This window comes from Salvelinus namaycush, chromosome 31 (genome assembly GCF_016432855.1).
Source record: "Salvelinus namaycush isolate Seneca chromosome 31, SaNama_1.0, whole genome shotgun sequence".
NCBI lineage: Eukaryota > Metazoa > Chordata > Actinopteri > Salmoniformes > Salmonidae > Salvelinus > Salvelinus namaycush.
Genome location: NC_052337.1, coordinates 24,231,588 through 24,303,676, shown reverse-complemented (window position 1 = coordinate 24,303,676; position 72,089 = coordinate 24,231,588). Strand labels below are relative to the sequence as shown.

Here is a 72,089-nt window from a genome sequence, read left to right as displayed (position 1 = left end):
ATATGACATCACATTAAAGAGCTAAGAATGATGGCTGGGGAGGGCTGGGGTTGTTAAATCCATAGGTGAAGGAGGGGATTAGTGAGAGAGCAAGTGGTTAGATCAGTTAGCGAATGTTCAGATGAGTGAGTGAGTTTGTGAGTTGTTAGTCTTTAGATAAGTAATTGTGAGTTACTGAACGAGGGTATAGGCAAGTGACTAACAAAGGTTTTGAATAACCCAAAATCTGCAAGGTAGACTTACTCTGTGTATTTTTTTGTATAACTTAAGTGCACTGCAGCATTGAGCCACTGAAGGACACAGTGAAACTCTTGTCTCCTCTCTTCCATCCTCCCCATCATTGCAGACAGACAGAGGGGAAAGGAGGGGTGTTAGAGAGTTTGGGAAAGGGAGGGGTGCAGAGAGTTTTTGGAAGGAGAGAGATTGCGCAGCACTGCAGAAACTGGGCGTTGGCTGCACATTAGGAGCGATGAAAAATAGAAACGAGGTAGAGCGAAAGAAAGAAACAAGCGAGAGGTGCAGGAACATAATATACTGTATGTTATTTTGAGAAGGCTTAGAGGACGGGCAGAAGAGAGGGAGTGTCTGTCTGTCTGGTTGAAATTGAAATAATGGATAAAGGGAAAGTGAAACTAAATAGGAGAGGATAGGGAGGTTTTACCAACAGGTTATTGCACGAATGTTGATTAAAAGTTAAAAACATTGCTAACCAGGAAAGAAAATCAAATGGTGCAAATGTGTCAACATTTGTATGAATGAGTATTACGTTATTCCGTGTTGACTTTTTTGTTAGCAAAATATATTGCTGCTTTTCAGCTCAAAGTAAATAATGACCATTTCATGAGTTGCGTTAAGAAAATTAAAGTGCTTGTGAGTGTCAGGTTTGTGTGTGTGTGTGTGTCTCTGTGTTTGTGTCTGTCTGTGTGTGTGTCTGTCTGTGTGTGTGTCTCTGTGCTTGTGTCTGTCTGTGTGTGTGTGTGTGTGTGTGTGTGTGTGTGTGTGTGTGTGTGTGTGTGTGTGTGTGTGTGTGTGTGTGTGTGTGTGTGCCACTGAGTGAGTTTGAGTTTTGCTCTTAGCCCAGCACAGGGAAACAGCTGCTTCATTCTCTATCAAGGCCAAGGAAGAAGGCTAGAGCACCAGCTCTCCCCTCTCATTTCATATGAATCAAATAAAATAACATTTTATTAGCCACATGCGTGGAATACAACAGGTGTAGACCTTACAGTGAAATGCTTACTTACGAGCCCCTAACCAACAATGCAGGGTGGGTGAGGCAATGCAAATAGTCTGGGTAGCCATTTGATTAGATGTTCAGGAGTCTCATGGCTTGGGGGTAGAAGCTGTTTAGAAGTCTCTTGGACCTAGACTTGGCGCTCCGGTACCACTTGCCGTGCAGAGATGCATTGGCTGTTCAGTTGTGGAGGAGGAGACTCAGCCTTGGAGAAAGGGTTAAATATCAGTACTTGTGTGAAATGTTTTTTGTCTGAATTACAGCTGTATCGACCCTTTGAGAATAATTTAACTTGGTTAAGCTTCTCTAGTGTCCATGAGTTATTTACTCAAAATTAGAACCTTACAGTCCTTAGCTTATTGATGAGCTATGAGGGCACTATGGTGTTGAACACTGAGCTGTAGTCAATGAATAGCATTCTCACATAGGTGTTCCTTTCGTCCAGGTGGGAAAGGGCAGTGTTGAGTGCAATAGAGATTGCATCATCAGTGGATCTGTTGGGGCGGTATGCAAATTGGAGTAGGTCTTGGGTTTCTGGGATAATGGTGTTGATGTGAGCCATGACCAGCCTTTCAAAGCACTTCATGGCTACAGACGTGAGTACTACGGGTCAGTAGTCATTTAGGCTGGTTACCTTAGTGTTCTTGGGAACAGGCACTATTGTGGTCTGCTTAAAAATTGTTGTTATTAGAGACTCGGACAAGGAGAGGTTGAAAATGTCAGTGAAGACACTTGCCAGTTGGTCAGCGCATGCTCGCAGTACATGTCCTGGTAATCCATCTGGCCCTGCGGCCTTGTGAATGTTGACCTGTTTAAAGGTCTTACTCACATCGGCTGTCTTCCGGAACAGCTGGTGCGCTTATGCATGTTTCAGTGTTATTTGTCTCGAAGCGAGCATTGATGTAGTTTAGCTCATCTGGTAGGCATGTGTCACTGGGCAGCTCTCGGCTGTGCTTTGCTTTGTAGTCTGTAATGATTTGCCAGCCCTGCCACATCCGACGAGCGTCAGAGCCGGTGTAGTACGATTCGATCTTAGTCCTGTATTGGCGCTTTGCCTGTTTGATGATTCGTCGGAGGGCATAGTGGGATTTCTTATAAGCTTCTAGGTTAGAGTCACGCTCCTTGAAAGCACCAGGTCTAGCCTTTAGCTCAGTGCGGAGGTTGCCTGTAATCCATGGCTTCTGGTTGGGGTATGTACGTACAGTCACTGTGGGGACGACGTCATCGATGCACTTATTGATGAAGCCAATGACTGATGTGGTGTACTCCTCAATGCCATCAGAGGAATCCCGTAACATATTCCAGTCTGTGCTGGCAAAACAGTCCTGTAGCGTAGCATCTGCTTCATCTGACCACTTTTTTATTGATCGAGTCACTGGTGCTTCCTGCTTTAATTTTAGTTTGTAAGCAGGAATCAGGATAGAATTATGGTCAGATTTGCCAAATGGAGGGCGAGGGAGAGCTTTGTATGCATCTCTGTGTGTGGAGTAAAGGTGGTCCAGAGTTTTTTTCCCTCTGGTTGCACATTTAACATGCTGGTAGAAATTTGGTAAGACGGATTCAAGTTTCCCTGCATTAAAGTCCCCGGCTACTAGGAGCGCCGCCTCTGGGTGAGCGTTTGCTTATGACGGAATACAGCTCATTTAGTGCGGCCTTAGTGCCAGCATCAGTCTGTGGTGGTATGTAGACAGCTACGAAAAATACAGATGAAAACTCTCTAGGTAGATAGTGTACCCTACAGCTTATCATGAGATAAGCCTCGAGACATCCTTAGGTATTGTGCACCAGCTGTTATTTACAAAAATACATAGTCTGCTGCCTCTTGTCTTACCAGACGCCGCTGTTCTATCCTGCCGATACAGCGTATAACCAGCCAGCTGTATGTTGATAATGTCGTCGTTCTGCCAAGACTCTGTGATGCATGAGATATTACAGTTTTGAATGTCCCATTGGTAGTTTAATCTTTTGCGTAGGTCATCGAATTTTTTTCCAAAGATTGCACGTTTGCTAGCAGAGTGGAAGGAAGTGGGGGTTTATTCGATCGCCTACGAATTCTCAGATGGCAGCCCGCCCTCTGGTCCCCTTTTCTCCGCCTTCTCTTCACGCAAATGACGGGGATCTGGGCCTGTTCCCGGGGAAGCAGTATGTTGTTAGCGTCGGGCTCGTCAGACTCGTTAAAGGAAAAAAAGGATTCTGCCAGTCCGTGGTGAGTAATCGCAGTTCTGATGCCCAGAAGTTATTTTCGGTCATAAGAGACTGTAGCAGCAACATGTACGAAATACGTTAAAAAATAAGTTACAAACAACACAAAGAAACAAACCAAAAACACATTTGGTTAGGAATACGTAAAACGTCAGCATGTGCTCCGGCGCCATCTCCAGCTTCCTTATGCAGCTGTAGCAGGATTGTGTCTGGGTACCACAGCACATTTTAAACCAGGGGTTATTAACTGAGTTATAGATCATGTTCACATCATACATTAAAAATGCATGTTTTACTTGGTTTGCTTGTTACTCACATGGATATGTATAGGAAATGCACTTGTTGGGCTTTCAGGAAAACCCTGAATTACCTACAGTGCAATAGGAAAGTGTTCAGACCCCTTGACTTTTTCCACATTTTGTTACATTACATCCTTTTTATCAAATGGATTAAATTAATGTTTTTCCTCATCAATCTACACACAATACCTCATAATGACAAAGTGAAAACAGGCTTTTAGAATGTTTCCATAACTATTAACCTTTGCTATGAGACTTGAAATTGAGCTCAGGTGCATCCTGTTTCCATTGATCATCTTTGAGATGTTTCTACAACTTGATTGGAGTCCACCTGTGGTAAATTCCATTGATTGTACATGATTTGGCAAGGCATATATGAGGTCCCACAGTTGACAGTGCATGTCAGGGCAAAAACCAAGCCATGAGGTCGAAGGAATTGTCCGTAGAGCTCTGAGACAGGATTCTGTCAAGGCACAGATATGGGGAAGGGTACCAAAAACATTCTGCATAATCGAAGGTCCCCAAGAACACAGTGGTCTCCATCATTCTTAAATAGAAGAAGTTTGAAACCACCAAGACTCTTCCTAGAGCTGGCCGCTTGGCCAAACTGAGCAATCGGGGGAGAAGGGCCTTGGTCAGGGAGGTGACCAAGAACCCGATGGTCACTCTGACAGAGTTCCTCTGTGGAGATGGGAGAACCTTCCAGAAGGAGAACCATCTCTGCAGCACTCCAACAATCAGGCCTTTATGGTAGAGTGGCCAGACGGAAGCCACTCCTCAGTAAAAGGCACATGACAGCCCTCTTGGAGTTTGCCAAAAGGCACCTAAAGGACTCTCAGACCATGAGAAACAAGATTTTCTGGTCTGATGAAACCAAGATTGAACTCTTTGCCCTGAATGCCAAGAGTCACGTCTGGAGGAAACCTGGCACCATCCCTACGGTGAAGCATGGTTGTGGCAGCATCATGCTGTGGGTATGTTTTTAGCGGCAGGGACTGGGAGACTAGTCAGGATCGAGGCAAAGATAAACAGAGCAAAGTACAGAGAGATCCTTGCTGAAAACCTGCTCCAGAGCGCTCATGACCTCAGACTGGGGTGAAGGTTCACCTTCTAACAGGACAACAACCCTAAGCACACAGCCAGGACAACGCAGGAGTGGCTTCGGGACTAGTCTCTGAATGTCCTTGAGTGGCCCAGCCAGAGCCCGGACTTGAACCCGATCGAACATCTCTGGAGAGACCTAAAATTAGCTGTGCAGCAACGATCCCCATCCAACCTGACAGAGCTTGAGAGGATCTGCAGAGAAGAATGGGAGAAACTCCCCAAGTCCAGGTGTGTCAAACTTGTAGCGTCATAACCAAGATGACTCGAGGCTGTAATCGCGGCCTAAGGTGCTTCAACAAAGTACTGAGTAAAGGGTCTTAATACGTTTTATTTTTTAAATGTAACCTTCATTTAAGTAGGCAAGTCAGTTAAGAACAAATTCTTATTTACAATGATGGCCAAAACCGGGCGACGCTGGGCCAATTGTGCGCCGCCCTATGAGACTCCCAATCACAACCGGTTGTGATACAGCCTGGATTCGAACCAGGGTGTCTCTAGCACTGAGATGCAGTCCCTTAGACCGCTGCGCCACTCGCCACTACTTACAGTACCAGTCAAAAGTTTGGACACACCTACTCATTCATGGGTTTTTCTTTATGTTTTATATTTTCTACTTTGTAGAATAATAGTGAAGACATCAAAACTATGAAATAACACACATAGAGTCATGTAGTAACCAAAAAGGTGACAAACAAATCAAAATATATTTTATATTTGAGATTCTTCAAAGTAGCCACCCTTTGCCTGGATGACAGCTTTGCACACTCTTGGAATTCTCTCAACCAGCTTCATGAGGTAGTCACCTGGAATGCATCTCATTTAACACGTGTGCCTTGTTAAAAGTTAATTTCTGGAATTTTTTTCCTTCTTAATGTGTTTGAGCCAATCAGTTGTGTTGTGACAAGGTAGGGGTGGTATACAGAAGATAGCCCTATTTGGTAAAATATGTGTTATTTCATAGTTTTGATGTCTTCACTATAATTCTACAATGTAGAAAATAGTAAAAATAAAGAAAAACCCTTGATTGAGTAGGTGTGTCCAAACCTTTGACTGGTACTGTATGTAAATGTATATATTTTTGGGGGGCCCAAATATCTAAAAACCTGTTTTTGCTTTGTCACTATGGGCTATTGTGTATAAATTGATGAGGGGGAAAAAAACATTTTAATCAATTTTAGAATAATGCTGTAACATAACAAAATGTGGAAAAAGTCAAGGGGTCTGAATACTTTCCCGAATGCATTGTAGACAGAATGGGCATAGGAGCAGAGGGAGGGAAGGAGGGAGGGAGGCATTGTGCCCAGATAGAGATGACTCACCACATTTGGAGAGGTTCAGAAGCAGCGCCCTGGCACCAGAGTCATACCTCCCACCGACACTCTAACCTGGTCTCCGCCCAATCTTTATCCCCACTGTCGTCCCCACCCCCAGGTGAAAACATCTGATTTATTCATCCTGTAAAACCCATATGATGAAATAAGGACAAACTCATTACTTACGGATTCACATTTATTCAGATACACCATATACAGTAACATCAGCAGAATCTCATCAAACTTTTACATTGCCCCACTCTGGGAGAATGTCATACAATTTATAACAGGTGGGGGGACATTTATTAGTTCAGAAATACCATACAGTAAACCAACCATACTGTAGCTCTTGTAACATTCGTAACAGGACAGAAGGGTCTTTCAAATTAGTTTACTGGCATGTCAGTAGAAAGGAACTCTACTATAGCTCAGTCAGTCAGTGGCCCGAATATCAGAGCGGCATCAGTGTTAGGGACAGGAAATCATGCAGATGTAAGTGACTGGTGACTTATCGTCATACATATTTGATGAAATGAGACAGAAACTGCAGTTACTGGCTAAATGGCTGCTAGCAGTGTGTGTGAGGTCTTCAAATCTAAAGGAGAGCCCGGCTCATCAAAGCCAACTGGACCAGATACATAATCTTTACTATTACCTTTGTGAAATTACTTGGAGATAGAGACACACAAACAGATTCTAGTAACCATTGCCCATTGTTTCTGGTAGTCTGTGAATTAAAGCATAAAGCTGTTTGGTAGCTACACCCCCACGGTTGCCACATTTACTTTGATGCCCAAAACAGAACCGTGTTGTAATGCTCCGTCTCTGGATACCAGGGAATAGTCTAGGCCTTTTCAACCTATCTTAGTCCCTTTGTCAGAAGGGAGAGGGTGTGAATGTGCCAAACCTTCCGCTGAGAATAGAATGGAAAACTAGCCTTTTCTCCAAAGGATATGAAGGTAGAAATACCCAAATTGATGTTTTCTTGTTACTCGAGGTTGTGCTTACGTTTGTTTTTGTCCCACCCACACAACCATATAATCAACATTTTTTACTCTTTATTATTTATTCCACTTTCATTTCATCATCACACATACAAGGCCAGAATGTTGCTATGATGCCCCTGCTTCAAATAACATTAAACATGCAAACAGAAAATGCGCACACAAACACACTACCGTGATGGTTGACTCTTTCCTTACCCTGTGACTTCTTAGCTTGTAAATGTGCTTGTGTGCCTTATGAGTTTGCATTTCATATGACATCATTTAAATAAGGGGCCACAGAAAGATATCATCAATATTTCCTTCACATAGTCAGTGGTGAATCAGTGTTGTTGCAGTCTGTCAGTGATGCTTCCCTTACAGGGAGGAAACAGCAGTATGCTGTCCACTGAGAGACAGTGTAGTACCCAGTTACATTCATTTTTAGCTTTGTCACAAAGGATCCAACAGACAAGCAGATTTCAAACTGATTTTGCAATGCTGTGATAGCAATACGCAGGAAACGGACATCAACATTTTAAAACAATAACACTGTATACAGATATGCGTTAAGAGTAATGCACAGGATTCAACCTTCAGAAGTCTTTAAGAAATAATCTACCCATTGAGTTATACATTCAGCTAGATTTAACTCTGCATTTTCAGAAGTACTTTCTCTACTGCTGTGTATTATATACTGGAGTAGAGAAACCTGCACTGTGTGCGACCAATCCAGCAGCAGAGGGCAGTGTGGAAACACACACGCACCTTCTTAAAGCAAAGATAGCTCTCCAGTGTAGCAAAAGAAGCTGCACCATAATCAATTACTCCCCGACTCCTGCACCAAACATCAGGCAACCTCCCTGCATACACAGCACATTTCTCTGGAAGAGAGGGAGTAGCCAACACCAGAGTGCTTACAGTATTAAACAGCTTGTTTAATGTATCCACTGAGTCACAGGTGATACAGGTACACATTACACCAAATCCTTCGAAACAATGCTTTATTGTCTCGTTTACACAGAGGCAGGTTAATTCAAATCCTCTCCCCACAAGTGTCATGTGGGATGAGGGATTGTTTTCTTTGTCTGGGACATTGCTACAGTAGGCGTGTCCCTGCTGAAAAAAAAACAGCTTAGACCAGCATAGGCTGGTGACCAGCATTCATTGTATTTTCACTGATAACCAGCCTTCGTTGTGTTTTCACTAGTGACCAACCTTCATTGTGCTTTCGCTGGTGACCAGCTTTCACTGTGTTTTTGCTGGTGACCAGCTTTCATTGTGTTTTCTCTGGTGACCAGCCTTCGATGTATTTTTGCTGGTGGCCAGCCTTCACTGTCTTTTGGACACACCTGCGTACCAGCATATGCTGGTCACCCACAAAACCAGCATCAAGTCACATTATGCTGGCTTGCAAAGTGATGTCTAATTCCTATAAGTGATGTTACGTTTGATACCAGAGCTCTGGAGAATGTGTGGAAATCGCAAATCGGTTTACTTAAAAGCAGTGGGTCGATGCCTGTATCACTTTATCAGATGCACGTCATTAAAGACGTCTGAAGCTTCGTTTGATCATGTGCTTTTTCTAACCGTGTGTTGCAAAATGCAAAATGCAATATCCCACTGCATTAGCGTAGCCTCTTCTGTAGCCTGTCAACTATGTGTCTGTCTATCCCTGTTCTCTCCTCTCTGCACAGACCATACAAACACTTCACACCGCGTGGCCGCTGCCACTCTAACCTGGTGGTCCCAGCGCGCACGACCCACGTGGAGTTCCAGGTCTCCGGCAGCCTCTGGAACTGCCGATCTGCGGCCAACAAGGCAGAGTTCATCTCAGCCTATGCTTCCCTCCAGTCCCTCGACTTCTTGGCACTGACGGAAACATGGATTACCACAGATAACACTGCTACTCCTACTGCTCTTTCCTCGTCTGCCCACGTGTTCTCGCACACCCCGAGAGCTTCTGGTCAGCGGGGTGGTGGCACTGGGATCCTCATCTCTCCCAAGTGGACATTCTCTCTTTCTCCCCTGACCCATCTGTCTATCGCCTCCTTTGAATTCCATGCTGTCACAGTTACCAGCCCTTTCAAGCTTAACATCCTTATCATTTATCGCCCTCCAGGTTCCCTTGGAGAGTTCATCAATGAGCTTGACGCCTTGATAAGTTCCTTTCCTGAGGATGGCTCACCTCTCGCAGTTCTGGGTGACTTTAACCTCCCCACGTCTACCTTTGACTCATTCCTCTCTGCCTCCTTCTTTCCACTCCTCTCCTCTTTTGACCTCACCCTCTCACCTTCCCCCCCCTACTCACAAGGCAGGCAATACGCTTGACCTCATCTTTACTAGATGCTGTTCTTCCACTAATCTCATTGCAACTCCCCTCCAAGTCTCCGACCACTACCTTGTATCCTTTTCCCTCTCGCTCTCATCCAACACTTCCCACACTGCCCCTACTCGGATGGTATCGCGCCGTCCCAACCTTCGCTCTCTCTCCCCCGCTACTCTCTCCTCTTCCATCCTATCATCTCTTCCCTCTGCTCAAACCTTCTCCAACCTATCTCCTGATTCTGCCTCCTCAACCCTCCTCTCCTCCCTTTCTGCATCCTTTGACTCTCTATGTCCCCTATCCTCCAGGCCGGCTCGGTCCTCCCCTCCTGCTCCGTGGCTCGACGACTCATTGCGAGCTCACAGAACAGGTTTCCGGGCAGGAAATGGAGAACTTGCCTCCCTGCGGACCTGGCATCCTTTCACTCCCTCCTCTCTACATTTTCCTCTTCTGTCTCTGCTGCTAAAGCCACTTTCTACCACTCTAAATTCCAAGCATCTGCCTCTAACCCTAGGAAGCTCTTTGCCACCTTCTCCTCCCTCCTGAATCCTCCTCCCCCTCCCCCCCCTCCTCCCTCTCTGCGGATGACTTCGTCAATCATTTTGAAAAGAAGGTCGACGACATCCGATCCTCGTTTGCTAAGTCAAACGACACCGCTGGTTCTGCTCACACTGCCCTACCCTGTGCTTTGACCTCTTTCTCCCCTCTCTCTCCAGATGAAATCTCGCGTCTTGTGACGGCCGGCCGCCCAACAACCTGCCCGCTTGACCCTATCCCCTCCTCTCTTCTCCAGACCATTTCCGGAGACCTTCTCCCTTACCTCACCTCGCTCATCAACTCATCCTTGACCGCTGGCTACGTCCCTTCCGTCTTCAAGAGAGCGAGAGTTGCACCCCTTCTGAAAAAACCTACACTCGATCCCTCCGATGTCAACAACTACAGACCAGTATCCCTTCTTTCTTTTCTCTCCAAAACTCTTGAACGTGCCGTCCTTGGCCAGCTCTCCTGCTATCTCTCTCAGAATGACCTTCTTGATCCAAATCAGTCAGGTTTCAAGACTAGTCATTCAACTGAGACTGCTCTTCTCTGTGTCACGGAGGCGCTCCGCACTGCTAAAGCTAACTCTCTCTCCTCTGCTCTCATCCTTCTAGACCTATCGGCTGCCTTTGATACTGTGAACCATCAGATCCTCCTCTCCACCCTCTCCGAGTTGGGCATCTCCTGCGCGGCCCACGCTTGGATTGCGTCCTACCTGACAGGTCGCTCCTACCAGGTGGCGTGGCGAGAATCTGTCTCCGCACCACGTGCTCTCACCACTGGTGTCCCCCAGGGCTCTGTTCTAGGCCCTCTCCTATTCTCGCTATACACCAAGTCACTTGGCTCTGTCATATCCTCACATGGTCTCTCCTATCATTGCTATGCAGACGACACACAATTAATCTTCTCCTTTCCCCCTTCTGATAACCAGGTGGCGAATCGCATCTCTGCATGTCTGGCAGACATATCAGTGTGGATGACGGATCACCACCTCAAGCTGAACCTCGGCAAGACGTAGCTGCTCTTCCTCCCGGGGAAGGACTGCCCGTTCCATGATCTCGCCATCACGGTTGACAACTCCATTGTGTCCTCCTCCCAGAGCGCTAAGAACCTTGGCGTGATCCTGGACAACACCCTGTCGTTCTCAACTAACATCAAGGCGGTGGCCCGTTCCTGTAGGTTCATGCTCTACAACATTCGCAGAGTACGACCCTGCCTCACACAGGAAGCGGCGCAGGTCCTAATCCAGGCACTTGTCATCTCCCGTCTGGATTACTGCAACTCGCTGTTGGCTGGGCTCCCTGCCTGTGCCATTAAACCCCTACAACTCATCCAGAACGCCGCAGCCCGTCTGGTGTTCAACCTTCCCAAGTTCTCTCACGTCACCCCGCTCCTCCGCTCTCTCCACTGGCTTCCAGTTGAAGCTCGCATCCGCTACAAGACCACGGTGCTTGCCTACGGAGCTGTGAGGGGAACGGCACCTCCGTACCTTCAGGCTCTGATCAGGCCCTACACCCAAACAAGGGCACTGCGTTCATCCACCTCTGGCCTGCTCGCCTCCCTACCTCTGAGGAAGTACAGTTCCCGCTCAGCCCAGTCAAAACTGTTCGCTGCTCTGGCACCCCAATGGTGGAACAAACTCCCTCACGACGCCAGGTCAGCGGAGTCAATCACCACCTTCCGGAGACACCTGAAACCCCACCTCTTTAAGGAATAACTAGGATAGAATAAAGTAATCCTTCTAACCCCCCCCCCCCCTTAAAAGATTTAGATGCACTATTGTAAAGTGGTTGTTCCACTGGATATCATAAGGTGAATGCACCAATTTGTAAGTCGCTCTGGATAAGAGCTAAATGACTTAAATGTAAATGTAAATTTCGCCATGACCAGTAGCTTAGCAGGTAGAGTAGGGAACATTGGAACAGTGAGGGTATGGGGTTGAATCCTGGTAAAGGCACACTATTTTGACAATTGTTTTATGAGAAACCACACATTATTCGGATTGATGTTCAAATAATTAATTGAATTTAGTATAAGTTTCTGTCTTAATCATCCTAAATAATGCCATACAGTCACAGTTTTTGAAAAAGGGAAGCATTATGCAAACCTGGTATTCTAACTGATTGTAGGCTAATAACGCCAACAAACTAAATGCTGCACCATGGAGTTTTGAGGAAAACAGTGGGGAAAACATACAGTAACACCATCAAACGTTGATACTTATTGCTGTCACTAATATACATTGTGAACCGATAATGAAGATCAGAGTAATGAACCGTTTTTGGGCACAATTTGGTGAACCCTCCAATGCCTTCAGAAAGCCTTAGTTTCCTGTCGGTCTCCAGCCTGAGTGGGTATATCCAGCAATTTTAATTTATATTCACCCATAATCTGCATTCAGAATGACTGACAGTCTCATTCATAAAACATTCTGACCCTATCTAAATAATTGAAACTGGAACAATCATTTCAGTAACGGGTGCAATAAATTCAACTACCAGATTGGATTAGTTTAGAAAATGTTTGTTATTTATCTTTGTGTAGCTTAAGATAAATTAATTATGAATCATGCAAGAACATAGATATTGAAACAAACAATTCTAAAAATCTAACCGCAAAAGAGCATGCTAGAAAATATGATAATGATGGGTGTGGTTTTGCAGACCAGCCTGACCAGCTAGCTCAGGAGTAGGCAACCCTGATCCTGGAGAGCCGCAGGCAATTCATGTTTTTGATTTAACCAACCTGGAAGACCAGGTGTGTTGAATTTATGCAATTTACTGAACTGATCAATTAGCTCAGTTGGTCAGGTGGGGTGCCTAGTTGGGGAAAAATACCCACGGCTCTCCAGGAACAGGGTTGCCTACCCCTTAGCTGGACCAGCATACGCTCTTAACAGAAAAAGGTTCTTAAGGGGTTCTTTGTCAGGGTTAGGAAGGGTTCTTTTCTGCTGTGATGGTTGTGAAGAACCATCCTGTTCTTTCCCTTTCCACCATGTTTTCCTTTTATGCCATGAAATGCTACTGTTAAAAAGTAACTGTTACAGTACACAACAGGCTACTGGTTGCAGTGAAAGTATGGTAAACAACAACCAGTTAATGTATTTTTACAGCTGAATGAAGGTGTTATTGCTGTAATGGAAGTTGGGATTTGAATTTACTTTATTGGTTGCTAAAGACCTGAATTTCCTGTTACACCACCAGGTCTGTGCGAATGACAGAGATTGGCTACAGATATAATGGAAAGAATAGTATCAGCAGTTTGTAAAATTTTTCCCAGAATCAAGTCAATAATAATTATTGCCAGATTATCTGACAACACCAACATACAAATAGCAGTGCTCAGGGACATTTTATGTAAAGTGTGCATAAATGCTTTGGTGATTTGAACTTAAACGTTTTTGGGTGGAAGTGCATTGTTTCAGGAGTGCCACTAGTTACATCTTTATTACAAAAAATATATATCCACACACTCTCAAAATTAGGGTACAAAAACGTTAAAGGTACACAAGGAACCTTCAGAGGTACAGAGAGATACTCACATGATACTGGCCGGTTCCTTTTAGGATACCCAACAAACAGGTGTGATCATTCTACAGTGGTCCCTGCAGCGTACGCTCAAACCGGTGTGATTAGAACGCTTATTTAGTTTCGATTGATGCAACAGTCAGCATTTAAGCTAGCCACACTGTTTCTTTCACAGAAACATTTTGCACAAACACAGTCCTTACAAAGTTATGTCCTGAATGTCCTAGCGCTAACTGATAAAAGATTGACATAACACAAGCTGTCATATTTAGAGAACTCTCAGCGGACAGAAACCACAATATGAATTAGCTAATAGCAGTTACTATTTATAAATCATCACATCACGGTTGAGCTCAACATTGATCGAAATAATTTAGTAAAACACTTTCTAGAAATCAAAAGTAATCCGATGATGAGGAGTTTGTGCGTGCCGCCATATTTGTTTTTCGCGTCAACCAAAGATAATAAGAAAAGACAAGATAAGTTTGGTCTGTTTGCAGTATGCATGTTGAAGGGGGGTGTCGTCTACGATCATTCACTTCCCTTCATTCACTTCTGGAAGTTTACTCGAAAGATAAGTGAACCATTCCTTCACCTCATTATAACATCTTTGGTATGACAGACATTTACGTGACACCCAGAATGCATTGTATAATGTCAACAAACATGGCACCACACATAGCTGGCAAATAACTTAGCATTAGCTCATTGTAATCAATACAACAAAATACCAAAAAAGTATTTTACACACATCATAAGTGTCCATTACAATCTATGCAATAATCTGAATGCATTGCTTCTATAATCAGAACAACAGTTTTCAGCTGTGCTAACATAATTGCGAAATGGTTTTCTAATGATCAATTAGACTTTTAAAATGATAAACTTGGGTTAGCTAACACAGCGTACCATTGGAACACAAGAGTGGTGGATGCTGATAATGGGCATCTGTACGCCTGTAGATATTCCACACAAAAAATTGCCATTTCCAGCTACCATAGTCAATTACAACATTAACAATGTCTCCACTGTATTTCTGATCAATTTGATGTTATTTTAATGGACAAAAAAATAGCTTTTTTTCCAAAAACAAGGACATTTCTAAGTGACCCCAAACTTTTGAACTGTAGTGTATATACATACATTCAGTGCCAGTCAGAAGTTTGGACACACCTACTCATTCCAGGGTTTTCCTAATATTTTTACTATTTTCTACATTGAAGAATAATAGTGAAGACATCAAAACTATAAAATAACACAAATGGAAACATGTAGTAACCAAAAAAGTGTTTAACAAATCAAAATAGATTTTATATTCTACAAAGTAGCCACCCTATGCCTTGATGACAGCTTTGCACACTCTTGGCATTCTTTCTCTTTGCTTATTTGCTCTTTGCTCTTCTGTATACCACCCTACCTTGTCACAACACAACTGATTGGCTCAAACGCCAGGAAAGAAATTCCACAAATTAACTTTTAACAAGTCACACGTGTTAATTGAAATGCATTCCAGGTGACTACATTTGCATACCACACCAATAGATCCACAGACAATGCAATCGCCATCACACTGCACACTGCCCTATCCCATCTGGACAAGAGGAATACCTATGTAAGAATGCTGTTCATTGACTATAGCTCAACCTTCAACACCATAGTACCCTCCAAGCTTATTATTAAGCTCGGTGCCCTGGGTCTGAACCCCGCCCTCTGCAACTGGGTACTGGACTCCCTGACGGGCAGCCCCCAGGTGGTGAAGGCAGGAAACAACACCTCCACTACACTGGTCCTCAACACAGGGGCTGCACAAGGGTGCGCTCTCGAACCCCTCCTGTACTCCCTGTTCACCCATGACTGCGTGGCCATGCACACCTCCAACTCAATCATCACATTTGCAGACGACACAACAGTACTAGGCCTAATTACCAGCAATGACAAGACATCCTACAGGGAGGAGGTGAGGGCCCTGGCTGTGTGGTGCCAGGAAAATATTCTCTCCCTCAACGTTAACAAAATGAAGGAACTGATCGTGGACTTCAGGAGATAGCAGATGGAGCATGCCCCTATCCACATCGAGCTTCAAGTTCCTCTACGTACACATCACTGACAATCTGAAATGGTCCACCCACACAGACAGTGTGGTGAAGAAGGTGCAACAGCACCTCTTCAACCTCAGTAGGCTGAAGAAATTCAGTTTGGCCCCTAAGACCCTCACAAAAGTTTACCTATAAACAATTGAGAGCATCCTGTCTGGCTGTATCACCGCCTGGTACGGCAACTGCACCGCCTGCAACCGCAGGGCTCTCCAGAGGGTGGTGCGGTCTACCCAACGCATCACCGGGGAACACTGCTTTCCCTCCAGGACATCTACAGCACATGATGTCACAGGAAGGCCAAAAGGATAATCAAGGACATCAACCACCCGAGCCAAGGCCTGTTCACCCCGCTATCATCCAGAAGGCGAGGTCAGTACAGGTGCATCAAAGCTGAGACTGAGAGAGTGAAAAACAGCTTCTATCTCAAGGCCATCAGACTGTTAAACAGCCATCACTAGCCGGCTACCACCCGGTTACTTAATCCTGCACCTTAGAGGCTGCTGCCCTATGTACATAGACATGGAATCACTGGTCACTTTAATAGTGGAACACCAGTCACTTTAATAATGTTAACATACTGTTTTACTCATTTCATATGTATATGCTGTATTCTACTGTATTTTAGTCAATGCCACTCTGACATTGCTCATCCTAATAATTATATATTTCTTAATTCCATTATTTTAGTTTTAGATTTATGTGTATTGTTGTGAATTGTTAGATATTACTGCACTGTTGGAGCTAGGAACACAAGCATTTCGCTACACCCACAATAACATCTGCTAAATATATGACCAATAGAATTTGATTTGATTTGATTTGTTTTAATCCCATCCTTCAGCTACCCTCAACCCCTCCCATCTATCTCTGAAGACCATCCAGTTTTGATTTATATTTGTCATATATTTTTCAACTGTGCTGTGATGTTTCACACAAGTTCTGCACCTTTCTATTGTCATAGTTTCTAAAGATTGTAAATGAAAGATACTTTTTTTTTTGCTAAGAGTATTATTATATTATTGATCGATTGACTAGGACTTTTCAAATCATCCAGCAGTGCTATTTGCCGAGTTAGCTCCAGGTAAAGGTTGCAATTCTTCAGCCATTCCTGAACCTGTGACCAGAAACAAGCTACATATGGACAGAATTAAATAAAAAACTGAAATATCACATTTACGTAAGTATTCAGACCTTTTATTCAGTTCTTTGTTGATGCACCTTTGGCAATGATTACAGCCTCAAGTCTTCTTGGATATAATCTGGTGCTATAAGTTTGGCACAGCTGTATTTGTGGAGTTTCTCCCATTCTTCTCTGTAGATCCTTTCAAGCTCTTGTCAGGTTGGATAGGGAGCGTCGCTGCACATCTATTTTCTGGTCTCTCCAGAGATGTTAGATTGGGTTCAAGTTCGGGCTCTGGCTGGGCCACTCAAGGACATTCAGCGATTTGTCCAGAAGCCACTCCTGCATTGGCTTGGCTGTGTGCTTAGGGTCGTTGTCCTGTTAGAAGGTGAACCTTCACCCCAGTCTGAGGTCCTGAGTGCTCTGGAGCAGGTTTTCATCAAGGATCTCTCTGTACTTAGCTCCGTTCATCTTTCCCTCGATCCTGACTAGTTTCCCAGTCCCTGCCGCTAAAAACATCCCCGCAGCATGATGCTGCCACCACCATGCTTCACCGTGGGGATGCTATTGGCCAGGTGATGAGCGGTGTCAGGTTTCCTCCAGACGTAACACTTGGCATTCAGGCCATAGGGTTCAATCTTGGTTTCATCAGACCAGAGAATCTTTTCTCATGGTCTGAGAGTCTTTTAGGTGCCTTTTGGCAAACTCCAAGCGGGCTGTCTTGTGCCTTTTACTAAGGAGTGGCTTCCATCTGGCCACTCTACTGTGTTGTTGGGGACCTTCAATGCTGCAGATATGTGTTGTTACTCTTCCCAGATCTGTGCCTCGCCACAACCCTGTCTCGGAGCTCTACGGACAATTCCTTTGACCTCATGGTGTGTTTTTTTCTCTGACCTGCACTGTCAACTGTGGGACCTTACATAGACAGGTGTGCTCCTTTCCAAATTGTGTCCAATCAATTGAATTTACAACAGGTGGACTCCAATCAATTTGTAGAAACATATCAAGGATGTTCAATGGAAACAGGAATCACCTGAGCTCAATTTTAAGTCTCATAGCAAAGTGTCTGAATACTTATGTAAGTAAGGTATTTCTCTTTTTATTTTTTATAAATTAGCAAAAGTTTTAAAAAACCTGTTTTCGTTTTGTCATTGAGGGGTATTGTGTGTAGATTGAGGGATGTTTTTTATTTAATCCATTTTAGAATAAGGCTGTAACGTAACAAAATGTGGAAAAAGTGAAGGGGTCTCAATACTTTCTAAATGCACTGTATAACATTCTATTGGTTGCAAGAATTCTGTATAATAAATTAAATTGAAAAACACTAAGTTTTGAATACAGCGTCGTTTTGTGTATCAGTTCATAAACCATGTGCCATGGAATCGGTAAATCGAAAATCTCTTCACAACTATTTTGCGATCTATATGGCACAGCTGTCAATTTTTTGGTACTCAAATGAAACTGGTATACTTTCTTATTTATCACAATTTTCCTTAACCAATTTAGTCTTTAATGTAGTGCCTACAGACAAGTTCTTTACTTTCTCCCCCTTCCACTTGCCTCTTCCATTTTTGCGGTAATACTGAAATTAGTTGGTTTTAATTTTGAATAGAGCAGACATTTCCATATTATTTTGTTTGCTGCATGTGTGACAACTCCACCAGTACTATTTATATAATTTACAAAAACTATACAATTATTACATTTGAGTTTAACTGTAGTATTTGTTCTGTCTTTTCTGGTGGATTAAACTGAAATTACAATGACCTTTCTATGGCTTGTTTTAAAAATAGCGATATTTTGGAGATGATTTCATTTTCAAATAACCGAAAGTGATAGTTGTAATCTGAATAAAGGGAAAAGGGCCATTCTTGAACATGGGGTGAGACATTCTTACTAATCTGCTAGAGAACCAGTTCGGATTTAAGTATATATTTTGTATGACTGAAGCCTTTAGTGAGAGATCTAATGCTTTAATATTGAATCATTTCTGCCCTCTGAATTCATATTCATTATGATATATTGTTTGTTTTACTGTTATACAGTATCTGTGTTGTTGCATGTACATTGATTGTTTAACACAACTCAGGATAAGACCCAGATGCAGACAGTTCAAATCTACAATGTTTATTACGAAACAGGGGGCAGGCAAAAGGCAGGCAGGGGTCGGTAATCGAAACAGCATTAAAAAGGAGCAGAACAGCAGGCTGGCTCAGGGCAGGCTGAATGGTCGGAACCGGGAGGACTAGAACACAGATACTGGAAAATGGGAAAACACGCTGGTAAGACTTGACAAGACGAACTGGCAACAGACCAACAGAAAACAGAGGTATAAGTACACAGGGGATAATGGGGGGGAATGGGAGACACCTGGAGGGGGGTGGAGACAAGCACAAGACAGGTGAAACAGATCAGGGTGTGACATTGGTTGATTATTTGTATGCTACGCATAGATAAATAGCATACACTTTTCTTAACTTCTTAGAGCTAGGGTCTATTTTCCTGAATTTCTGCCTGACTGACGTGCCCAAAGTAAACTGCCTGTTACTCAGGCCCAGAAGCCAGGATATGCTTGTAAATGTTGACATAACAAAATATGCTAGTCAAGGCGGTATCTTTTTGTGTCTGTAAAATTAATAATGCGAGAAATGTTGGTGGACACGTTTTTATGCGCATATATTGATATAATAACCATCAAATCGAAGTAAACATGGAGTCACACGATGATATGTTGTGTGGTACTCCCTCTACGACTCGTCGGTAAAGCATGCAGTTTATTAGGCTACAGATTAAATCAATTATGATGAACTTCACATGAAAGCCAGTTGCCAATTGAGGATTATACTTTTATATTCGTCGCTACATCCATCGTAACAAATGTAATATTGATGAGCAATTCCCCCTAACCACAACTTCTCACCTGAATAAATGTTTTCAGAATTTGAAGGGGTTGGGCAAAGGCTGAAATTGGGGTTGAGAGTTACGCTTTAAATCTCCTTCCCTCTCTTTCATCTCTTGTTAACGAATCCCCTCCCTCCAGAGTTGGGCTTCATGGTTTGCGCGCACACCCACACACACAAAACACACACACACAATAAGGGAAAAAACCACACCCTTAGCTACCTGCAGTCTTACAGTGTCCCAGGCTGGCTCACACACACACACAGGGGCGTGTTACATCTGGAAGAGATCATTACCCACCAAAATATACTCACACTGAGCAATGCCAGCACACATCACACAGCTTTTCCAGCAGAAAATAAAAACACAGACGAAGCACATGCTGACACAGACAGATGCATGTCCACAGAATAGTCACATAAATACAGAAAGAGAGATGCACACACATACAGACAGAAAGACACTCAGATGTAATGAACTCCTAAAGAGCTGTATCTTTGTGTGCTACTATTGACTCATTCAGAGTCTGGTTTAGAGTCAGCACAACTAGAGGAAATATGGACAGATAGAGCATATGGGTTTGTCTCATGCTGGTATTGACCCAGAGTGTCTGACACCAGACTGTAAGAAGGTTATGACAAAGTCAAATCGCTTTTGATCATCAATTGCTGGGCCTTAAATTAAAGTTGTCTCTGTCCTGTAGATCTAGAATGTAGAGTACAGACACAAACCTGGCAGGAGAGAGGGAGAGGGAAAGAGGTGCAGGGGAGGGGGAATGCAGAGGAGAGTCGGGGGATGGGTGACTCTGCAGAAAAATCTGTGTGTCAGTTTACTGATCTCCAGCAAATTGCCAGAAATAACAGAGCAATATAGAAGTAGAGGGAAGAGTGACATGAAGAAGAGGAGAAATGGAGGCGAATGGAGAGGCCGGAAGATGAGGAGTGGAAGATGGATAGAGAGGGAGGGAGAGGAGGAGATACACCCACACAGAGTATGAGTGAGGGAGACAGAGGGTTAGATTAAATGGAAAAAATATGCAAGAGTTGGGGAGATGTAAATGATAATATGTGAATGCATTATAGCCATATTCTATTCTAGTCACACACACTGTAGGGTTAATCTTTTCACTCTGCTGGTGGTTGGGCAGCCATTCACATCCTCCCCTGATGAAAAATACAGCTGACATCAGCACACAATGCTTTTAGCCTCAGCATCAGGGCAAGACCTTGTCAGTTTGAAAGTGTGTGTGTGTGTGTGTGTGTGTGTGTGTGTGTGTGTGTGTGTGTGTGTGTGTGTGTGTGTGTGTGTGTGTGTGTGTGTGTGTGTGTGTGTGTGTGTGTGTGTGTGTGTGTGTTAGAGCACGTGCGTGCTTGTAGCTCAATATGTTTCTCTGTTTCCTCAGTAACCATGACTTTCAGGTTGATACAGACTCCTTGCAGCATAGGCAGCTAAAAGGATAGCCCCATCAAAGATCCCATAAAGCCCCTTTCAGCACTTCACATGGTGGGCTACGACTACAAACAAGGGGTCTCAATGCCAGGGTTCCATAGACGGAATGGGGCGTTACTGTAGTGCTGTACAGACACATACATCTAAAGTGAGTTGGATAAATAATCTGTAGAATGGCTAGGCGTAATGACCTGGAGTGTCATTCCCATGTCCTTATGGGTGTTGGAGGCTTCCATTGTCAGCGAGTGGGTGCAGAGATGTAGCGGAGTCAGGCGCAGGACACAGGTTTGAGCAAAACAACTGAGTTTACTCACAAAAAGGCAACCAATATTCCAATAAGGAAAATACAGACAGAATAACAAAACACACGAACCACTAAGACACCAACAATCATGGACAGGACAGAAAGGTATGCCAGAGGGTTAAATAAGGAACATGATATGGGAATTGAAACCAGGTGTGTGTAATACAGACAAAACAAAACGAAAATGAAACATGGATCGGTGGTGACTAGAAAGCCGGTGACGTCGACCGCCGAACACCACCCGAACAAGGAGAGGGGCCGACTTCGGCGGAAGTCGTGACATCCATGCCATCTCTGTTCCCAGGACAAAGAACCATACCACAGCTCCTTCAAAGGGGGTCAATGAGGCGGCTTCAATATGGCTTCCATGCTGAGTGTCTCATAAAGATATTATTTAGGGTCATAATAATCTCTGTGGATATGATATGGGTGGTTGGCTGAAGGGCTCCATCTCTATCACATGCAGGGATATGGATGTTATTGGGATGGAAACGTTCACAATGACACAAGGTTGTCGTCGCTGGATGGATGTGCCTGGTACGGCAGTCTAAATACAACATACTATTTTACTACTAGCTAAGTGAAGCAACACTTCAAGACTTTCTCCGTTTTGAAAAGTCCTCCCCTGGGATGGGAACTAGGCAACGGTTTCATTTGTGTGGTTAAATCCTTAGAGGACCATCTAGAGTAGAACGTCAACGTGCTGCATCGGCCTTATGCTACTCACACATTCAGAGAGGGAGGGAGAGAGAGCTGCTGATGCATTGCAGATAAACTGCAGATCCTGGATAACCCCTCCCCTCTCATTTCCCATGGACCCTTCCGCCCAAATGCTCGATATGGCATCATCACTGCCTCCCCACCCTCACCCTGCATACAGCTCAGCTCCCCAGAGCTTCTGACTCTCCAACCACCCCCGCCCCCCTCCTCCCCAACACACACACCCCATTCCAGTTCAGTATGGTGCTGCCTCACGCCTTATCCCAGGTTACGTCCCTCTCTCCCCATACTAGTAAGCAATAACCAGCCACGCCTATCTATGATATTCACTACGACATTCAGCTCACAGCTCTGCTCAGATTTGCTCACAACTCACATCAATTATTTAAGTTGGATATGTTCCTCAGAGATGTACTACATATTTATGTTGATTTATAAAACTAGGACATTTACCTTTACAATGATGCCAATACCTGCATCACAAAACTGGGTGGTTGGGATATTAGAATTGGGATGATATTTGAGGTTTATTTCAGAACATGACCATCCAGTCCTGAAGTGCAACAGGACATACCAACCTACTGGGGTAATATTGATGGAGTTTATATACCAAATCCAATGAAGGAAACCTTTATGGCAACAAAGCTGCTCACTAAGGGTAAGTATGCCCAGGCAAACAGATGGATACACATGTCTGAGTTGACAGACAAGCAACTATGTTATCATTGTGAACAACAGAGGACAAAGGATGGCGACTGAGAGCAAGATAGCTGGTAAGCGTGACAGGGATAGAGGGAGATAAAGGTGGGGTTTGGTGGAGAAGGAGAAAGGGATATAAATTAGAGAGAGAGATGCGGAGATGGAGACAGAGACAGACCGAGAAAGAGACACAGACAGAGCGAGAGAGAGGACAAAGGGGGCGATGCTCCAGCTGGTATTTTTGAACAACCTGTATGGCTGGCTCTGGCTGTGATGGTCTGTCCACCTATCAGACCGTGTCTGTCCTCTAACTCAGTCCACCCCTGCAGCGCACGTACACATACATATAACACACACACACACACTCAATATAATTTCCAATTACACGTAGTCTCACTTCCCTATTCACCTATGAACATTCCTTACACCGTACCAACACACAAACATTGATTGATTGATCGCTAACTCCCTATTCATAAAACATCTGTCTCTATATGGGAGCACTGACAAAGGAAGTCATTTTTCTCTTTATGCTAATACAGTACCTTTTTTCATTTATCAAATTGATAGGCTCTTTAAAGAAAAAGTCTGAAATGGATACTCGTAAAAAAAATAGGTTAATTAAAGATATAGACAGCTACATGTACATTAGAAGCCAAGGCAAAATAAACTGCCCTTTTACACTTTTAAACCCATCAATTGTGTGTACATTCCATACGGGACCAGAGATGGGTGTGATTAGAACTTTTCTCTGTCCTCATATCGGTACCCTGTTGGTATGTTGCTGACTTCATACACACACACAGTCTACTGGGCTTTGAAAAGGTATAGGCTATGCATCACTGCTGTACATCTCTATAAGTATCTCTCTCTCTCTCTCTCTCTCCCTCCTCTCTCTCTCTTCCTCCTTCTTTCTCTCTCTCCCTCCCTTCCACTTCGCTCTCTCCCTCCCTTCCGCTCTATCTCTCATAGGCTACGTTTATACAGGCATCCCAATTTGGATCTCTTTCAACTTATTGGTCTTTTAACAATAATTGGGCTGGCTGTGTAAACGCAGCCTATCTCTCCCTCACCTCTCTGCATGTGCCATAGTCTCTCTGTGTACATGAATAAAACATTAAGTGTAGAGTAACTCCCACCCTGGGAGTTCTGTAGATCTCTGTCCCTCTGCCACGCCCTATTAGCTCTTCAGGGGTTTCTCCGTTTTGAAACGCAGATCAATCACCCCAATACTTCTATTGATTACCTATATATCCAATGCCCTCTCTTCTGCTTACCTTTCCCCTCCTAACCAGAGGGATTCAGATACTCTCATAGTGCTTTTCCTGTGCTATATTTGAATGAATGTAGTCACTCATGCATCAAATATGATAAAGGACTGTGCAGAGACATGCATAATGGAATATGAGGGTGCACTGAGTTTGTGAGATCTTGTTCGGCTACAAGATGCTTCGTAACATACCTTTATTGATAGGAACAGATTAATTCATACGATAAGTGATGATAGCAGATAAGACTTGAATCTAAGTGGATCTATATCAGGTCTCCTCCCTGTCTGAAGCTGAGTCTGCAGGGATGGTGGCCAGCGGAAAGTAGGGGGATGCGAAGAGGAGAGCTCTGCAGGCTGGGCTGGGCAGCTTGCACTCTGTTCACAGCCTGCTTCTGCTGCAGTGCCACTTAAAAGTGCTCCAAGCCTTCTGCAGTGCGTGTGAGCCCCAGACTGAATTTAAACAACAACCCTTTCTCTAGCCCCTCCATGCATCACATCACACCACCCCTAGCTGTGCCAGACAAAAGCACCTTGAAGGTTGAGTGGCTGGCCAATTGTACCTGTGTGGTGATCAGTGGCAACCCATCATTCAGAGCAGATGGGGCAGAGCCTCACCTGTTTTGAGCCCTACATTTTTAGCTAATGGCTTGCCTGTTATGCATGTTATTTTGGCATTAATAAATCAAATCAAATCAAATGAAAGTTTATTTGTCACGTGTGCCGAATACAACAGGTGTAGACCTTACAGTGAAATGCTTACTTACAGGCTCTAACCAATAGTGCAAAAAAGGTATTCGGTGAACAACAGGTAAGTAAAGAAATAAAACGACAGAAAAAGACAGGCGATATACAGTAGCGAGGCTATAAAAGTAGCGAGGCTACATACAGACACCGATTAGTCAGGCTGATTGAGGTAGTATGTACATGTAGATATGGTTTAAGTGACTATGCATATATGATGAACAGAGAGTAGCAGTAGCGTAAAAGAGGGGTTGGCGGGGGGCACACAATGCAAATAGTCCGGGTAGCCATTTGATTACCTGTTCAGGAGTCTTATGGCTTGGGGGTAAAAACTGTTGAGAAGCCTTTTTGTCCTAGACTTGGCACTCCGGTACCGCTTGCCATGCGGTAGTAGAGAGAACAGTCTATGACTGGGGGGCTGGGGTCTTTGACAAATTTTAGGGCCTTCCTCTGACACCGCCTGGTGTAGAGGTCCTGGATGGCAGGAAGCTTAGCCCCAGTGATGTACTGGGCCGTACGCATTACCCTCTGTAGTGCCTTGCGGTCGGAGGCAGAGCAATTGCCGTACCAGACAGTGATGCAACCAGTCAGGATGCTCTCGATGTTGCAGCTGTAGAACCTTTTGAGGATCTGTTTCCTGAGGGGGAATAGGCTTTGTCATGCCCTCTTCACGACTAATACGTGTCACATATCAGTTTGCAGACAATGTAAAAAATATATATACTGTATATTTGAGTTAATAAAGCCGCATACAAACATGGTCTCTTTTTTGCTTTCTTGAGTAAGGCAGCTCCAAAATGTAGGTATTCACAGTGCTTTCTGTGGTGGTGGGGCAGCCAGAGGAAAATAAGGAGCGTACTGTAGGTGTTGGGAATATTCTCTAGTTGCGCTGTGATTGGCTCAGTGTTCTGTCACTCATGAGGACACTACGTCACTGCAGAGTCTAAGGGTAGAACTCAAAAATTCAAGCCCCTTGGTTGCTGCCATAGAGTTACATTAGTGTCCATCCAAGAAGGCTCAAGGTCATTGGCCACAGATAAAATTATGTCAAATCACGTTATATCTACAGTAGCTTTGACTGGACTGATCATACTTTCAAAATCTTAGCTAGCAGTCATCATCATGAATCAAGTCGTCAATCTACTGGCAAATCCTTTTTAATCCTTGTCATATGAAGAGAAATAATGAAGAGAAATTATAGATAAAACATATCGGTGATCATCGGCCATTGGACATAAACATTACACAGCAAGTTGGAGTTGGAGTAGTGGATGCGACCACCCAGGCACTTGGAGTCAAGGAGGGCTTGGATGGAATAAGCCGGTGCACTGTCTACGTAAAACGGGGGGGGGGGGGGGGGGGGGGGGGGGGGGGGGGGTGCCGAGGTGCGCCACAGGAAGATGGAGAGGGCTGTACCTCACAGGCTTGAGGAGGGACACATGGAAGGATGAGGAGATCCGGTAATTGCGGGGCAACTGGAGACGGCAGGTGACAGGATTGATGCGGTGTGACCAATGAACTGGGGACTAAACTTTTTGCAGGGGTCACGAAGCCGGATGTCCCGGGTAGAGAGCCATAGACGTTGCCCAGGGTGGAAGAGTGGAGTAGGTCGGTGACACCGGTCAGCGAACCGTTTCTGGCAGATGTATGCCTGATGGAGGTGTCAATGTGCGGTCTCCCAAACCTGCTCGCTCCGTCGAATCCACTCATCGACGGCAGGCACAGTTCGGCTCGGTCTCCCATGGGAACACGGAGGGTTGGAATCCGAGAAAACACTGAAAAGAAGTGAGATGGAGTGAGGAATGCACCAGGGAGTTCTGTGCGTATTCGGCCCAGGCTAGATAGCGACTCCACTCGTGTGGTTGGTGAGTGCAGTGTTTCTTCCCTATTTCCTGATTCAGACGTTCCGTCTGCCCGTTGGTTTGGGGATGGTATCCGGAGGATAGGCTGATGGAGACCCCCGGTCGCAGAAGGCTCGCCACACCCTGGAGACGAACTGAGGTCCCCAATCCGAAACGATGTCTTCTGGGATCCCAAACAGACAAAACACATGGTGGACCGTGCACTCGGCCATTTCCATGGTATTAGGTAGATGCGGAAAGGGGATGAGTTGGCACATCTTCGAGAACCGGTCCACTACAACTAAATAGTCATGAAGCCCGAAGAGTCTGGCAGATCCGAAAGTAAACCAATGGCGATGTGAGACCATGGTCTGTGTGGTGTAGGTAAAGGCTTGAGCTTACCGATAGGTAGTTGGCGAGGGCTCTTTGCCCATGCACAGATGGGACAGGAGAGAATGTAATCTTGGATGTCTGCTGTTTGGGATGACCACCAGAACTTGCGTGTCAGTAGCTCCGTGGTCCGGGTGATTCCGGGATGGCCAGAACTCAGCGAGGTATGGCACCACTGCATTAGTTTTGGTCTGACGGACGCCGGAACGTAGGTCTTGCCTGCAGGGGTGTTGAGAGGTGCTGGGTCGTGGCGTAGGGCCTCTTGGACGGCTGATTGGATTTCCCACTGTATAGTTCCCACGACGCAAGACGGAGGCAGGATGGGCTCGGGAGCTGGGTTAGTGGAAGGGGAGTCAAATAGACGGGATAAGGAATCAGCCTCACATTTTTCTTGCCGGGCAGATAGGTGACGGTGAAGTTGAAGCAGGTGAAGAAGAGTGCCCAGCGAGCGTATCTGGGGTTGAGCCTCTTAGCACTTCTTAAGTACTCCAAATTGCGGTGGTCGGTAAGGACAAGTAATGGGTGATGAGCTCCCAGCTTCATGGCGAGAAGCTCTCGGTTCCTGACATCATAGTTCCTCTCAACGGGTGACAGTTTCTTGGAAAAAAAGCCACATAGATGTAATTTGGGAGGTGTCCCGACCCGCTGAGAGAGAACCGCTCCTACGCGGACCTCGGAAGCATCCACCTCCAGAACAAAAGGAAGGATGCCTAAGGATGGGTGCAGAGGTGAAGAGGCGTTTTAAGGTCTCAAATGTAAGGGCGGTGTCGGTCCATTGGAGGGTACGGGTTGGTGAGAGCTGAGAGAGGAGCGGTTGTGCTGCTGCAGTTTCGGGTGAACCGGCGGTAGTAGTTGGAGAACCCTAGGAACCATTGTAGTTCCTTTACGGTAGTAGGTTTGGGCCAGTTGAGCCCGGCCGTAAATTTGCCTTCGTCCATGTGGCCCCTCCTGGTGTCAGCATGAACCATAGGAAGGTTACTGTAGTAACGTGAAAGGCACTCTTCTCAGCCTTGACATAAAGATGGTGGTCCTGTAGTCATTTGAGTACCTGTTGCACATTCTGTACGTGTGCTGCAAGGGATTGAGCGTAGATCAAGATAGTTATACTAGCTCGCTCATGTCTTAATCGAAATTACGGATTGCTTCTTATCCGCTTGTCGTCCCCTTCTGCCACAGTTTATACATCTAAATTGTCATTAGAAACCATATTTCTTTAAGCAAGTCAGCCATATAAACTATTTTTTTTTAAGCAGTAAATGAGGTTGAATGAACTGTTTCGCTGCCAGACAAGGCTCCGTTGATAGCCAGGTGTAGCAGTGGTACGATGTTGGGACTGCTGTTGGGACTCTGCTGTTGGGACAGCTTTATATAGGCCCTAACAGTTTGTGGGCACCGTTTGTCACCGTTATAGTGCAATTAATGTATTGTTTAGTGTTGTGTTATGTTTTACCCCACCAAGATTTACATGCTAAAATCGCCACTGGTGGTGATGTACATGTTTAAAAGGCTGAGACCAGCAGGAGAGCAGAGAGAGAAAGAGGCAACAGAGGCCAGGTGTCCTCTAGGTCACAAGGATCAGCCAGGAGAACGTGAGTATAGGGTTGTATACATCGCTCAAGTTAACTCAGCCACAACAACACACATTCACACACATTCAGTTAGGATGAGAGAATCACTTTTATGTAGTGGGGCATGGTAACTATCTCTCCCTCTCTTTCTCTCTCCCTCTCTCTCTGAGATAAACACAATCTGAAATTGTCTGAGCTCTCAAACGCGTTAGGGCTCACTCCACAGAGCTAACTGTTGCGATGGAAAAACAATGAGTGAGATAACAGAATACAGATGGGTGATAAGTGACAAGTGTCTAATTAAATCTCAGAGATGGGAATAACTTATTCTTCCCTTTTAACTGTGGTATAAAACAAGGGTTTTTAAAGGCGACTGGAGAATCTGAATCAATCCTGACAAACAATTTAAATCTTATTGTGGGTAATAATGTTCTGGGAGGCAAAAATAGCCTTGCCGTTTGCCAAAAATAGTCTTGCTGGTTTTCATAGGATGAGAAAAAAGAAGAAACCCGCACACTGCTCTTGCTAGTGTCACTGCTCTTTATTAAGTGATACTAGCAAGAGCAGTGTGCAGGTTTCTTATTTTTTCTCATGTTATTCAATTCTTACCATGTGCCTGCAACAAAGATAGCTCAGATGTGCAAGTGCCTTTTGAATTTTTTTTCACTGGTTTTCATAGGCTGAAATACTGTTGGCCAAAACCAGAGGCAGCCATTTTGTTGCATTACCTGCATCAGTTGCAGGGTTTGCAATGACCTTAGTTACCTCTGAAATGGGTAGAGCAGGACTGAATGGGAATCAATAAGACTGACAACAGACTGCAGCCAATCAGATCTGTCAACCAACACTGCAGCTTCACTCCTTAGAGAAGGCATCTCAATGCAGGGAGGAGATAGCAGCCTCTCTATCCCATGTGCTCTCATCCGCAACCCAAAGACTGTAACTTATGCATTGTATTCTGTATCTGTTTGTGAAACCATATTAATCAAAGTGTTTCCCATCATTGTTAGAGTTGGACAGATAGAGTTACAAAGCCATTCTGAGGAATGTAATTATAGAAGAAAACAATGTTGCAGTTTGGATGCCTCTTCATCACTACAGAAATGCTTTGGTTTGAAATGGCTTCAAATAAAAGGGCAAATTTGTCCATAACATATTATGATATGCATTATGAAGGTGATATATACTATTGAATGGGGTAAATTACTTGCATATAAGCACAGGCTGATCATAACTGTAATCTATACCAATAGCTGTCAATAACTACAACTATGATTAATGTTTCAACATTTCCTGAAAGTAGCAAGTGGTCACATAAATGCATCATATTGATTGAACAAACCCCCTCATGGTAGTCTCACTTTATACTTCATCGGTAGGTCACTGATGGTAATCCCTTTGATCTTGGGAGGTTTCCTGTCAAGAAGTAATCAATCACCTATTATTGAAGACTTAGCACAAGCAAAACATCAATATAGGAAATTGGTTCGGCTTTGCACATGTTCATAGGCAAATATACATTATTAATTCAATTCATTTAATGATCAATCATTCTGTTCAATTTGAGAGAAACATTTTCAACACTTTTCAAACACTTGAAAAGGACGGTAATGGTGTTTTGCTGCATTAAGACGCTGTCCATGGCGCTGATATTGGATTCTGGCGGACTGGTGCTGTCCATGGTGCCGATCTTGTTATCGCTCTAAATTGCATCGGTAAATTGATCATTTCTGGTATAACCTTTTTTGCTAACTAATAATAGGGGAAATAATAATTAACATGGGTCATTGAACTGCTCCATAAGTTATATTTTCATGCATAGTAATGCTGCACGTTGGCTGGTTGAATTAGCAAATGCAGAGATGCATGTATAATTTTCTCTCTTATTCTAATGTTCAATATTTGGAGGAAACTCTATATTCCCTCTGTGACAAGAGACAAATGATAAACACATTAACGTCAAGGACACATAGGCTATCCCAAACATCCTAATGATAATCACCCCATTTCCTTTTTTCTCCCTATGTGTGATCATTCCTCTGCTTTTCAAACGGCCACCCACGAACCCTCACACACTCAAGTAGTGTTTCACTTACATAGAGTATGAAGGGTTGAGACATGGCCCTCCCCCTTCGTTCGATCAATGGGCCAGTAAAAACAGCCTCTGCCTTGTTAGCGATAAGCTTCTCCTATATAAAGGACAGCCGGTGAGACTAAGAATGCTGTGAGCGCCATCCACCCCGCACCTGCAAACACATACTCGCCATACTCCTCCACCTCGCACACCTTCCCTTCCATCTGCACACGCAACCCCTGGTCTGGCCGGATGAGTTACCACCCGGTGGACACGATAGGGAGTCCATTCAGGAGAAGTATGGATAGTAGGACCACCTACGGCCGCTCCACTGGCACCCCCTCCAGCGGGTTCCGTTCTCAGTCCTGGTCCCGGGCAAGCCCGGGCTCCACGATGACCTCCTCCTACAAGAGGACCGTCAATATGCCGGTAGCCAGAGCGTACAGCTCCACACTCCTCAGCTCCGCCGACAGCGTTGATTTCAATCAAACGAACGGAGACTACAAGCGCTCCAACGAGAAAGAGCAGCTCCAGGGGCTCAACGACCGCTTCGCCGGTTACATCGACAAGGTGCACTACCTGGAGCAGCAGAACAGCCAGATCGAAGAGGAGATCCAGACGCTGCGGCAGAAGCAGGTGTCGCAATCCCAGCTAGGGGATTTATACGACCAGGAACTCCAGGAGCTGCGCTCCATGCTGGAGCAGATTCACCACGATAAAGCGCAGATCCAGCTCGACACGGACCACGTCGAGGATGACATCCAGAGAATTAGGGACCGCTTTGATGAGGAAGCCCGCATCAGGGATGAAACGGAAGGCATCATCCGGGCGTTGAAAAAAGATATGACCGACTCTGATTTGGTGAAGTCAGAGTTGGAGAAGAAAGTTCAGTCACTGCATGACGAGATTGCCTTTATCCGCAACAACCACGAGGAAGAGGTGAGCGACCTGTTCGCCCAGGTGCAGGCGTCGCAGGTGACCATGGAGAGGAAAGACATCCAGAAGACGGACATCACCGAGGCGCTCCGGGAGATCCGCACCCAGCTCGAGGGCCACTCCAACCAGAACCTGCAGCAGGTGGAGGACTGGTTCATGTGCCGCTATTCCAAGCTCACTGATGCTGCGGAACAAAACAAAGATGCAATCAAGTCCGCCCGTGATGAGATAGCAGACTACCGCCGCCAGCTTCAGTCCAAGACCGTGGAGTTAGAGTCCGTCCGTGGAACCAGGGAGTCACTGGAGAGGCAGTTGAATGACATCGAGGACCGACACAACAGCGACTTGTCCAGCCTGCAGGTATGATGAGACCCGCTCTAGGCATTATTTTCATACAGAAACCCCCAGCCACAGGCGTAATGGTGACGTATTCTATAAAGTTGTATTCTTTGTGTAAAGAGAAGCAATGTAGTGGAGAGAATAAATTATATAATAAGATATGTTTTTCGTTGATTTTAAATTGAGAATATTATCACGACACCTTTGAGGTTTTTATTCTTATTTTAAATGTAGGTCTACTTATAAGGAGAGTCCCCTACTTTGATAGAGAGAAAGACACACTCTTGCATTGTGTCCCCACATATTGTATTAGTTTGATTTTGAACGAACTAAATTTTTTATTATGTGGGCCCTAAATGCATGTGTTTTAACTAGGCTATAAACTCTGCACAATGGTGGTGTCTGCGCTTTTGCTTTAGATAGCCTAAATGGCACAATGCTGACATCTTATGGACACCGATTTAACATCTCCAAATGTTGGAGCATTAGGCTACGCATAAGCTGCGACACTTGGTGCACGTCAGGACATTATAGGGTTGGGAAGACATAATGCAGCAGACTGTTTTTTTAAATTATTTTTTCGTTGCTGAGCCAGAGACTCCGGGCCCTTGAAACACAGTGCTGTTCACTGCGTCAGAATACATTATTTAACACAACAACAGTCCAACCTATCCAATTATTTGCACTTTCACTTTTCATAAATGAGACAGGAGGACTTCACAATTTCAATTGTTATTGCAATTATATTTTATTGGAATCTCAAAGTGCTGTTTCAAATGTAGGCCTATACAAGTTTAAATGTGCTTGTGAAGTAATTACCAGGATCACAAAATATGACATTGTATTTTTGATAGTTTTCTTATGATGTTTAGAAAGCAGTGTCCTTATGGAGAAATGTGTCCTCCCTACACCAAAAATAAATAGCCAAGTATTATTTCAGAGTTCCATATAGGCATAAGTATTATTTCAGAGTTCCATATAGGCATAAGAAATAATAGCTCTTAACCAGCTTGTGTCTCTCGGTCTTGTTCTCTGCAGGAGACCATCCACCAGCTGGATAATGAGCTCAAGGGCACGAAGTGGGAGATGGCGCGCCATCTGCGTGAGTACCAGGACCTGCTCAATGTCAAGATGGCCCTCGACATTGAGATTGCTGCATACAGGTACACTGCGACGACAGAGCGCTAATTAGGCCTAACATTGGAAAAACTTTTTTTTAAATATATGTTTACTCATTTCAAAACAAAATAGCTAATTCATCATGTTTAATAAAAACATAAAGATCTAATTTATATATAGAAACTACATTTTTATATTAGGCCTAAACTATATCTCATGTTCTACTGTTCTTGCAGGAAACTCCTAGAAGGTGAAGAGACCCACTTTAGCACTTTCCCTTACCGCCACACCGTCACCTCCTCTAAGAAGTCCAAGTATGAGCCTCCCAAACTGAAAGTTCAGCATAAGTTTGTAGAGGAGATCATCGAGGAGACCAGGGTAGAGGATGAGAAGGATGAGATGGACCAGGCCCTGGATAAGATGGCCCAGGAGTTTTCTGCTTCTCTGGAGGCAGAGGCAACAGATGACGGAGAGGATGAGGGAGAAGAGGGAGGAGAAGAAGCAGAGGGAGAAGAGGGAGAAGGGGGAGAGGGTGAATCAGAAGAGGTTGTAGCCTCCACTGAAGCCCAAGTTAGCTCCAGCACACCTGCTGGGGAGGAAGAGGAGGACAAAGAAGGTGGCGATGAAGAGGAAATGGGAGAAAAAGAAGAAGAGGGTGAGAAAGGAGAAGAGGGTGAGGATGAGGGTGAGAAGAGAGATGATACAGAAGGTGGTGATGAGGGAGAAGGAGAGGGGGAATTAGAGGAGATAGTCCTGTGCTCTAAAGCCCCAGAATCAAAGGCCTCTCCTGACAAAGAGAAGGCTGGAGAGAAGGAGGGAAGCGGAGGAGAAGAGGAGACAGGAGAGGGAGAGGGAGAAGTGAAGGGTGATGATCAAGATGAAGATGCAGGTAGTGACAAAGGATCCAAAGATGGAGATGATAAGGATGAGGAAGATGAGAAGAAAGGAAAGGATGAGAAAGAAGACGAAACAGATGAGAAGGCAGCTGTAGCCAAGACAGAGTCTCCCAAAACAGAATCCCCCAAGAGTGAGGCCCCAAAAGTTGAGGTCCAGAAATCTGAGGCCCCAAAGCCCTCCAAGCCAGACTCCCTAAAAGCTGAATCCCCAAAGGCTGGGTCTCCCAAGTCTGAGTCACCAAAAGCTGGATCCCCCAAAAATGAATCCCCCAAAGCTGTAACCCCCAAATCTGAATCTCCAAAACCTGGCTCCCCCAAATCTGAATCCCCAAAACCTGCTGGATCCCCCAAATCTGAATCCCCAAAACCTGCTGGATCCCCTAAATCTGAATCCCCAAAACCTTCTGGATCCCCTAAATCTGAATCCCCAAAACCTGCTGGATCCCCTAAATCTGAATCCCCAAAACTTGCTGGATCCCCTAAATCTGAATCCCCAAAACCTGCTGGATCCCCTAAATCTGAATCCCCAAAACCTGCTGGATCCCCTACTTCTGAATCTCCAAAACCTGCTGGATCCCCTAAATCTGAATCCCCAAAACCTGCTGGATCCCCTACTTCTGAATCTCCAAAACCTGCTGGATCCCCTAAATCTGAATCCCCAAAACCTGCTGGATCCCCTACTTCTGAATCCCCAAAACCTGCTGGATCCCCTAAATCTGAATCCCCAAAACCTGCTGGCTCCCCCAAATCTGAATCCCCAAAACCTGCTGGCTCCCCCAAATCTGAATCCCCAAAACCTACAGGCTCCCCCAAATCGGAATCCCCCAAATTAGGATCCCCCAAGGCAGAGTCCCCTAAGGGTGAGGCCCCCAAACCAGAAGCTCCAAAGTCAGAGGCCCCCAAGGCTGCAGAAGAGAAAGTAGACAAAAAGAGTGATTCAGAGGAAGAGAAGAAGGTAGAAAAGAAAGACGCAGCCATGAACGGAGATGTGGAGAAGACTGCCCCAGAGGACAAGGACAAGAAGGATGAGGGTGGGAAAGAGGCAGAGGAGAAGGATGTTATCTCAAATGGAGTGGACGAGAGCCCCACTAAAGATGACCCCGACCAGAAAGATGATCCAAAGGACCAGAAGGTGGTCATCACTAAAACGGTGGAGACCATCACCACTGGAGAGGACGGGGCCAAGCATGTCACCAAATCGGTCACTGTCACCGAGACTGTGAAGGAGTCTGAGGATGTGATGCAGGAGAAGACAGTCTCCAGCAAGAAGATGGAGAAACACTCTTCCCAGTCCGTCAAGGTGGTGACTGAAACTGAGTAACTGCGCCCCATCCAACCCACTCAGGAGGAACAAAGACGACACGACAACAAGCAATCACCCCAGAACTAACATAACAAAGAAATCATAGAGCTAGAGCGATGTAATAAAGATAACCACTCTCAAACATACAGAAAAGCAACGAGAGAAGCCATATGATGTGACAAAGCTAAAGTTTAAAAAATGCATGTTGAGAGAAAGCTTTAAATGGGTTTTGCTGCAGATTATATCAGGAAAATGTGGTAGTGGGACAGATTATTAATTGTCTTTATTTTCCCCTGCAGTTCACGGGAGGGCTCACGGGTGGGAGCGTCTGCATGCTAGCTCAGGGAGGGAGTCCCCTCCGCTCTAACCTGTATGTATGGATGGAAGGGTTACAGTTTAGATGCATACTGTATGTGGGTGGGAGAGTGATAGAAATGTATGTTAATTCAAATGTTAATTCAAAAGGGGTGCCTGGGTTGGTGGGTCCACTTTAGAGATACATGTTCAAAAGGACTAGCCTTTTTATGTGAAGATACCAACTGAGCCAAAAATACAATCGTCTACAACACAATATAGTGAAGAATGAGAAAGACGATGGTGCAATGTACTGATGATCATAAACATACAGTACCCGAAGCAACTAAAGCATAAAGAACCTTGAAGAAACTCTGAGCCTTAAACATGCGTTTTATCAGTATCTATTATGTTTACCTAATGAGTGCAATTGAAAATAAATATGTAAATGCGCACACATACATTCTTGTATGCATAGGATGGACTTGAATTTAAATAGCGAACATAAATGAGGTGCTACAGTTTGCAATCCCATGTCTTTACTCATCATGAACTATTTCCCAGCAGCATTTGCTCAATAAATGTCATACTGAAATACAAATATGGTCTCTTGTTCCTTTATGCAATTGTCCTGTCATGTCCTTTCACTTGTTCATTTACAGTAGCTGTCTCACCCCAACATGCACACTATTCTATTTCTTCACCTGCTTTCATAGGGGTGGGACTGCATGCTTCATGATCTTTTGTAGCCTAGAAATTATACAAAACCACATCACCATCCAGAGGCTGTCCTCTACAGATATTTAAACTTACACTGTAATATGTGCATACCATCAAAGAATGAGCCACCAACCATAATATAAACGATGCACCCATGGCATTTTCATGCAAATAGCATTTTATTATAGCACTTGATTTATCAAATCAAACTTTATTTACATAGCACATTTCTTACCAAAAACAATGCAATTCAAAGTACTTCACTTACATAAATAAAATAATAAAAAGATAAAAACAATACATTTCTAGACAAATATAAAATTAAGATAAACAAATATAAAATTAAGATAGATAAATTAGGATAGTAAAACAATATGAAATAAATTAGCATAGTAAAACAATATGAAAAAAATTAGGATAGTAAAACAATATGAAATAAATTAGGATAGTAAAACAATATGAAATAAATTAGGATAGTAAAACAATATGAAATAAATTAGGATAGTAAAACAATATGAAATAAATGTGGATAGTAAAACAATATTAAATAAATTAGGATAGTAAAATAATATTAAAACAACAGTGAACATGAGAGAGTAATATGAGATACTGTATTTTGATTGAGAGATGTTTATGCAGTGTTTCAGCAAATAGCTCCATTATTTGAGAACAACATCAACTACATTGTTAAACATGATTTTAAACTATACATATTTCATTCAAAGTATTTTACATGACAAGTTAAACAAATGAGTGATAGGTCCTTCGGAGATTTAGCAACATTAAAGCAGACAGCAACCCGATTGTAACTTGGAATTCAGCACCACCGGAAAATGGACAGCGACTATCTCAGGAAAATTCCATGAAGAGGTTTCTTTGAAATGTAGCCTATCACTCACTCACAGTGAATGAATCCACATTATAATGCTAGAGGGATAGTTGGTCTGATTCTATGCCACAAAGCACGAAAACACCTGGGGTGTTACATATTATTTTTTGTTCCTAAAACTTTCATAACAAAATATTCTATCTAACATTAAAAAAAGATTATGACATACAGTGCCTTCGGAAAATATTCAGACCCCATTACTTTTTTCACAATTTATTACGTTACAGACTCATTCAAAAATTGATTAAATAAAAAAATCCTTAGCAATCTACACACAATACCCCATAATGACAAAGCGAAAACATGTTTTTAGAAATGTTTGCAAATGTATTACAAATAAAAAACAGAAAACATTATTTACTTAGGTATTCAGACCCTTTGCTATGAGACTCAAAATTGAGCTCAGGTGCATCCTGTTTCCATTGATCATCATTGAGATGTTTCTACAACTTGGAGTCCACCTGTTGTAAATTCAATTGATTGGACATGATGTGGAAAGGCACACAACTGTCTATATAAGGTCCCACAGTTGACAGTGCATGTCATAGCAAAAACCAAGACATGAGGTCGAAGGAATTGTCCGTAGAGCTCTGAGCCAGGATTGTGTCGAGGCACAGATCTGGGGAAGGGTACCAAAACTTTTCTGCAGTATAGAAGGTCCCCAAGAACACAGCGGCCTCCATCATTCTTAAATGGAAGAAGTTTGGAACCACCAAGAGCTGGCCGCCCGGACAAACTGAGCAATCGGTGGAGAATGGTCTTGGTCAGGGAGGTGACCAAGAACCCGATGGTCACTCTGACAGAGCTCCACAGTTCCTCTGTGGAGATAGAAGAACCTTCGAGAAGGACAACCATCTCTGCAGCACTCCACCAATCAGGCCTTTATGGTAAAGTTACCAGATGGAAGCCACTCAATATTAAAAGGCACATGACAGCCCATTTGGAGTTTGCCAAAAGGCACCTAAAGACTCTCAGTCCATGAGAAACAAGATTATCTGTGAATCCAAGATGGCGTAGCAGTCAGACGTCTTTGTCCTTCGTCTTGTCATGTCCCATGTATATATCTTTTTACATATTTTTCTTCGCATATCTTTTTTATATTTTTCTAAACCTCAACTTCAAAATAGTCTCCTGCCTCACCCAATGTGGTGTGGATCTGTTTTTTCTAAAGTATTTTTATTTACCTCGGAACCGGAATCCCCCAACATAAGCTAGCCAGCTCACTAGCTACTAGCTAGTAGTCAGCTAACCTTTAGCTCAGAAAGCTCTCACCAGTTTGTACAACGCGACTCAAACCGGACCTATTTTCTCTCCATATCCCCGGATTCCTACCGCAAGCTCTGAACCTTTCACCTGGAACATCGCAGCTAGCTAGCTGCAATCCGAGTGACTACTCCTGGCTAACGTCTGTCCCAAAGCAAGCCCCAATTAGCCTGGAGCTAGCCCATGCTAGGCCCATTCTCCCGGCTAGCTGAAGAGGCCCATCAGCCACTCCTGGGCTTCAATACCCGGACCCCTTCTACTGCCGGTACGGGGCCCGCTAGCTGTCTAGAGCATATTGGACTGTTAGCTGAATAGATCCATCGGCCAATTTCTTGGGCCACTATACCTATTTTGCCTATTGGACTTGGACCCCTCTGCTACTCGGAACCCTACTAATCCATCATGACTGGTCTATCGACGTCACCGCACGCAGAGGCTAAATCATAATTTCCTCCGTTGAGACGTCCCTCTAAGAACCTTCTGCTATTTTGCTAGCCCCGGCCTGCTAGCTGTCTGAATCGCTGTGTCTCCAGCCAGCCCAACCACTCACTGGACCCCTATGATCACTCGGCTACGCATGCCTCTCCCTAATATCAATATGCCTTGTCCATTACTGTCCTGGTTAGTGATTATTGTCTTATTTCACTGTGGAGCCTATAGCCCGGCTCAATATGCCTTAACCTACCATTTAGTTCCACCCTCATAGATATCATCCTAACCAACTTGCCCTCCAAATACACCTCTGCTGTTTTCAACCAAGATCTCAGCGATCACTGCCTCATTACCTGCATCCATAATGGGTATGAGGTCAAACGACCACCTCTCATCACTGTCAAACGCTCCCTAAAACACTTCAGCGAGCAGGCCTTTCTAATCGACCTGGCCAGGGTATCCTGGAAGGATATTGACCTCATCCCGTCAGTAGAGGATGCCTGGTTATTCTTTATTAAAAGTGCCTTCCTCATCATCTTAAATAAGCATTCCCCATTATATTTTTTTTTAACCAGGAACAGATATAGCCCTTGGTTCTCTCCAGACCTGACTGTCCTTGACCAGCACAAAAACATCCTGTGGCGTTCTGCATTAGCATCGAATAGCCGACGTGATATGCAACTTTTCAGGGAAGTCAGGAATCAATATACACAGGCAGTTAGGAAAGCTAAGGCTAGCTTTTTCAAGCAGAAATTTGCATCCTGTAGTACAAACTCAAAAAAGTTCTGGGACGCTGTAAAGTCCATGGAGAATAAGAGCACCTCCTCCCAGCTGCCCACTGCACTGAGGCTAGGAAACACTGTCACCACCGATAAATCCACTATAATTGAGAATTTCAATAAGCATTTTCCTACAGCTGGCCATGCTTACCACCTGGCTACCCCTACCCCGATCAACAGCCCTGCACCCCCCACAGAATCTTGCCCAAGCCTCCCCCATTCTCCTTCACCCAAATCCAGATAGCTGATGTTCTGAAAGAGCTGCAAAATCTGGACCCCTACAAATCAGCTGGGCTAGACAATCTGGAACCTCTCTTTCTAAAATGATATGCTGAAATTGTTGCAAACCCTATTACTAGCCTGTTCAACCTCTCTTTCATATCGTCTGAGAAACCCAAAGATTGGAAAGCTGCCGCGGTCATCCTCCTCTTCAAAAGGGGAGACACTCTAGACCCAAACTGCAGCAGACCTAAATCTATCCTACCCTGCCTTTCTAAGATCTTCGAAAGCCAAGTTAACAAACAGATTTCCGACCATTTCGAATCCCACCATACCTTCTCCGCTATGCAATCTGGTTTCAGAGCTAGTCATGGGTGCACCTCAGCCACGCTCAAGGTCCTAAACGATATCATAACCGCCATCGATAAGAGACATTACTGTGCAGCCGTATTCATCGACCTGGCCAAGGCTTTCGACTCTGTCAATCACCACATTCTTATCGGCAGACTCAACAGCCTTGGTTTCTCAAGTGATTGCCTCGCCTGGTTCACCAACTACTTCTCTGATAGAGCTCTGTGTGTCATATCGGAGGGCCTGTTGTCCGGACCTCTGGCAGTCTCTATGGGGGTGTTTAGGGTTCAATTCCTTGGCCGACTCTCTTCTCTGTATACATCAATGATGTCGCTCTTGCTGTTGGTCCACTTCTACGCAGACGACACCATTCTGTATACCTCTGGCCCTTCTTTGGACACTGTGTTAACTAACCTCCAGACGAGCTTCAATGCCATAAAACTCTCATTCCGTGGCCTCCAACTGCTCTTAAATGCAAGTAAAACTAAATGCATGCTCTTCAACCGATCGCTGCCAGCACCTGCCCGCCCATCCAGCATCACTACTCTGGACGGTTCTGACTTAGAATATGTGGACAACTTCAAATACCTAGGTGTCTGGTTAGACTGTAAACTCTCCTTCCAGACTCACATTAAGCATCTCCAATCCAAATTTAATTTAATAAGCATCCTTCATTCATGCTGCCAAACATACCCTCGTAAAACTGACCATCCTACCGATCCTTGACTTCGGCGATGTCATTTACAAAATAGCCTCCAACACTCTACTCAACAAATTGGATGCAGTCTATCATAGTGCCATCCGTTTTGTCACCAAAGCCCCATATACTACCGTTCACTGTGACCTGTACGCTCTCGTTGGCTGGCCCTCGCTTCATACTCGTCGCCAAACCCACTGGCTCCAGGTCATCTACGTCTTTGTTAGGTAAAGCCCCGCCTTATCTCAGCTCACTGGTCACCATAACAGCACCCACCCGTAGCACGTGCTCCAGCAGGTATATCTCACTGGTCACCCCCAAAGCCAATTCCTCCTTTGGCCGCCTTTCCTTCCAGTTCTCTGCTGCCAATGACTGGAACGAACTGCAAAAATCACTGAAGCTGGAGACTCATATCTCCCTCATTAGCTTTAAGCACCAGCTGTCAGAGCAGCTCACAGATAACTGGGCCTGTACATAGCCCATCTGTAAATAGCCCATCCAACTACCTCATCCCCATACTGTATTTATTTATTTATCTTGCTCCTTTGCACCCCAGTATCTCTACTTGCATATTCATCTTCTGCACATCTACCATTCCAGTGTTTAATTGCTATATTGTAATTACTTCGCCACCATGGCCTATTTATAGCCTTACCTCCCTTATCCTACCTCATTGGCACACACTGTATATAGACTTTTTCTACTGTATTATTGACTGTATGTTTGTTTATTCCATGTGTAACTCTGTGTTGCTGTATGTGTCGAACTGCTTTGCTTTATCTTGGCCAGGTTGCAGTTGTAAATGAGAACTTGTTCTCAACTAGCCTACCTGGTTCAATAAATGTGAAATAAAATATTGAAGATTGAACTCTTTGGATTGAACTCTTTGGCCTGAATGTCAAGGGTCACGTCTGGAGGAAACCTGGCACCATCACTACGGTGAAGCATGGTGGTGGCAGCATCATGCTGTGAGGATGTTTTTCAGTGGCAGGGACTGGGAGACTAGTCAGGATTGAGGCAAAGGTGAATGGGGCAAAGTACAGAGAGATCATTAAGGAAAACCTGCTCCAGAGCGCTCAGGACCTCAGACTGGGGCGAGGGTTCACCTTCCAATAGGACAACGACCCTAAGCACACAGCCAAAACAATGCAGGAGCGGCTTCAGGACAAGTCTCTGAATGTCCTTGAGTGGCCCAGCCAGAGCCAGAACCTGATCAAACATCTCTGGAGAGACCTGAAATTAGCTGTGCATCAAACTCTCCACATCCAACCTGACAGATCTTAAGAGGATCTGCAGAGAAGAATGGGAGAAACTCCCCAAATACAGGTGTGCCAAGCTTGTAACATCATACCCAAGAAGTATTGAGGTTGTAATTGCTGCCAAAGGTGCTTCAACAAAGTACTTAGTAAAGGGTCTGAATACCTATGGAAATGTGATTTTTCAGTTTATTTGTATTTTTGTGGCAAAAATGTCTAAAAACCTGTTTTTCTTTGTCATTATGGGGTGTTGTGTGTAGATTGATGAGGGGGATTTAAAAAAAATACATTTTAGAATAAGGCTGTAACCTAACAAAATCAAGGGGTCTGAATACTTTCCGAAGGCACTCTATATCAAAATAAGAACATCTTAGAAATGTCTGCCTGTAGGCTACGACTGCAAAGGAACTATATGAGCTGCACTTCCATTGCTGGTCCTCACATTGCATGTCCTCACATGACCCAGACTGTACTGCACCTGCGGACTCGCTTGTTGGTGACAATGCTTTGCTACCTCAGAGCAATTTCAACCCCTTTCATCAGTGGACATTGCCAAATAGCATGAATAAAAACAGACTAAAGTAGCCATAGAAGCAGTGGGATATGAAATGTGGCTCTTTCTAATGTCAATGTCACGTACAGCTTCCGCCCTAGTAGCTTAGAAACTGTTTTACAACTGATATATCCACACCTCTGCAATGCAGGTGTTGGTTAATACTACCTAGTTTATTCTTTAGTGCTGTCCCTGGATGACTCTGCTGATTGCTGTACCTCTTCCACTCAGGATTTTAGCCAGCCCTCACGTAATGTGCTTATGGATGCAACTAAATTGCCAAGAGTCATAAAATTAGCACCACAGTACTTCAATGTCTTAATAGCAATAAAAACCACAGATGTTATCGTTTTCAGCCCTGATATGAGCTAATAACAATGCCATCACTGTCTGAAGATCATCCCGTTCCTCAGCATCTGTTTCTCAGACACACTGGACCTGAGCTGCGTAGCTGATGAAGCATCTGATGTAGACCTTGCCAGGTTAGTGCTACAGCACACAAAACTGTCAGGCCCCTGCTAGTGCGTCGTAATGCGTCGTGACAGAGAGATGAATGGTTGTGTTCATAAAATGGCTTTGCACCAGTGGCATTCAAAGTCTGGGTCGCGTTCCCTAGTGGTGTTGTGGGGTAACTGCACTGGGGTCGCCAAAGCGTTTAAACAAATTTTTTTGAGGAACAAAATATTAAAACTGCAGATTATTGGATGGGACAATATACAAAAAAAAATTGAAAGATAGTTTCAAAGATATAGTTTTATTAAGTAAATGTATTTATTTATTAGAGATTCAAATGCATTGAATTTAAGCTTATTTGTTGATGTAAAAATCGAAACGTACCGATTTTAAGGTTGTGTCATTAGATTTGGGATGTGGTGGGGTCGCAATGAATTATTGGGGAAAAAATGGGGTCCCCAGAAATTCTGGCTGAAAAAATGGGGCCTGAAAAGTTTGAGTACCGCTACACTCTACACGGTCTAAAGGAGATCTGACAGGCTATTGAGCATAGTAAACCATCATGTTAACGTCTTCTTACAAACAGCTTATATTTAATAGATAGTTTGTTCAACATTTGTAAACAGTTTGTAAATCATGACACATAACCTGTTAATGGATTGATTGATTAATTAACTAATTGAGTCTGGACCTGCTGTAAGCAGGCCATTACATGCATTCAATTTGTGGTTAACTATGTGATCATGTTTTTAAGCACACCTTCATTTAAAGGTTTATATATTCAATATATTCAAAAACTCATCCTTGTTGTTGAGTTGAACAGATCTGACATAGAAATTATACATATTGTTAATTGAGTTATTATTTAGCATGAAGCACAAAAACAATAAATTACACACTCTGCATTTGAATAGTATTTATTCAGTCATCCGAAACCACACTCTCGCAGACTTGCACACAGGCACAGCACACACATTCTTACACACACACACTCAAGGAATTGTGTGACCAGACTTCAATTGACTTTTTATGATCTTTGCAAGCAGTGATTTTATGCAGTAGTGCACTAAAATATGTATTGTATTGAGCACCTTGTTAACAAGCACACTGAAGTCATTAATCTTGTGTATTTCTGCTGTTTGTCGAGCTGGGGTTTTTATTAGACTGTCTTCTGGCTTGTGGAGTCTTGGGCCACAAACTTACTTTTTAGCCTTTGGTTTTTCAGATTGGTCTTTCTTCTCTTCGGCAGGTTTTTCACTCTTTCCCACGGTCTTGGATATCTCTGGTTCATCTTTCTCTTCTTTGGTGTCTGCTTTGTCATCTTTTTTCTCCTCACTTTTAGCTTCAGCTTGATCCTCTTCCTCTTTATCACCCCCTTCTTTATCATCTCCCCCCTCTTTCTTTCCCCCCTCCTCTTCCTCGCCTTCCTTTCCCTCCTGCTCCCCACCCTTGTCCTTATCTTCCTTTTTCTCTCCGTCCTCCTTTGCAGTTTCTTCCTTCTCTTCCACCTCATCCCCAGCTATAACCAAAACATTTTATAATTGTGAATAGGGGAATAATTGTGTTAGTAGACTGCATTGTAAAAATGTTAACATCTAAGCAATGCACGACAACAATAGAAAATATTCTTTGAGGGATAATACTAATACTAACCTTCTTCTCCGTCCTTAGCATCCTCCCCATCTTCCTTCTCCACCTCGCCTCCCTCATCTCCATCTTCCTCCTTCTCCTCTCCCTTTTCCTCCTTCTCCTCTCCACCCTCTTCCTCCTTCTCCTCTCCACCCTCTTCCTCCTTCTCCTCTCCCTCCTCTTCCTTCTCTTCCTCCTCCTCCTTCTCCTCCTCTTCCTCCTCCTCTTTCTCCTCCTGTGGTAGGCTGGCAGAGTCCTGCTGGGCCAGGCTGGCAGAGATGACGTCATCTCCAGAGGTGAATGAGGAGCTGAGGAAGCGTGAAGTCATCAGGTAGGGGGCGCCAGAGCTTAGGCTGGCCTGCATGGAGAACATAGAGCGGCCAAAGGAGGGTGTGGCCGACAGGGTGTGGCCGTAGACACTGGACATACCCCCGGACACGCCCCCACTGAAACGAGACTCCTCCCCCTCCAGCAGCTTCCTGGAGAAGTAAAGTATCATGGGGTATATATACTTTCAGAGTTAAAGGACAAAAGGTTTTCCTTGACCTGGACTTGCATTAGTATTATTACGTTATATTTATTTAAGTTGAAGCTCTGGTCAATGCTCCTCATAGCATCCTACCTGTACGCAGCGATCTCGATGTCAAGGGCCATCTTAACATTCAGCAGGTCCTGGTAATCCTTCAGGTAGCGAGCCATCTCCTGCTTTGTGGCTCCCAGCTCATTCTCCAGCTGGCCAATAGTATCCTACAGGAAAAGTTTAGAGGTAATGTGGTGGATAATTCTTACATAGTTCTTACAGCAGGTTACAAGTTCAGGTAAACTGCCCAAAATTTTGAGTGTGACTATTAAAATGCACATTTGATGCAATATAATATTTTTCCCCTTCTACATTACTAAATCAGTTCCACTTTGCACAAATTATTCAAAACATTATTGGTGTCTTGTATTCTGATGAAGTCATTTATCTATTGATAAACAGTTTCTAAACATGCAATTAAGAAACACATTCACTATTAGATTGCATTCCTTCTGAGGTATTTGCTTGAATATAGATATAAATTCGTCCTGCAGTACCACTCCTACAGTACCAGTATAAATTCGTCCTGCAGTACCACTACTGACCTGCATGCCATTGATCTCAGCACTCTGCTTGTCCTCCATGTCATGCAACTGTTTCTCCAGAGACTCATTGAGACCCCTGCAGGCATCGATCTCCAGCAGGCGGGACTGGAGCTGCCGGCGGTACTCCCCAGCCTCGTCCCTGGAGCTCCTCACTGCATCGCTGTGCTGGGCCACGCTCTCCGTCAGGGAGCCCACCTTCCCACGGAACCACTCCTCAGCAGACTGCATGTTCTTGGCTGCCAGCCTCTCGTACTGGGCTCGGATGTCCCTCAGAGCCCCGGACAGGTCCGGCGTGGTTGCCTCCATCTCCACAGCCACCTGGGCCCCCAGCTGGGCCTGGGCCTGGAGCTCCACCACCTCCCCCTCGTGGAGCCTCTTGAGGAAGGCCAGCTCGTCCAGCAGGGTTTCCACCCTCTTCTCCAGCTCGGTCCTGGCCAGGGTGGCCTGGTCGGCACCACGCCGCGCATCCAGCAGCCTTCCCTCCGCGTCCTCGCGAGCCACCACCTCCTCCTCGTAGCGGGCCTGCAGGGCGCTCAGGGCTTGCCCCAGACGTTCCCTCTGCCCCAGGGCGGCCTGCTGCTCCCCACGCGCCTCCTCCACGGCAGCCCTCAGAGCCCGCGCCTCCTGCTCATACAGGGCCCTCAGACGGGAAGGCTCCCCATGCCTCTGCCTCAGCAGCATCAGCTCAGCCTCCAGCGCACGGTTCTGCTGCTCTAGCTCCCGCACGCGGTCGATGAAGCCGGCGAAGCGGTCATTGAGCTCCTGCATCTGAGCCCTCTCCTGGGTCCTTACCGTGCGGAACTCAGAGCTCACCTGGGCCGCCTGGCTCAGCTCCAGTTCCACGGAGGAGGAGGAAGCCGGGGATGAATGCAGAGCCCGTCCAGGAGAGGAGTACTGCAAACGGGAGCTCACAGAGGACAGGGGAGAGGTGTGGATTGAGTAGGCCGAGCGTGACCTCCCCCTGGTCACCACCCCTCGGGGGGCTCCCTCCACATACCAGCGGCGGTAGGAGGAGGAGGAGTAGTAAGGGTCAAAGCCGAGGGTACTCATGGCTGTGCTGCGAGGACAGGCTGCTTTGTCTGGCTCTGTGTGAATATGTCTGTAGGGCTCGGGTGAAGAACCCAGACTGATGCTGCTGCAGTGGCTCCAGCTTTTATAGCAAAAGGGAGAGCTCTGACGCAAGCAGTTTCCCAAACTCTGACTACGCGGGATCGAAAGACTAACACTGCAACGGAGAAAGAGGGAGAGTGAGAGAAAGAAAAGAAGGAAGGAGAGAGAGGGGGAGGGAAGGAGATATAGAGATGGCGAGAGATGGAGAGGGAAAGAGAGAGGGGGCAGATGAAAGAGAGATGTTTGTGTTTTTGCGGGTAGAACAGAGGTTAACATGTTTTTAGTTGCTCTACAGTGTTTCTGTCATACACAGTAACCTTGACTACTAATATTCACAAGTTAATCTACAGAAAAGTAGAGTCAGATAGCTAAAGCCTCTGGCTAGTGAAGTACAGTATATTATCTGCACTGTACCTGCACCGATAGAAAAAATGAATAGTCGCATGAGATGACTTGAGTTTGTACTCATTTGAATGTAGGTCCTGCAGTCCTCCTGCAGGGAAGAGAATGGGCTGTCCTGATTCTACAGCAGCTTTTGTGTTCCTATTATACACAACTTGTAATCATACAGTGACACAGCACCTCCCCTGCTGGCCAATAGGAGAAATACACCCATGACCTCTGAAAACCTGCAATGACAAACACAGAACACACAGTAGGATTGTATTTGGTCAAATATATGGTCAAATATGCGATGAATCTCAGAGTGCTTATTTACTTATACGTCATGGCTGGTAAGCTACTGTTTGGTGCCTGTGGATACTTCTTCTGTAGGGGAGAGTGGGGTAAGTCGTGCTAAAGGGTTAGCTGAGCCACCACTTGTTTCTAGGATACACAAAATGAATAATGTGACCAAATATTTAGGAAGAGGTCATAATTTCATGGAGTCTGTGAAGGAAGAAACCACATGTAAGAAGTGGTAAGCAAGTTAGGTACAAAAAACGGATTTTCACAAAGTCAAATAAATGTTTGCGTTATATGTTTCATGATGCTTGTATCTAACCCAAAGTAGATTGTTCTAACTGTTTTATACATCAGTTGGGTCTCTATAAGCTTCAATATGAGATCCTGAACCTAGCATGAAAGTGCATTATTGTAGCTGTGTGAGCTAACATAGCAGAAATGTTTGCTTTGGGGTAAGTTGTGCAATTTGGCCAGTGGCAAATTGAGCCAATGGCTCCACATACCCTATACAAATGATGATCACATTTTGTCAGTTTTATGCAAAGCATTTTTGCAATTTGTCATGCATATGAAGATAGGACATTTTTATTTTTACAGAGCAGACATCACCATGCCCCGTGTATACAAATGTAAAACAAGCAGGGGTCTAGCCCCCACTTAAAGTTCTTGAAATAACAGCCAATGAAGTTAGAGTCCTTTCGAGCAGCAGCAAGGGATGAAAAAATTGACCGAATGACACTGAAGAGGTACATTAACAAAAAGTAAAACATTTACTTGTGTGGAAGAAAGCCTTTGATAGAGTAGCACAGGCACACGGGGCTTGTTCGACATTGCAGCCGACTGATCTACAAATCACCTTGCATCGTAAATAACTACTCATTATTATTTGTAGATCAGTCATGGATTTGATTATCTCATGGAGTCTGAGCTTGCTAAACTGATTATTTCCAAGGATACACAACATCCTGAAATATACCGTGGGTCTCATAAGTATTCAACCCCATTTTATTGCGTTACAAAGTGGGATTTAAAAATATGTTATTATGAGTTTTTTGTCATTGATCTACATAAAATACTACATAATGTCAAAGTAAAAATAAAATTTGACATCTTTACAAATTAATAAAAATATAGTCGTTGCATAAGTATTCACTCCCTTTGTTCAGGCAAGCCTACATTTGTTTAGGAGTAACATTTTGGCTTAACAAATCACATAATAAGTCCTTCTGGTCCTTCTGAACTGAGCTGCAGGAAGAAACTGCTCAGAGATGTCACCATGAGGACATTGGTGATTTAAAACAGCTACTGAGGATGGAAAACTGAGGATGGATCAACAACATTGTAGTGACTCCGCAATAATGACCTAAATGACAAAGTGAAAAGAATAAAAAAATACACAGAATAAATGCAAAACTTTATTTGGGGGGCAAATCCAACACAACACATCACTAAGTAACTGACTCTTATTTTCAAGCATTGTGGTGGCTGCATCATGGTATGTGTATGCTTGACATCAGCAATGACTGGGTCGTTCTTCTGTATAAAAATTAAAATAATGGAGCAAAATCCTTGAGGAAAACCTGACTTAGTCTGCTTTACACCAGACACTGGGAGAGAAATTCACCTTTCAGCCGGACAATAACCTAAAACACAAGGCCAAATCTACACTGGAATTACTTAACAAGAAGACAGTAAATGTTCCTGAGTGGTCAAGTTACAGTTTTGACTTAAATCTGCTTGAAAATCTATGGTAAGACTTGAAAATTGCTGTCTAGCCATGATCCCCAACACCTTGACAGAGCTTGAAGAATTTTGAAAAGAATAATGGGCAAATATTGAACAATCCAGGTGTGCAAAGCTCTTAGAGACTTACCCAAGAAGACTCTCTGCTGTAATCGCTGCCAAAAGCGTTCCTGCCATGTATTGACAGAGCGGTGAATACTTATCTAATCATGGTTTATTAGTGTCTTATTTTAAAATTATCTTAAAATAATATTGGAATTTTTCTTCTACTTTGACATTACAGAGTATTTTGTTTAGATTGTTGGAAAAAAATAAAATTGAATCCACTTTGTAACACAATAAAATGTAAAGAAATCCAATAGGACTGAATACTTATGATACGCACTGTATGTAGATATATTTTGTTAAAAAGAATACTAGATACTAAATGTAAAAAATGGCTCAACATACCCCACTCTCCCCTATCAGGTGCTGTAATGCTAATGTGTTTAAATTATGTCTGTGAAGATGTGTTTCTATTTTTGTAATGATAATGTATTGGTTTGATTATTATACGGAATGGGTTATATTCATTCAAATAGATTTTCATGATCGCTTTTGCTGGAAGGGACACAGAGGGCTTTGAAGTTAAACTTCATGTTAATTCCCTAACAAGAAAAACAGTTTCATCTTTCAGCTGAAGCGTGAAGAGGGAACCATGACTGGTCAAAAATACTGCTGCCTGCATGCCCCCCTGCCTGCTTGACTGCTGACACACACTTCCTCCTATTCCTCCTCCTCTTCCTCCTGAGGTGGAAGGGGGGGGAGGGGACACCTTTGATACTGTCCAAGACGGTTGACTGACAGAATGGATAGCAGAGTGACCAGTAGTTTACAGTATGAGGATCTGGTCAAAGAGCAGGCTGGTATGAGTCTGTGTTTGGATGCAGTATACTGTGTATTTTGGCTGTACTTATTGAGATGAGTGTATGAATTTGAGTGTGTTTGTATGTATTTTGCTGACAATGCAATGACAATGTTTAGTGTAGGTGTGGGGTACTGCCGCAAGCTGACTCATCAGTACAGTCGTGCTCACCCAGGACCCCCCCATCCCCTCCACACCACCCTCCTCTCCTCTCTCACTCCCCTCTCTTTCAACTGCACAATTATTCTGTCCTACTATATTCACCTACTTTCTCTTTCTTGCTCTTTCTCGTTCTCTCTCTCTCTCTCTTTCACTGCAGCATCCTCAGTCTTTATCTCTCTTTGTGATTTGTCAATCTCTCTGCCCTTTTTTGTGATATATGATACACAGTTTGGCTTCATGCCTAGAGTTCCATTAATTTTGTATGTGGTGATATTGTATTTCTCTCTTTTCTCAATGTGGCTCATATTTTCGATTGGTAGCAGCGGGCATTGATTTAGCCCTAAAGTTTGGCCTCAGTCAGTTTAATGCAGAATCAGTATTTTAACCTGAACTGGTCCCAGAGTTAAAAATGTCTCTAGGGTAGGGGGCAGCATTCGGAATTTTGGATGAAATGCATGCCCAAATTAAACTGCCTGCTTCTCGGGCCCAGAAGATATGATATGCATATAACTGGTAGATTTGGATAGAAAACACTCTAAAGTTTCCAAAACTGTTAAAATAGTGTCTGTGAGTATAACAGAACTGATTTGGCAGGCAAAAACCTGAGAAAAATCCATTCAGGAAGTCGTTTTTTGGGGGGTTTTGTAGTTTTCTATTCAATGCCATTATAGTATCCATTGACTTAGGACTCAAATTGCAGTTTCTATGCCTTCCACTAGATGGCAACAGTCTTTAGAAATTGTTTCAGGCTTGTATTCTGAAAAATGACGAAGTAAGAGCAGTCTGAATGAGTGGACCCTAAAGTGTCAGAGAGCTTTTTCATGCGCGAGACCGAGAGAGTGCGTTTCTTGTTTACCTTTTAAATTGACGACGTTATTGTCCGGTTGAAATATGATCGATTATTTAGGCTAAAAACAACCTGAGGATTGAATATAAACATCGTTTGACATGTTTCTATGAACTTTAAGGATATCATTTGGATTTTCTTGTCTTCCTGTATGCTTTCGCCGTAAAGCATTTTTTTAAATCTGACACCGTGGTTGGATTCACAAGAAGTTAATCTTTAAACCTATGTAAAATATGTTTTGTTTTCTGAATTTTTATGAGTATTTCTGTATTTGAATTTGGCGCCCAGCAGTTTCACTGGCTGTTGAAGAGGTGGGACGCTAACGTCTCACGTACCCAAGAGAGGTTAAGTGGATGGTAGGATTGGTTTGAAACCTTGCTGCATTTCTACATGAATTGAATTTCAAACATCCCAAATAAGTATTTTCCAACTGTACTTACTATAACTATGATTCAGGGGTGGCAGGTAGCCTAGTGGAGCATTGGGCCAGTAACTGAAAGGTTGTTGGATCGAATCCCAATGTTGACAATGTAAAAATCTGTCGTTCTGCCCCTGAACAAGGCAGTTAACCCATTGTTCCCCGGTAGGCTGTCATTGTAAATAAGAATTTGTTCTTAACTGACTTGCCTAGATAAATAAAGGTCACATTTAAAAACATATTGTGGAGGACTACAGTTGTCCTGTGAAGATCAAATAGTGGTTGTACAGGGATGACACAACAGTGGTACTGTAGGCCTGATTACCAACAATGATAAGTCAGCCTACAGGGAGGTGAGGGCCCTGACGGAGTGGTGCCAGGAAAATAATCTCTACCTCAACATCAACAAAACAAAGGAGCTGATTGTGGACTTCAGGAGACAGCAGAGGGAGCATGCCCCCATCCCCATCGAGGGGGCTGCAGTGGAGAAGGTGAAAAGCTTCAAGTTCCTCTGCGTACACATCACTGACAATCTGAAATGTCCGCAACCCCAGGGCTCTCCAGAGGATTGTGTGGTCTGGCCAACTCATCACTGGGGCCCACACTGCCTGCTCTTCAGGACATCTACAGCACCCGGTGTCACAGGAAGGCCAGGAAGATCATCAAGGACCTCAGCCAGCCAAGCCAAGGCCTGTCACCATCCAGAAGGCGAGGTCAGTACAGGTGCATCAAAGCTGGGACCAAGAGACTGGAAAACAGCTTCTATCTCAAGGCCATCAGACTGTTAAATAGTCACCACTAACCGGCCTACACCCAGTACTCTGCACTGAACTTTAGTTACTGTCACTAGCCGGCTACCTGCCCTATGTGCAGTACATGGTCATGGAACACTGGTCACTTTAATAATGTTAACATACTGTTTTACACACGTCATATGTATATAATGTATTCTAGTCAAGGCCATCCTATTTAACTAATATACTATTCTTCAGATATACTAAATATTCTACCCATATACTGTCCATATTTTCTATGTATCCCATCACATATATATATATTTATATGGAAATATTAGGATGTCCAGAGTATATATACAGTATATATATATATATATACAGTACCAGTCAAAAGTTTGGACACCTACTCATTCAAGAGGTTTTCTTTATTTTTTACATTGTTCTACATTGTAGAATAATAGTGAAAACATCAAAACTATGAAAGAACACATATTGAATCATGTACAGTAGTAACCAAAAAAGTGTTCTACAAATCAAAATATATTTTATATTTGAAATTCTTCAAAGTAGTCACCCTTTGCCTTGATGACAGCTTTGCACACTCTTGGCATTCTCTCAACCAGGTTCATGAGGCAGTCACTTGGAATACAGTTCAATTAACAGGTGTGCCTTGTTAAAAGTTAATTTGTGGAATTTCTTTCCTTCTTAATGCGTTTCAGCCAATCAGTTGTGTTGTGACAAGGTAGGGGTGGTATACAGAAGATATACCTATTTGGTAAAAGACCAAGAACCAAGATAGCCCATGTAATGCTTTGTAGGTTAGCAGTAAAACCTTGAAATCAGCCCTTGCCTTAACAGGAAGCCATTGTAGGGAGGCTAGCACTGGAGTAATATGATCAAATTTTGGGGTTCTAGTCAGGATTCTAGCAGCCGTATTTAGCACTAACTGAAGTTTATTTACTACTTTATCCGGGTAGCCGGAAAGTAGAGCATGGCAGTAGTCTAACCTAGAAGTGACAAAAGCATGGATACATTTTTCTGCATAATTTTTGGACAGAAAAATTCAGATTTTTGCCATGTTACGTAGATGGAAAAAAGCTGTCCTTGAAACAGTCTTGATATGTTCGTCAAAAGAGAGATCAGGGTCCAGAGTAACGCCAAGGTCCTTCACAGTTTTATTTGAGACGAATGTACAACCATCAAGATTAATTGTAAGATTCAACAGAAGATCTCTTTGTTTCTTGGGACCTAGAACAAGCATCTCTGTTTTGTCCGAGTTTAAAAGTAGAAAGTTTGCAGCCATCTACTTCCTTATGTCTGAAACACAGGCCTCCAGTGAGGGCAATTTTGGGGCTTCACCATGTTTGATTGAAATGTACAGCTGTGTGTCATCCGCATAGCAGTGAAAGTTAACATTATGTTTTCGAATTACATCCCCAAGAGGTAAAATATATAGTGAAAACATTAGTGTTCCTTGAGGAACACCGAAATTTACAGTTGATTTGTCAGAGGCCAAACCATCTTTCCGATTTGGTCCTGCCGTACATACCTACACGTACGCACGCTACGGTCACAAGACGCAGGCCTCCTAATTGTCCCTAGAATTTCTAAGCAAACAGCTGGAGGCAGGGCTTTCTCCTATAGAGCTCCATTTTTATGGAATGGTCTGCCTACCCATGTGAGAGACACAGACTCAACCTTTAAGTGTTTATTGAAGACTCACCTCTTTAGTAGGTCCTATGATTGAATGTAGTCTGGCCCAGGAGTGTGAAGGTGAACGGAAAGGCACTGGAGCAACGAACCACCCTTGCTGTCTCTGCCTGGCCGGTTCCCCGCTCTCCACTGGGATTCTCTGCCTCTAACCCTATTACAGGGGCTGAGTCACTGGCTTACTGGTGCTCTTCCATGCCATCCCTAGGAGGGGTGCGTCACTTGAGTGGGTTGAGTCACTGACGTCTGGGTTGGCGCCCCCCCTTGGGTTGTGCCGTGGCGGAGATCTTTGTGGGCTATACTCGGCCTTGTCTCAGGATGGTAAGTTGGTGGTTGAAGATATCCCTCTAGTGGTGTGGGGGCTGTGCTTTGGCAAAGTGGGTGGGGTTATATCCTGCCTGTTTGGCCCTGTCTGGGGGTATCATCGGATGGGGCCACAGTGACCCCTCCTGTCTCAGCCTCCAGTATTTATGCTGCAGTAGTTTATGTGTCGGGGGGCTAGGGTCAGTCTGTTATATCTGGAGTACTTCTCCTGTCTTATCCGGTGTCCTGTGTGAATTTAAGTATGCTCTCTCTAATTCTCTCTTTCTCTCTTTCTTTCTTTCTCTCTCTCGGAGGACCTGAACTCTAGGACCATGCCTCAGGACTACCTGGCATGATGACTCCTTGCTGTCCCCAGTCCACCTGGCCATGCTGCTGCTCCAGTTTCAACTGTTCTGCCTGCGGCTATGGAACCCTGACCTGTTCACCGGACGTGCTACCTGTCCCAGACCTGCTGTTTTCAACTCTCTAGAGACAGCAGGAGAGGTAGAGATACTCTCAATGATCGGCTATGAAAAGCCAACTGACATTTACTCCTGAGGTGCTGACCTGTTGCATCCTCGACAACTATTATGATTATTATTATTTGATCATGCTGGTCATTTATGAACATTTGAACATCTTGGCCATGTTCTGTTATAATCTCCATGTTATGTTATAATCTGGCACAGCCAGAAGAGGACTGGCCACCCCTCATAGCCTGGTTCCTCTCTAGGTGTTTTTCCTAGCCACCGTGCTTCTACACCTGCATTGCTTGCTGTTTGGGGTTTTAGGCTGGGTTTCTATACAGCACTTTGAGATATCAGCTGATATAAGAAGGGCTATATAAATAAATTTGATCTGATTTGATTTTAAACGACAGTCCGTCAATATTTTAAGATATGAAGGTTAGTCAATCGGGAACATTTCAAGAACTTTGAAAGTTTCTTCAAGTGCAGTTGCAAAAACCATCAAGCGCTATGATGAAACTGGCTCTCATGAGGACCACATCAGGAAAGACAGACCCAGAGTTATTTATTTATTTAACCTTTATTTAACTAGGCAAGTCAGTTATGAACAAATTCTTATTTACAATGATGGCCTACCAAAAGGCAAAAGGCCTCCTGCAGGGACGGGGGCTGGGATTAAAAATAAAATAAAAATATAGGACAAAACACACATCACGACAAGAGAGACACCACAACACTACATAAAGAGACCTCTGCTGCAGAGGATAAGTTCATTAGAGTACCCAGCCTCAGAAATTGCAGCCCAAATAAATGTTTCACAGAGTTCAAGTTACAGACACATCTCTACATCAACTGTTCAGAGGAGACTGCGTGAATCAGACCTTCATGATCGAAATTCTGCAAAGAAACCACTACTAAGGGATAAAGGATAACAAGAAGAAGAGACTTGCTTGGGCCAAGAAACACAAGCAATGGACATTAAAAAATTGACATTAAACCGGTGGAAATCTGTCCTTTGGTCTGAAGAATCCAAATGTGAGATTTTTGGTTCCAACCGCCGTGTCTTTGTGAGACGCAGAGCTGGTGAACGGATGATCTCTGCATGTGTGTTTCCCACCGTGACGCATGGAGGGGGAGGTGTGATGGTGTGGGGGTGCTTTTCTGGTGACACTGTCATGATTTATTCAAGGCACGCTTAACCCTTATGGCTACCACAGCATTCTGCAAGTGATACGCCATCCCATCTGGTTTGCCCTTAGTGGGACTATCATTTGGGTTTTCAACAGGACAATGACACAACAGGGCTATAAGGGTTATTTGACCAAGAAGGAGGGTGATGGAGTGCTGCATCAGATGACCTGGCCTCCACAATCACCCGACCTCAACCCAATTGAGACGGTTGGGATGAGTCAGACCACAGAGTGAAGGAAAAGAAGCCAACAAGAGCTCAGCATATGTGGGAACTCCTTCAAGACTGTTGGAAAAGCATTCCAGGTGAAGATGGTTGAGAGAATGCCAAGAGTGTGCAAAGTTGTCATCAAGGCAAAGCGTAGCTACTTAGAAGAATCTAAAATCTCAAATATATTTTCAATTTGTTTAACACTTTTTTGGTTACCACATGATTCCATATGTGCTATTTCATAGTTTTGATGTCTTCACTATTATTCTACAATTAGTCAAAATAACAAAACTCTGGGTAGGTGTGTCCAAACTTTTGACTGGTACTGTATATATATATTTATACTCCGGACATCCTAATATTTCTATATATCTTAATTCCATTATTTTACTTTTTAGATGTGTCTGTATTGTTGTGTATTGTTAGATATTACTGCACTGTTGGAGTTAACAACACAAGCATTTCACTACACCTGCATGTACACTACACTACACCTGCTATGTGTATGTGACCAATAATAAGTACAGTTTTGATTAAGTGTTCTTTGGAGTATGTACAGTTCTGTAGTGTGTGATGTGTCATCCCCTCAGTGGTATTCAAGCCCTATAGCTGCCCCCAATGTCACCCCATGTTTTTTTTTAAACTTTATTTAACCTCACTAGGGTAGGGGGCAGCATTCAGGAATTTTGGATGAAAAGTGTGCCCAAAGTAAACTGCCTGCTACTCAGGTCCAGAAGCTAGGATATGCATATAATAGATTTGGATAGAAAACACTCTAAAGTTTCCAAAACTGTTAAAATAATGTCTGTGAGTATAACAGAACTGATATGGCAGGCAAAAACCTGAGGAAAATTCATCCAGGAAGTGCTATTATTTTGAAATGTCTCTTTTCCATTGAAAGCCTATCCACCATACAAATACTTATGACGCAGTTCACGATCTCTATGGCTTCCACAACATGTGGCCAGTCTTTAGGCATTGTTTCTTTCTTTCGCCTTTCTTGTTTCTCCTTTTCTATTGATGAAGCTTTTGTCCGGTTGAAATATGATCGATTATTAATGACAAAAACAGGATTGATTATAAACATCGTTTGACATGTTTCTATGAACTTTTATGGTACTTTTTAGATTTTTCGTCTGTCTGTCTGTGACCGCGCTTTGTTCCAATGGATTACTGAACAAAACGCACCAACAAAACGGAGGTTTTTGAATATAAAGAGGGACTTTATCGAACAAAATGAACATTTATTGTGTAACATGGAGTCTTCGGAGTGCAACCATATGAAGATCATCAAAGGTAAGTGATACATTTTAACGCTCTTTCTGACTTTTGTTACTCCTCTTCTTGGCTGCGAACTGTTTGTAATGATTTGTCTGCTGGGGGCTGTTCTCAGATAATCGCATGGTTTGCTTTCGCTGTAAAGCCTTTTTGAAATCTGACACCGTGGTTGGATTAACAAGAAGTTATATGTATAACATTTTTATGAGTTTTTCTGTTTTTGAATTTGGCGCTCTGCAATTTCACTGGAGGTTGGCCAGGTGGGACAGTAGCGTCCCACACCCCCTAGGGAGGTTAACTAGGCAAGTCAGTTAAGAACAAATTCTTATTTACAATGACGGCCTACCCCGGCCAATCTCAGACAATGCTGGGCCAATTGTGCACCGATCTATGGGACTCCCAATCACAGCTGGTTGTGATATAGCCTGGATTTGAACCAGAGTGTCTGTAGTGACACCTCTAGCACTGAGGTGCAGTGCCTTAGACTCCTGCACCACTCGGGAGTCCAGAATGCTTTAGTCTGTTTTTCCCTAGTCACTACTACCTCATTGCATGGTATAGTTGTATCAGTAATGGTTTTGGATAAAGATATAAAGTGCAAGGCCAGAGTTAGATAACTAACTTCTATTGATGTGGCTGTTCCTCTCAGACACTCTACAGACTCTTTACAATGCCTCAGGAGCAGCAGCTTACTCTGATCTTTACACTTTTATTCCACAGAGTTTAAAAGTCATGTTGCTATTTTGGCTCAATCCCTGACCTCTGCCCTTCCCAGCTGGGACATGTCCCTCTAGCCCACGGGAGGCCCTGCCCTATTGGCTGAGCCTGGCTGTCAATCAGAAAGTGATGTGCCCTCATTGGTGGGGAACAGTGGAAAACCGGCAGCTACACAGGGCCACATTCCAGGGTGCTATAAAAGGTGTGGTAAGAGTCGCTTGGGGCTGTTGGTCTCAGAGTCTGTGTACTATAAGGGAGGGCTGTGTTTCCTGTGTTTGGTAAAGGAACTTAAACATGACTACCGCCCATAAGTTGGTGATCGTCCGTCATGGCGAGAGTGAGTGGAACCAGTACAACAAATTCTGTGGATGGTTTGATGCCGACCTTAGCGAGAAGGGCCTGGAGGAGGCCAAGAGGGGTGCTAAGGCCATCAAGGAGGCTGGCATGAAGTTTGACATCTGCCACACCTCTGTGCTGAAGCGCGCCGTCAAGACCCTGTGGACCATCCTGGAAGGCACAGACCAAATGTGGCTGCCCGTGTACCGCACATGGCGCCTGAACGAGCGCCACTATGGCGGCCTGACAGGTCTTAACAAGGCAGAGACAGCCGAGAAGCATGGAGAGGAGCAGGTCAAGATCTGGCGTCGCTCCTTCGACACCCCCCCTCCCCCAATGGAACACAACCACGCCTACCACAAGATCATCAGTGAGGTAGGAGGAGTGGTGTTGGAGTATTGGTGGTGCTAGTACTACACAAAACACACCTGTGATTCAAGTTTTAAGTGTGTGATTGATGATATAGAATAATAACTTTGAAAAGTAAAACGCCCCTAGAATATGCACAAGTTTTACAAGGAAACGGGATAACATCAGGATATCTATGACTTGCTCAGGAGAACCTACAATACTAAGACCTGCAGGTCTCATTTGAAGTAAAACACAATTGAATGAATGGAACAGCATTGAATTAAATTCTGACTTCTCATGTATAGCTACTTGTATGAGCCTAAACATGGACTGTAAAACTGCAACATGTAACACTTGAGTTACTAAGTAAGCTCTGCCAGGTTTAATTTGCAGACCTCTAGTATGTTACATCACACTTGTCAGCACCTGCTGTTGTGAAGATACATTTGAGCAATGTAACCCAACATGATGATTCATGTGAGCGGTGTAAACCAACATGATGATTCATGTGAGCAGTGTAACCCAACATGATGATTCATGTGAGCAGTGTAACCCAACATGATGATTCATGTGAGCAGTGTAACCCAACATGATGATTCATGTGAGCAGTGTAACCCAACATGAGGATACATTTGAGCAGTGTAACCCAACATGAGGATACATTTGAGCAGTGTAACCCAACATGAGGATACATTTGAGCAGTGTAACCCAACATGATGATACATGTGAGCGGTGTAACCCAACATGATGATACATGTGAGCGGTGTAACCCAACATGATGATACATGTGAGCAGTGTAACCCAACATGATGATACATTTGAGCAGTGTAACCCAACATGATGATACATTTGAGCAGTGTAACCCAACATGATGATACATTTGAGCGGTGTAACCCAACATGATGATTCATGTGAGCAGTGTAACCCAACATGATGATACATGTGAGCGGTGTAACCCAACATGATGATTCATGTGAGCAGTGTAACCCAACATGATGATACATGTGAGCGGTGTAACCCAACATGATGATTCATGTGAGCGGTGTAACCCAACATGATGATACATGTGAGCGGTGTAACCCAACATGATGATACATGTGAGCGGTGTAACCCAACATGATGATTCATGTGAGCAGTGTAACCCAACATGATGATACATGTGAGCGGTGTAACCCAACATGATGATACATTTGAGCGGTGTAACCCAACATGATGATTCATGTGAGCAGTGTAACCCAACATGATGATACATTTGAGCAGTGTAACCCAACATGATGATTCATGTGAGCAGTGTAACCCAACATGATGATACATTTGAGCGGTGTAACCCAACATGAGGATACATGTGAGCAGTGTAACCCAACATGATGATACATTTGAGCAGTGTAACCCAACATGAGGATACATTTGAGCGGTGTAACCCAACATGATGATTCATGTGAGCAGTGTAACCCAACATGATGATACATGTGAGCAGTGTAACCCAACATGATGATACATGTGAGCGGTGTAACCCAACATGATGATACATTTGAGCGGTGTAACCCAACATGAGGATACATGTGAGCGGTGTAACCCAACATGCTGTTCTGTCCTCCCACCAGTCAAGGCGCTACAAGGGCTTGAAGCCTGGTGAGCTGCCCACATGTGAGTCCCTGAAGGACACCATTGCCCGCGCCCTGCCCTACTGGAACGATGTCATCGCACCTGAGATCATAGCCGGCAAGAACGTCATAATCGCTGCCCACGGCAACAGCCTCCGCGGAATTGTCAAGCACTTAGAGGGTGAGTATTATGGGCTGCTGTGTTAGCTGGACACAGACAGAGAGCGAGGGTGGGGGAGAGGGGGTAAAGGGAGAGGGGAGGACATGGAGAAAGAGTGGTACAACTAACATAGGAGATGACAAACACACAAGGCAGGAGGGAACATGGAATCGCTTGGAAATGAGAGAGAGTACTTGAGGGGAAAGGTTAGAGATAATGTTTCACAAGGCATGTCCAGTATGGCATGGAGTCAAACATCACTCACAACACAGATCTAACAGATGCATAGCCACTGCACAGATTGAAGCAGGGATCTAGCCTGCCTTGAGGTTCTTGAGAGAGCAGCCAAGGAAGTGAATAAAGAGAAGAAGTCCATTTGAGCAGCAGCAAGAGATTTAAAAAAATTGACTGAATGACACTGAAGAGGTACATTGACAAAAAATGAAAACGAACATGCACCTGTGTGAAAGAGAGGCTATAATAGAGTAGCAGAGGCACACAAGGTCTTATCTGATGACCTGGAGTCTGCCTGAGCTTGCTAAGCATGTCGAGAATCTCGTTGACCAGTTTCATGGGCTTAGTAGCCTCAAATGCAGAGAACTTGCCTATGAATGTGTACATCGAAACAATATTCCTGTCCCAGACAACTGGTCAAGAAATGGAAGGGTAAGTGATATTGAACAGAGATCTACTGTATATGTTAAGACATACAATATACCACACCCCCATTCCATGAATTAAACTTTGACCTACCAGCACCATCACCCACTGTCACAGGACATCATCACCTAGCGTCACAGGACACCTTCACCCATTTACCACAAGGCGGCTCAACTTACCACATACCCTGCACAAGCTGTTTTCAAAACTGTTATGTTTACATGAATTCTGATTCCACACAACATCCTGAAATATATGTAGATATCTTTGTTAGAAATAATATTATGTTTCCCTTGACATAGTGATGCTGAATGTAAAAATGGCTCAATTTACCCCACTCTCCCCTACACTGATGTAGGGGCTGGCTGTACACAGTAAATTCCTAATAGGCTGTTGATTGTTTGTGGGTCACTGAGAATGTAACAGCTGGACCCATAGGCATGGTACATCACAAGCACCCAGTCACATACATAGAGTACACACACACATTCCCAGATTACCAGCAATCTATAAATAACTGTGTCTCTCTCCCTGGAGCTCAGACCAACACAGTGGAAAAGGCCATGGGTGCGGTCCCGTTACGGGCACGACCTTTCTGCAGAAAGGTTTTGCATTCTCTAGGAGTGGTGGGACCAGGGTGATGCAGACAGGGTTTCAGAGGGAGAGGGAGAGACACGAGGGCAGAGGGAAGGGTCAGGGAAAGGGCAGAGGGAACAAGCTACTTATTTCCCCCTGAAAGAGGAGTATGGATGACCTCACCTGTTTTATTTTGTAAAGAGAGCTGTGTAGTGGGTACTAGCTAAGAAATATACCAGCCTTCAAGGATCTGTACTTAACATCCATAGAAAGGATTTCCCATCCACTGGGAATACACGTCAAATACAGTGGCTAATGTGAATTTCCTTGTACATGAATGATCAGTCTGGATTTCCCACCCTATCCTCTGTTCATTCCTAACACGTCTGTCTGTCTGTCTGTCTGTCTGTCTCAGGCATGTCCGACGCTGCCATCATGGAGTTGAACCTGCCAACAGGTATACCCATCGTGTATGAGCTGGACGTGAATCTGAAGCCGGTCAAACCCATGGCTTTCCTGGGAGATGCCGAGACCGTGAAGAAGGCCATGGAGGCTGTGGCTGCCCAGGGCAAGGCTAAGAAGTAAGCTAGCCTGGACACGTCAAGAGGAGGGAGAGAAAGTGACTGTCCCCCCCATCCCTTACTATCATCCACCCCCTCCATCTCCCCATTCACCTGCAGTCCATTCCATCCTGGGATAAATGCTCTCTTTGGTTGTGGAAATATGCCCTGTGTAGCCACCTGTATCTGAGAGGGAACATCATAAAACTCAAATATGGTGTGATTGTTCCATAGATCTGTGTAGGTGGTACCGGTACTGCACAAGTCTTGTCCACTCACACAAACACATAGACTCTTGTGGAGTGTCACAGTCCCACTGTAGGATTGGTGAAGCCGTGTGTTAAGGCACCACAATCTGACACAACAAATAAAGAAACCACCTTTTTGTCTACACCGGATTCTGCTTTTATCTTTCTTCCCCTGGGTTCTGATGTTTTTCCTCCTATTACATTTGGGCCTAATCTTTTTCAGTCTCTTCCTCTCTCACTTCCCCTTTTCTCTTCTCTTCTACTCCTCCATTACCTGCTCTTCCACCTCTCCCTCTATGGGTAATTCAGTGGTATCATGACAGCAGCGGCGGGGCTGTGTAATCTTATCCAGGGGGCAGAGCGGAGTGTGGCGGGGAGGAGAGAAGAGGGTCACTGAGTTTGTTTTGGCAGCATTCCCATGGTGCAGGAGCACTTCATCTGACTCTGTCCCTCTCCTCAGTACAGACAGAGTATGCTGGCTCAGGGCCAGGGCCACTTTTAGCAGGGGGTAGGGGAGAAGGTGTGGGTGAGGTTGGGTGTGGGTGGATGGGTGTGTAAAGGGGTTTAGGGGTAAGCTACTAAGTCAGTGTGTGTGTAAAGGGGTTTAGGGGTGAGCCACTAAGTCAGTGTGTGTGTAGGGGGTAGGGGAGAGGGTGTGGGTGAGGTTGGGTGTGGGTGGATGGGTGTGTAAAGGGATTTAGGGGTGAGCTACTAAGTCAGTGTGTGTGTGAAGGGGTTTAGGGGTGAGCTACTAAGTCAGTGTGTGTGAAGGGGTTTAGATGTGAGCTACTAAGTCAGTGTGTGTGTAAAGGGGTTTAGGGGTGAGCTACTAAGTCAGTGTGTGTGTGAAGGGGTTTAGGGGTGAGCCACTAAGTCAGTGTGTGTGTAAAGGGGTTTAGGGGTGAGCTACTAAGTCAGTGTGTGTGAAGGGGTTTAGGGGTGAGCCACTAAGTCAGTGTGTGTGTAAAGGGGTTTAGGGGTGAGCTACTAAGTCAGTGTGTGTTAAGGGGTTTAGGGAGTGAGCAACTAAGTCAGTGTGTGTGTAAAGGGGTTTAGGGGTGAGCTACTAAGTCAGTGTGTGTTAAGGGGTTTAGGGAGTGAGCAACTAAGTCAGTGTGTGTGTAAAGGGGTTTAGGGGTGAGCTACTAAGTCAGTGTGTGTAAAGGGGTTTAGGGGTGAGCTACTAAGTCAGTGTGTGTGAAGGGGTTTAGGGGTTAGCTACTAAGTCAGTGTGTGTTAAGGGGTTTAGGGGTGAACTACTAAGTCAGTGTGTGTGAAGGGGTTTAGGGGTGAGCTACTAAGTCAGTGTGTGTAAAGGGGTTTAGGGGTGAGCTACTAAGTCAGTGTGTGTAAAGGGGTTTAGGGGTGAGCTACTAAGTCAGTGTGTGTAAAGGGGATTAGGGGTGAGCTACTAAGTCAGTGTGTATGAAAGGGTTTAGGAAGTGAGCTACCAAGTCAGTGTGTGTGTGTGTGTAAAGGGGTTTAGGAGTGAGCTACTAAGTCAGTCTGTGTGAAGGGGTTTAGGGGTGAGCTACTAAGTCAGTGTGTGTGTGTGTTTAGGGGTGAGCCACTAAGTCAGTGTGTGTGTGTGTGTGTAGGGGGTTAGGGGTAAGCTACTAAGTCAGTGTGTAAAGGGATTTGGGGGTGAGCTACTAAGTCAGTGTGTGTGTGTGTGAAGGGGTTTAGGGGTGAGCTACTAAGTCAGTGTGTGTGTAACGGGGTTTAGGGGTGAGCTACTAAGTCAGTGTGTGTGAAGGGGTTTAGGGGTGAGCTACTAAGTCAGTGTGTGTGAAGGGGTTTAGGGGTGAGCCACTAAGTCAGTGTGTGTGTTAGGGGGTTTAGGGAGTGAGCTACCAAGTCAGTGTGCGTGTAAAGGGGTTTAGGGGTGAGCAACTAAGTCAGTGTGTGTGAAGGGGTTTAGGGAGTGAGCTACTAAGTCAGTGTGTGTGTAAAGGGGTTTAGGGGTGAGCTACTAAGTCAGTGTGTGTGTGATGGGGTTTGGGGTGAGCTACTAAGTCAGTGTGTGTGAAGGGGTTTAGGGGTGAGCTACTAAGTCAGTGTGTGTGTGAAGGGGTTTAGGGGTGAGCTACTAAGTCAGTGTGTGTGTGAAGGGGTTTAGGGGTGAGCTACTAAGTCAGTGTGTGTGTGAAGGGGTTTAGGGAGTGAGCTACTAAGTCAGTGTGTGTGAAGGGGTTTAGGGGTGAGCTACTAAGTCAGTGTGTGTGTAAAGGGGTTTAGGGGTGAGCTACTAAGTCAGTGTGTGTGTGAAGGGGTTTAGGGGTGAGCTACTAAGTCAGTGTGTGTGTGAAGGGGTTTAGGGGTGAGCTACTAAGTCAGTGTGTGTGTGAAGGGGTTTAGGGAGTGAGCTACTAAGTCAGTGTGTGTGAAGGGGTTTAGGGGTGAGCTACTAAGTCAGTGTGTGTGTAAAGGGTTTAGGGGTGAGCTACTAAGTCAGTGTGTGTGTGAAGGGGTTTAGGGGTGAGCTACTAAGTCAGTGTGTGTAAAGGGGTTTAGGGGTGAGCTACTAAGTCAGTGTGTGTAAAGGGGTTTAGGGGTGAGCTACTAAGTCAGTGTGTGTAAAGGGGTTTAGGGGTGAGCTACTAAGTCAGTGTGTGTAAAGGGGTTTAGGGGTGAGCTACTAAGTCAGTGTGTGTGAAGGGGTTTAGGGGTGAGCTACTAAGTCAGTGTGTGTGAAGGGGTTTAGGGGTGAGCTACTAAGTCAGTGTGTGTGAAGGGGTTTAGGGGTGAGTTACTAAGTCAGTGTGTGTGTAAAGGGTTTAGGGGTGAGCCACTAAGTCAGTGTGTGTGTAAAGGGGTTTAGGGGTGAGCTACTAAGTCAGTGTGTGAAGGGGTTTAGGGGTGAGCTACTAAGTCAGTGTGTGTGTGAAGGGGTTTAGGGGTGAGCTACTAAGTCAGTGTGTGTGTGAAGGGGTTTAGGGGTGAGCTACTAAGTCAGTGTGTGTGTAAAGGGTTTAGGGGTGAGCTACTAAGTCAGTGTGTGTGAAGGGGTTTAGGGGTGAGCTACTAAGTCAGTGTGTGTGAAGGGGTTTAGGGGTGAGCTACTAAGTCAGTGTGTGTGTAAAGCGTTTAGGGGTGAGCTACTAAGTCAGTGTGTGTGAAGGGGTTTAGGGGTGAGCTACTAAGTCAGTGTGTGTAAAGTTTTTTTGGGGGGTGAGCTACTAAGTCAGTGTGTGTGAAGGGGTTTAGGGGTGAGCTACTAAGTCAGTGTGTGTGAAGGGGTTTAGGGGTGAGCTACTAAGTCAGTGTGTGTGGTACTTTCATTATGCGTTTACAATAGTTCTAATTCAAGGCCATCAATAATTACCAAACCCAGACCTTAATGTAATCAGCAACATTAATGGACAAATCAACTACCACCTGTACTGAGATTTCATTACTGGGTCAGAGAAGGGGGCACTAAAAGGAATTGCCTTTAGGTTAGATTGAACACAAATTCTATCAAACCAAGAGCGGGGAAAGCACTAAGATAACATTTTACACAAACTAGTCTGGATCCCAAACACAAGGTTGGTCTAAAGTGGCTAAATCAAATTATAATCTTCAATTAGAAAATATTTTATTAAATTCCCAACTACAACCAACTGGTTATAAGACAATGTGTTGTTGTAAGGCATACAGATGTTCTATTTCAATGTCTATAATGTAAGGTATCTACATGTCTAAATGAAGCTTTTCCAATCAATCTTGCTTCAAAAATAGGTATTTATATCTAGTCTAATTGCATTGAATAAAATCCTTAATTTAAAGTGAAAATTATTTAGTCCAATAATCATATATCAAGCCACAGGATGGTCTTTTCTCACATTTTTAAAGATTAAACAAGGTCATAATGTTGAATGTGTTAGAGTAGGCAAAAGCTAAGTGCTACTAACAGTCAAATACAGAGACTGATATTGAAGTAAATACCACTGACCAGAGAAGGCTGGTAGGGGGGAGCTATAGGCTCATTGGCTCATTGTAATGTATGGAATGGAATACATGGAACGGAGTGAAATGTGGTTTCCATATGTTTGATGTGTTTGATACCATTCCATAAATGCCATTCCAGTCATTACAATGAGCCCGTCTTCCTATAGCTCCTCCCACCAGCCTCTGTCACAGACATTCTATTTATAATCTATAGGAGAGATGAGGCTACCCTCTAGTGGTAAGAATCAATCTTACATCTCAACAGAAGGAGAGTACACAAGTGTTGCCATTTCATGAAATTTCACAGTAATGTCCCGAAACCCAATCCAGTAGAGATGGCATTTACAATATACATGTTGCACACTGACCTTTGTCTTGACCTATGTTCAAGCCACCATCTGATCTTTATCTAATTGAATAAGCCAAGATCGGATGGTAAAGGCTTCAGTGAATAAAGGACAGAGTAGCCTATTTTACTGTAACCACTTACTGCACTGTGACTGCAATCTTAATTTCGTATCACAATTTATTTTTATAAGGGACAACCTGCAGACGGCTACGACACAGAGAAACATTTCCAAAAGGCCAGGGGTTGGTTGCACCAGATGAAAGTCAAGTTGCAATTTACCCTTTTCCATGACCATTTCCATGTTATTTAGGTTTCCACATGTTTTGGTTCAACATGTTCCCATATGATTTATTTTGATTAGAAAATAAACATCATAGTTCCCATATGATTAGAAATGTCTGTGTGGGGACCAAGAGGCAGAAGAGCCCATAGAGATCCTATAAAAGTACTCATTCCTAATTCAATGGCTGAGCCCAACAGGTTGCCATGCAACCAGCATCCACCAGTGGGAGCTATTCCCACAGTGATGCTCACTGCGGCAGAGAAAATGCATCTGAAGAGACCAGTCTGTTAATGCTCCAATGATCTCAGTGTAGATCTCATCAAATCTAATAGAACCGATTTAAAATTGTCTTCTTATTAAGACAGTGTCAGACAGTGCTGTTAATATTTTGGTTGCAGATACTATTCGTGTGGAAACACTGTAGGTTGTCTAAATTCTTTGACATGAATAAATGCTCCCATCCCTAAAGGTATGTAAGTCTAACCATTTTTGCCATGCATACTGTAACATAGTTGCAAAGGTCATAGGGAAAACCTATGGTTCAGACACAGACAGATTCCACCTTCCTGAGGTGGATTTAAGCGGTAGGGATGTGTGTCTACATGCCTGTCTGGAAGGCAGATGGGGCTGACAGAACACTCCAATGCTTCAACTTCTCATAGGCTACTGTACAACAGACATGCACACGCACACACACACCTTGGTTTTACCTGAGTATTTAGGCCTGAGTCATCCTAGTTGTCCCATCTGGAACATTCTTAAAGCTGGAGGTGCAAAGTGAAACAGCGATACTAAACCTTCTGCAACAATGAGTTGAACACTGACACACTAGCATGAGTCATGCATTCTTTCTACATCCTCTGTTGTATCCCTATGGGAGGTCCATATAGCACTGTGTGTATTGAATTCTATCCCTCCCTGCACTCACTCTTGAGACAATAGTCACCAAATGTACCACATACAAAGGCCTCAACCCTCTACCCTTCTGCTATGAAAATGTAGCATACAATGGTGATACACAGACATAGTAACCTATTCAGAATAAAAACAATGTTTATTCAAAGCACTTTCTTACCAACCTGGGCCATTTCATGTGCTCCAAAACAGTGTAGTAATAGTGTATCACAGAATAATGAACACAAACAGAATATACACAACAGAGACTGAAACAACTTCTGGAGTCGTCTACAACATCAATGATAGTGTGTCTAAACGACAGAGAGGATTGTGGGAACATCCCTCTGTCACTGCTCTCTGTGTGTGTTTAGCATGTGTATGGACCTCAGCCGGGGTTCGGGAGGGTGTTCCAGCTCCAGACAGGAGCCGCATGGGATCAGAAGAGCTAGGATGGAGGGCCCTGAGGTGGGGGTATCACACATCAGAACCCTGGAGCCTCCATCCCACCATCCCCTCCCTCTGCCCATCACGGCTAACAGTCCGCTAAATGCCAACCTCATTAGGACCCATAGGGGCCCTCTCCAGGTCTGTGGGGGCCAACGGCCACATAGGATTAGCCAGAGCTGCCTGCCATTGTCAAGGGCAGACATAACTCAACCCCCCCCCCCCCCCCCCTCCCCCATTTAATACACAACTACAGTCATCAGGAAGGAAAGGACAAAGGCTGGATTATACCCCTTGAGACCTCTACCTCTAAACAGCATTGGGGAGGGGCGAGAGCATGAGTAAGAAAGTCTATTGTGAGTGGACATTGGACTTGTCCTATAATAAACCACACAATACCAAAAACTTGTTACAGTACCAGTCAAACGTTTAATAACACCTACTCATTCAAGGGTTTTTCTTTATTTTAACTATTTTCTACAATGTAGAATAATAGTGAAGACATCAAAACTATGAAATAACACATATGGACTATGAAATAACACATGGAATCATGTAGTAACCAAAAAAGTGCTAAACAAATCAAAATATATGTTATATTTGAGATTCTTCAAATAGCCACCCTTTGCCTTGATGACAGCTTTGCACACTCTTGGCATTCTCTCAACCAGCTTCATGAGGTAGTCACCTGGAATGCATTTCAATTAACAGGTGTGCCTTGTTAAAAGTTAAATTGTGGAATTTCTTTCCTTCTTGATGCATTTGAGCCAATCAGTTGTGTTGTGACAGGGTAGGGGTGGTATACAGAAGATAGCCCTATTTGGTAAAAGACCAAATCCATATTATGACAAGAACAGCTCAAATAAGCAAAGAGAAACGACAGTCCATCATTACTTTAAGACATGTAGGTCAGTCAATACAGACCATTTCAAGAACTTTGAAAGTTTCTTCAGGTGCAGTCGCAAAAACCATCAAGCGCTAAGATGAAACTGGCCCTCATGAGGACCGCCACAGGAATGGAAGACCCAGAGTTACCTCTGCTGCAGAGAATAAGTTCATTAGAGTTACCAGCCTCAGAAATTGCAGCCCAAATAAATGCTTCACAGAGTTCAAGTAACAGATACATTTAAACATCAACTGTTCAGAGGAGACTGTGTCAATCAGGCCTTCATGGTCGAATTGCTGCAAAGAAACCAGTACTAAAGAACACCAATAAGAAGAAGAGTCTTGCTTGGGCCAAGAAACACGAGCAATTGACATTAGACCGGTGGAAATTTGTCCAAATTTGAGATTTTTGGTTCCAACCGCCGTGTCGTTGTGAGACACCGTTTGGGTAAACGGATGATCTCTGCATGTGTGGTTCCCACCAGAAAGCAAGGAGGAGGAGGTGTGATGGTGCGGGGGTGCTTTGCTGGTGACACTGTCTGTGATTTATTTAGAATTCAAGGCACACTTAACCAGCACTGCTACCACAGCATTCTGCAGTGATAAGCCATCCCATCTGGTTTGTGCTTAGTGGGTCTATCATTTGTTTTTCAACAGGACAATGACCCAACAAACCAACAGGCTGTGTAATGGCTATTTCACCAAGAAGGAAAGTGATGGAGTGCTGCATCAGATGATCTGGCCTCCACAATCCCCCGACCTCAACCAAATTGAGATGGTTTGGACCGCAGAGTCGAACCGCAAAGTGAATGAAAAGAAGCCAACAAGTGCTCAGCATATGTGGGAACTCCTTCAAGACTGTTGGAAAAACATTCCAGGTGAAGCTGGTTGAGAATGCTAAGAATGTGCAAAGATGTCATCAAGGCAAAGGGTGGCTACTTTGAAGAATCTCAAATCTAAAATATATTTTGATTTGTTTAGCACTTTTTTGGTTACTACATGATTCCACATGTGTTATTTCATAGTTTTGATGTCTTCACTATTATTATACAATGTAGAAAATAGTCAAAATAAAGAAAAACCCTTGAATGAATAGGTGTTCTAAAATTTTGGACTGATAGTATATATCAGCTGTACTAGGCTACGTACGCTTCCCTCCATATTTATTTGGACAGTGAAGTTAAAATGTCTACATTTATTTATTTTATATTTAACCTATACTGCAGCATTTTGGATTTGAGATTAAATGTTTCATGTGAGGCGACAGAACAGAATGTCACCTTTTATTTGAGGGTATTTTCATATACAATGCCTTCGGAAAGGATTCAGACCCCTTGACTTTTTCCACATTTTGGTAGGTTACAGTCTTATTCTAAAATGTATAAAATAGTTTTTCCCCCTCATCAATCTATACACAATAACCCATAATGACGAAGCAAAAATAAAAGTTTGCGAATTTATTTTAAATAAAACTGAAATATAACATTTACATAAGTATTCAGACCCTTTTCTCTCAGTACTTTGTTGAAGCACCTTTGGCGTGATTACAGCCTCAAGTCTTCTTTGGTATGACGCTACAAGCATGGCACACCTGTATTTGGGGAGTTTGTCCCATTCTTCTCTGCAAATATTCTCAAGCTCTGTCAGGTTGGATGGGGAGTATTGCTGTACAGCTATTTTTAGGTCTCTCCAGGGATGTTCGATCAAGTTCAAGTCCGGGCTCTGGCTGGACCACTCAAGGACATTCAGAGACTTGTCCCAAAGCCACTCCTGCGTTGTCTTGGCTGTTTGCTTAGGGTCGTTGTCCTGTTGGAAGGTGAACATTCTCCCCAGTCTGAGATCCTGAGCGCTCTGGAGCAGGTTTTCATCAAGGATCTCTCCGTACTTTGCTCCGTTCATCTTTCATCTGGAATGAATTGCAAAAATCTCTGAAGCTGGAGACTTATATCTCCCTCTCTAACTTTAAGCATCAGCTGCCAGAGCAGCTTACCGATCACTGTACCTGTACACAGCCAATCTGTAAATACCCCACCCAACTACCTCATCCCCATATTGTTATTTATCTTCTTGCTCTTTTGCACCCCAGTATTTCTACTTGCACATCATGATCTGCACATCTATCACTCCAGTGTTAATGATACATTGTAGTTATTTCATCTCTATGGCCTATTTATTGCCTTACCTCCCTAATCTTCTACATTTTCAAACACTAAATAGATTTTTTTATTGTGTTACTGACTGTACGTTTGTTTATGTGTAACTCTGTGTTGTTGTTTTTGTCGCACTGCTTTGCTTTATCTTGGCCAGGTCGCAGTTGTAAATGAAAACTTGTTCTCAACTGGCCTACCTGGTTAAAAAAAGGTGAAATAAATTTTAAAA

The 72,089-nt window shown here is 44.1% G+C and overlaps 3 protein-coding genes across 3 annotated transcripts; 2 read left to right on the top strand and 1 right to left on the bottom strand.

The window, feature by feature from the left end:
- Positions 1-30,947: 30,947 nt before the first annotated feature.
- LOC120026433 (neurofilament medium polypeptide-like) lies at positions 30,948-35,306 on the top strand. The gene is made up of 5 exons (XM_038971293.1): positions 30,948-31,991; positions 33,009-33,133; positions 33,326-34,116; positions 34,186-34,319; positions 34,785-35,306. The coding sequence occupies exons 1-5, from the start codon at positions 30,948-30,950 to the stop codon at positions 35,304-35,306; spliced, it is 2,616 nt and encodes an 871-aa protein (XP_038827221.1).
- An 8,933-nt stretch (positions 35,307-44,239) lies between these two features.
- On the bottom strand, positions 44,240-46,998 carry LOC120026295 (neurofilament light polypeptide-like). Its single transcript, XM_038971123.1, has 4 exons — positions 45,949-46,998; positions 45,446-45,570; positions 44,891-45,302; positions 44,240-44,693 (listed from the first exon to the last, which is right to left on the bottom strand). Exons 1-4 carry the CDS (start codon positions 46,996-46,998, stop codon positions 44,394-44,396), a joined length of 1,887 nt encoding a protein of 628 aa, XP_038827051.1. The 3' UTR covers positions 44,240-44,393.
- Positions 46,999-58,659: 11,661 nt separating this feature from the next.
- On the top strand, positions 58,660-63,062 carry LOC120026353 (phosphoglycerate mutase 2-like). The gene is made up of 3 exons (XM_038971193.1): positions 58,660-59,138; positions 60,719-60,899; positions 62,530-63,062. The coding sequence occupies exons 1-3, from the start codon at positions 58,722-58,724 to the stop codon at positions 62,697-62,699; spliced, it is 768 nt and encodes a 255-aa protein (XP_038827121.1). The 5' UTR covers positions 58,660-58,721; the 3' UTR covers positions 62,700-63,062.
- Positions 63,063-72,089: the final 9,027 nt, after the last annotated feature.

Excerpts from the sequence above, each read along its gene's own strand:
- LOC120026433 (XM_038971293.1), top strand. The coding sequence starts at position 30,948 with ATGAGTTACCACCCGGTGGACACGATAGGGAGTCCATTCAGGAGAAGT. Across the intron at positions 33,134-33,325 it reads ATTGAGATTGCTGCATACAG|GAAACTCCTAGAAGGTGAAG; the intron begins GTACACTGCGAC and ends CTGTTCTTGCAG. Across the intron at positions 34,320-34,784 it reads CCAAATCTGAATCCCCAAAA|ACAGGCTCCCCCAAATCGGA; the intron begins CCTGCTGGATCC and ends TCCCCAAAACCT.
- LOC120026295 (XM_038971123.1), bottom strand. The coding sequence starts at position 46,998 with ATGAGTACCCTCGGCTTTGACCCTTACTACTCCTCCTCCTCCTACCGC. Across the intron at positions 45,303-45,445 it reads ATCGAGATCGCTGCGTACAG|GAAGCTGCTGGAGGGGGAGG; the intron begins GTAGGATGCTAT and ends TTACTTCTCCAG. Across the intron at positions 44,694-44,890 it reads ATGGAGATGAGGGAGGCGAG|AAGGAAGAAACTGCAAAGGA; the intron begins GTGGAGAAGGAA and ends GAGGTGGAAGAG.
- LOC120026353 (XM_038971193.1), top strand. The coding sequence starts at position 58,722 with ATGACTACCGCCCATAAGTTGGTGATCGTCCGTCATGGCGAGAGTGAG. Across the intron at positions 59,139-60,718 it reads ACCACAAGATCATCAGTGAG|TCAAGGCGCTACAAGGGCTT; the intron begins GTAGGAGGAGTG and ends TCCTCCCACCAG. Across the intron at positions 60,900-62,529 it reads AATTGTCAAGCACTTAGAGG|GCATGTCCGACGCTGCCATC; the intron begins GTGAGTATTATG and ends TGTCTGTCTCAG.